A 72,089-nucleotide genomic window follows, 5' to 3' on the forward strand; every position below is an offset into this window, starting at 1 on the left:
CACAAAAATACTAAAACTGAATGTGTCCAAAGTGCTCTTAATATTTATTTATTATTAAAAATTCGAAAAGCACTTTCATCTAATAAGTTTTGTCATAATATGAGATTTAGTAACATACTGGCAAATGTTTCAGGGAATGCATTTATTCTATTAAGTATGTGTTACAAAGTGATTTAATAAAGTTCAAGCATGAAATTCATTGACATGTGGAACATTATGCACCTGCACACTCACTCCTGTCAGATGCCATTTAATTTTCCTTTTCAGCGGTTACATCTCCTATGTCTGAAATGTAGAGCAAAACAAGACTCTCTTCCTTCAGTTTGCTTATTGACATTGGCATCTGCTTTTCAGTTCACTGTTCATATCAGCAGCTCAGACACCCCTCACTAACTTCATTTCCAAATCATACCAGTTTTATTTCCTTGTTGCCCTTGTGTTTGAACGTCATGGCCTCTACCCAAACACACAGCAGGTGTAATAGCCACATAATCCAGAGATATCCTGCAAATTATACAGAATGAACTGTCATTTGCTCCATTGCTTGAGACTTGCATGTAGATGTTGTTGATATCCAGCTAATACTGCATATAAATATGCAAATAGTATTTGATTACTGACAGTCCCGACTGTCGGTTGAGAGACAGGAGTGACATTGTGTAGCTTCATCATTCTTCCTGGTCCTTGAATAAAGCTGTGTTATTGCCTGTAAAGGCGAGCCCACTCTCTCTGGATGTTTTTTACTGCATTATTGGACGTTTAGTAAAGTACTCTTTGAATGAACCAAAATATGAGACAAACTTTTTATCCTTGTCACTCAGGTTTCACTCTCAGCATGTTACATCCTCCATGCATGTGGAAATAAAACTGTTTTAGCAACATACATCTCAACGCCACATGCAGGTACATACAATGCATAAAATATATATATATATATATATATACACATGCAGAACAGCACACACATAAGCAAACACACACAACAACCATTAGCTTTGGCTGACACGATAGCCATTAGCACAGTGTTTCTAGTTCTGTCTATTCCATTCCAAAAGAAGGATCATTTACATAATGTGTGTTTTCCCCAAACGGTGTGAACAACTGGCACTCTGTGTAGGTTTCCTGCTGGCAAATGTTTCAAACTGACCTTGGGAAACGGTCCATCCGCAAACACTACACCCATAATGGGCCTTTTACTTGTTTTTGTATATGTGTGTGCCTGTAAGCATGCAGATGTGCATATGAGTTAGTGTGCCTGAATGTGCACACTTATTCATGCCTCTGTGTGTATGTGTCTACAGCTGATGACTCGGTGCCAGCCGGACGGCTTTTATATGTATTAATATTAATATGTGCCTGAGCTGCAGCCCATCACATCCCTGCCCTGTGGTGCAGAGTGTCCAAGGGCGGCCATTATCATCCCTTTCTGACTGTGAGGGAACCTGGAGGAAAGTAAGACAGGTACGTTGACTATCGTTCTGGGGTCAAACAGTCAGGCTAATACAGCTCAAACCATCAGTAGTGTGGAGGATTCTGTAAAATGCACTATGATGACGTGCTTCTCTTTGTACTGCAATTCCATATGTATAGTACTTTGTGGACCATCCTCTTATGGATAGAATATGTGCTCAGTGCCTACACACCCCCTTGTACACATACACACAGGGTCTGCACTCACGCACACACAGTAACATGTAACACAATACCATTTGCGTACTGTAATAAAAAACCCCTTCTTACAGATGTTTATCAGGTACCTTACCATGTATGACAAGTACAATTCTTTTGAAGTAAGTCCGCGTGTTGGTCCTGAGGGCAGTATTGATGACAGTGTTAACCATGTCCCATAAAATCAATCAGTCAATGGAATATTAAATGTATATGTCTGAGAGCTTGTCAGTGGAGCGCTCAGGGGTGAATCTCCAATAGCCTGTCAAGGTTTATTGCCTTTTATAGGGGATCCACCAACGCGCTGTTTCAATGAAAATACACCTATACAGTATATCAGGCTGTGATGTCAGAGCTAAAGACATAGAGTGAAGGCAACCAAACACTCTTTTCTCCCCATCTCTCTTTCTTTTGTGCACAGAGAAAGAAACACACCCCACCACCAAAATAGATGAATTTTGCTTCAACAAAAGCAGTATGGTAATTAAATGTAAGATAAGGCTATTCAGAATGCCCAAGACTGTGCCAGGCAAATATCCTGATCAGCTTAAAATCAACCAAGTGGGACAGAATAACAAAAATCCAAATTGGTTGGTCTAGATCAGTTTGATAGGGCTTTCAATATAATGCACAACAATGGCCAAAATGAATAGGAATCAAATTACAAGAGCTGTGATATGGCATGAAACTGCATGGGGGAATTCAAGCACAATCACTTTTCAATGTGGCTTTCAATATTGCAGCCAATCCTCGCACGATTCATATCCGATCACAAATAATGTTTATCACCCTCATATCTCTCTCCCTAATGGAAAAGGCCTAGTGTTGGGGTTTAAAGAGTGCATTCATTTTTAATGAGGTCTGGGCATTGGCCAGAATGAAATGAACAGGCAGAGAGTTTTGGGCCATAGTAGCAACGACTGGCAGTAAAAGGTTGTTTCATTCTTTCTAATTTGACCAGGTTATGTGCAACTATAAGCTGCTAAGTTGTTTATTACAACCAAGCTGCATTTTCACTGCATTGTTTAGAAGAGGTGTAAAGCTCACTTGGTATAGCATAAGTATTTTTTCATCTGTGCTAACTTTTGAATGGTCAAAACATGTTAAAACAAACAAAAAAAAAGACATACAAGAAAAGATCCAATAGCATAAACATTTGCAGTCTGAAATCACCATTAAATAGGCGAAAGTAGTTATGTTTTTTACATAAAACTCTCAAACTTACAACAGAATCCAAACAGCCCGCAGCCCTTTGCGCTTAAATATTCTATATTTTCACTTGATTTTTCACCAACAAAGTGATGTACTTGTAGTGCTAGAAAGAAAAGCTATATCACTTGAACCAAGTAATTCGCTATAGTGTTTATGAGTTCAGAAAGACCATCAAATTTCATGTAAAATAAGCTCTCGTAGAGATAGAGACACTCATATTTTCTGTCTAATTCTGGAGAAGATGTATTTCCTGCCTCCTCAGAAAGCATGATTGGTGAGTGACTGTGCGTCGTGACGAGATCACTTGGCAGGGCTGAGGATAAAATGTCGCTTAGGATAATGTGATTGCCCTTAAGGTACAAGGAGGTGAATTATATTCCCTGATTTATAATCTGAAAATTAAAGACTCACTCATTTTCTAATTTAATTCCACCTTCAATGGAACAATGTTCACTCTGAGCCAAATTGGCGAATAATGTTACTAATTCAGATGCAGATGTAATTTCTATTCGGGGGGCTGCAGCGCGTGGTGATGAACGAGTCCCGGATGGATCGTTGCCACTCCTATCTCCCCGTCTCGACAATTCCCCAGCAGTTGTGATAATAACCTGAGCAATAAAGGAGAGAGAGGCAGTGCTACCCTGTTCCACTCCTCATACCCCAAGTCATCTGATACTTCATCTAATAGTATTTCTGTCCTTTCCTGTGTCACTCTGTCTTAAGGCAGCTGACACTGCGCTCTTCTATACAGGAAAACAGAGAGTGCTGAATATTATGAGTGTGAAACTGCATTAACGCCTAAACTCTTAATAACCTGCATAATTACTGCTGCCTTCTGCAATACAAAAAAGTCATTGCAATAAATCTGCTGTTAAAAACTTGATTGAATACAGGGTAAATGTCAAGGTAATTATGAAGCGGTGAGGGTTAAAAGCAACGTTAAATCCTCCCACAGAGCGCTGACATTCAAGTGAAGGAAGAAGAGATAGAGAGGAAGGAAGGAGGAGATTGAGAAAGATTGGCTGAGTTTGTAAATGTATCAGGCAATACAATTCTAACAGTTCCTCGCTTGTCACCGGCCTCTTATTTATGACTGTGAACAATTTGAGATATGACCTCTCTATGACTGGTTTCTTCCTGCACGCTAATGGGCCCATTAAAGACAGAATTCATCATGTAAAATATCATAATGACACAAACACCTTCATTCTGCACATGAATTTTGAATTACAGACCCTGCTGTGATTGGCTTCACGGCTTAGCTTGGCTAGCTTCACTTGACCTAGCTTCTGAACAGCTCCCCTCACAACAAATTTCAAACAGTGACACATGTAATCCAGGTCACAAAGTGGAATTGAAGAGGAACAAAAGAAATGTGTAATACCCCCCCACACACACACCCTTATCAGATGCTATCCTGAGGATTAGGAAAAAAAAAAGTCTGCCTACTGCACACTTATTCCATCTCAGGGGGTATTTAGCAGATGAGGGCCTGGCAGAGGTCAGGTCATTTACTCAACAATCTGTGTTCGGTGAGAACTGTTAGGTTCATGTTTGGGGGGGGTGACATGGGGGTGACAGGACAGCTGAGAGGTTGTGGGCGCTGTCGTGTGCCTCCTCTTTAGAGCCTAATGATCTGCCCAGCATAATGACCAGGAGATGACAGGGCCTCTACAAGCATCGCCTCGGCCTTCTTTAGCCCCTGCTCACACTCACTTCACTTCAGAAATAATGTGAAGAAAAGGTTTTTTTTTTTTTTTTCTTGCTGTTTTGTTCTCCCCCCGATCTCTCCCCCCTGCTATCCACCTCCAGCCACTGTACGAGCCAAGGCTCCATGACAAAAAGCCAATAGAGTTAGCTGCCAAGGCTTGGAGCTCTGAGAGGGATAACTGGCGCAGAAGGTTAAAGCAACAATGTGCTCAGCCCCATTGAGCTGCTCCTTCTGTGTTGACGGTGAATGTGTATGTGTGTGTGCGTATCTCAAAGTACATGTGTATATAAGGTGTCAAGGGTTGTTAAAATGTATATGCTCTGATATGACTAAAAGAACACCTGTTCATTTGTGTCGTGAGCAGCTACCCAAATAATGAGGGCTTCATTTGATTTCAATTAAACCTTAGTTATGAGTTTAAGAGAAACTCAATGTGAATATTGTGTTTAAGAAACAAACTTGAGGAAGAAAGAACATACAGGATTTGGTAAAATGTTAATTATTTGCCTCTTTCATTTCAAATATGGAGCAGTCATTTGTGAAACTAAACTGAAAAGCAAACGTCTGGATTTTTAGATTTGCAGTGTTTTTTTTTTTTTTTTTAATGCAGGTAACCATTTCAAGGCTACTGCTTTTTCACAGAGCCGACAAAGCCGCAATGAAAGGTGTGACATCCCTTCTCTACAAACCATAATGGTGCCTTGTTTGAAAATGACAGGTGTACGAATGAGGCCCTCTCTTTTCCTAAGTACGGCAAACCGTGGTCATTCACTCTGCTTTGTTTTTAGCGTAATAGCCCCATTTACAAAATGTCGGTGAAATTAATGTGGGACAAATGCGGTGGTAACCGAGCCAACTAATTTTTGCTCATTCAACTTGAATTATTAATAGGTGAGAAATATACCATATGCTTTCAGTGGAACGACATACATTCATTTTATACAGAATTGCTGCTGTTTTGTGAAAAGTATAAGTAGCTTAACTGCTCTTTTCAAAAGGAGTGACTTATATGGAGGCCTTAATGATGTATAAATCAGCCCATGTAATTACGCTTCCAGCTGCTGCCTTGGGCTGGGCTGAAACTATAGGCCCACAGCACTGAGCGGAGCCTTCATCACCTGAATCCCTTTTAATCAATGAGCCCCAGTTTTCCCTCAGATTATATTATTATGAGCTACTGAGAGAAAATGTGAGACCTGTAAGCTGTCTATGTGCCCATGGTAATTATATATAAAAATGTATAGATCAATTCACAAATTTCTCACAGTGTGTTAGTTTCCGTAAATATTCTCATGTAGTGGTAGTAAAAATGATATCCCTACAATATTACATGATTTTTAGGGATGTTTAATGTAACTTCACCTTAAAGTAGAAACACTTTTAGTTGGATTTGTTTACTTTTGAAAATATGAAAGCAAAAACTGAAAAAAAATCATGGTCCATCAGCATTGTTGACTAGATGTTCTGTCAGTCATAATGCCGCACCACTCTGCTCACATGCAGAGCACTGTCATCGCAGACTTTCCCTCAGAAACACACCAGACCACGGCTGCTTGTTGGTGAAGAGACGGGGCACCCCCTAGTGCACAGTCACTGCCACAGCTGTGAGAGCTTTCATTCAAGCTTCAGTTCAAGTTTTACACAGATGAAATAACCACAACTGCTGCAGTTTGTACTTTTTTTTTTACCTTTATTTAAGTGCGATGGAATTCACTTTTGCAGCCTCTTTGCCTCTCTCTTGACATATAGCACAGAATGCTCCGTTGTACAGTAAGTGTGCTTTACAGTAGATTATGCAGTTTGTGTTCGACATCTACAGTAAGTGTAAACCCTCCAAAATGTGCAGCCCTTGCTTCTGCTGTGGTGAAAAAGCTTTACTAAAGAACAGCGTTTGTAGCTAAAGCACTGCAAAGCCTTCATCTGCCCGTCACCTCTGTTCAAGAATCAGATTAGAGAACATCACATAGGGAGAGCTGATGTTTAGGAAACTGAAACATGTCCCTGTTATGTTTGTGTGATCTTTGAGAAGCCACATACTTTGCATACATATGCTCCATTTGTTTGACAGAGCTACGAAAGATGCAAAGCACTATGGTTACACTGATCTGGAATAGCCATTGGACAACAACAAAGGTCTACAAAGGACTTACTGTAAAAGTAACAATATGTTTTGAAACACATCCCTTCCAAAGAAAAGCTGTGGTTAGGAAAATGGTATTGATATTTAGATATGAAGACTGGACCGCTGTGAGTTTCCATGGTTAGGACAGACCCTAAAGCAGTTATTATTTACATGTGCTCCTCATTCAATGTCACAAAGACCTTTTAATGCAAATGATTTCTGGATAACTCTAACACATCCATGATCCACTGTCATTGACCGAGTAATTGAAAACAATGTTTATGAATATAAGAGCAAATATCAGGAGATTATGAATGCGCTCTTCTTTTGAACCAACATTTATGACAAATGCCAAACATCCATCCAAACAAAAACTGTGGTGTCAAACACATTCAGATTTTTTACTAAAACAAAAGTAGTAAAAGCATAAATAAAAGTACATATTAAGCCCTGCATTCAATGTTCTTCTTAGGTAGGATAGTATATTATCATAAAAATGTCATTTTCAGAATAACATCACATTAACATGTAAGCAGCATTATATTATGTTTTGAAGCAAAAGTTATCATTACTATTTGTATGTCAATTTACATTTTTTAAACATGCTCTTTAGTTTGACCAAATGTCAGTCTATCTGATGAATAAACAGTTATTTCCACCTTAAATACAGACAAAACATATACAGCATATGAAGTTTCTGATATTGGAAATTACAATAATTACATTTACTTAAAAAATATTCTGACACAGCACACATCACTGTCAGTTTGTCTATGTCTTTCCTATTTTTGATGACAAATGTAGCTATGTTGCCACCAAGTTGGAGGCAGAGTGAAACCATATTGGGAATAATGACCAAGCGCCTCCTTGTTAATTGTCACATCAAACAAAAAGGTCTTAATTGGCAAAGGTTCCAGCTTGATGCTAAGTGGACATAGAGTGGGCGCTGCCTCTAGATTGGTCTCTTTGTCTGCTTTCATTAATGGGTCAAGCCCCCTACATTAAGAAGCCCACACTGGAATCGTGTTTTCTTTGGTGGGTAATGAAACACACACACCTGCTACTCTCAGACACAGAATGGAAACTTGAATCTAATATCAGCGTCATGTGCCTTCTATTAGCGTCCACAATGCCTGTGTTTTATGTTGATTTTGCCCGTGTTGCTGTGTGCATGCTTGTGCCTCTATTTGCTTTGAGAGAAAGGCAAAGGCGAAGATGTACTTTGAAAAAGAGGAAGAAAAGAGGGAAGCAAACCAACGTTAAAGCAGGTTGATCATGAGTTAAACTTTTCTTAAAGTCTGAAAAGCACATTCAACAATTACCCAGACTTGAAACAAAAAGTTAAACTCCAGTTGATTTATCCTATTTGCAACCGCTTAATAAAATATGTGTATTGTCTTTGGTATAAACAGTAACTCTAAGAACCCATGCTTTAGAAAATTGGAAAAAAGAAGTGATTGTAATTATCGCCGTCTCATATTATGAAACTGAGTAAACTGGTAATGAAAAATAAAATGAGATTGCTTAAATTTTCCTCGTCTCACACACATACGCACACACAAACAAACACACAACTCCATCTTGAAATGCTAATTTATGATTAGCATCATTATGCAGTAGTGTAATTTCACAAAAGCCTTCCCACAGTGGCGCACAAAAGACTCATTCACCGCCAGAGCTGCTCTATGTGAGGAAGAATTATGGCATGCAGATGAATTCATTCATGTGGGGAAGGATTTATTCGATAATTATAGACCTTCACAGTTTTAATGCCACTTAATGAGGAGCGTGCATAGTGTGATTCCTACTTGGGCTGACGAATGAATGTTGGTTTTTATTCTGGTGTTTTTTGTTTTGCTCTATACAACATCTGTTAGCCTTCTTATGTGGAGAACTAGCTGAGGGGGCTGTTTTTATTCTAAGTATTATACAATAAGTCACAATAAGCAGGCAGTTAATTAATAGACTGGTGGTTAGGTATGAATAAATATTATAATAACAGTGCTAATATTAATAGAAAATACCAGTACTCTCACTCCACTAATTTAAAATGTAATATTGATAGTAATAAACAAACCAGTGCAGGTGAGTATTTTACCTAATTAAAAAAATAAAAGCATTTTGTCATTACTGTGTTAGATTTTACCTGACTGCATATGCTTTATTTACCTCCACTAACAGCTGGCAATAAACATAGACTCATACATCATCCAGTTCAAGACCGTCACTCTCTGACAACAATGTTTACCATAATGTCAGTCTTAATGCCTGATAGAGCCGTGTTGTTTTGGAGAGGTAATTAAGTTGCCAAAGTTTAATTGCTCGATCATCAGCAGTTAACAAAGAGGCGTCAGTGCCCCCCCCCACCCCCCCACCCCTCCTCCTCCCATACTTTCAACATACTATATTTATAATGGCTAACAATTACAGCAAGAGCCCTTTAGTTGGGATAGCACTAGTAAAAGCTGCCGGCACTAATGAAAAGCTATAATCACTCCGCCCACAGCAGTTATTAGTAGCAAATTATGGGTCAGCTGAAGGGCTAGCAGTTATATGCATTAAGACAAATAACCCATGCTTGTGGTAAGTACACAGAAAATTAATGAGCAGCATATGTAGCTCTTATTCTAGCCACATTTTATATAATGGCATTTGTTATTAGATTTTGTCATCATGTATCTTTTTGTTCTTTAACCAAATGCACAGGTTTAATGACACATATTGAGGTGATTTCAACACAGTTTGGATTGAAATGAAATTAGTCACACAACATTTAATTCGTTGCATGAGTAAATTAAACATGTTTTTTTTTTTTTTTAATTTTTATGAGGCACACAATAGTGTTTAATTTCCGTAAGGTAAAGACTGCTTACATCACAGTCATTTTTGATGTGTTGCGCTGCTGTATATTGAGGAATACTGACATTTTTCTGCCCCATTCCCAGGTCTCCACTTTTATCAGAAGGTAGACAGAGCATTAAACTGCAACTGAGTGTATATTCAAGCTTATCTATATGTAGTCTGTGCTCACATTTACCATGTTTTCACCTACCCAATCCAATTTTACCTGACATACTTTTCAAACAAATTTGGACGTGTACATTTCATGCTTCGTTGTCAGGTCTCCAGATCTGTTCATTTTCTTTTTCCACAAGAGTATGCTTTGTAAACTCTCTAATTGCAGCATTACTATTCAGAGTGGAGTAGTATGTGAGCTCTTCCCATCCCCTTCGCTTCTTTCTTTCTTTCTCTCTGTCTTTCTTTCTGCTCCTCCTTTCCCTCATCCTTTTGGTTGCTCGGCCAGGCCTGTAGGAATGCTGCGTCTCTTTGATCAAGTCTTCATTATCTGTGACTCTGTGATGCTCGGCTGTCTGATACTAAAAGGGGGTGAGCTGAGGGAGAAGTGTGGCCTCCGTGTGGAAGAGGCCTCTCTACACAAGACTGAACAATCGCCAGGCATCCCGTCTCCATTAATGAGAAGCATCCCCATGCACTGCAGTCCCCCAGCAGCCTCCACCGGGAGGAATGCTTGGCCCCTGTCACTCATAGCATTGCTGAGGGCTATTAGCAATTCATTAAGTGACTGACTGACCGCCTAGCTGTATCAATTAGGGGATAGTTGATATGTCTGTTATTGTCAGCCTTGCTGTGTTTGAGATTTCACTGCTTTTCATTCAGTGCTTGCTGCTTTTTTATGCTGAGGTTGACCCATTGTAGTGGAGGCTTATATGTGTGTGTTAATGATGTGATGATAAAACACTGCATCGGTATAGTAAACCAGTAAAAAGGCACTGATTAGAGAGATTCAATTTTCTGATGCTGGGTAAAATGTTAATTTACTTAATTAAACATAGAACACTGCATTTCAGCTATTTGTTTTTGATCTCAGAAAACCTCCTCTCAAAAAAAAAAAAAAAAAGGAAAATTGTTGCCATCTGGAGGTAAAATGAAGTATTGTCACAACCTGTGTAGATAGGAGATGAAAGTGTGCGGTAAACTCTGGGCTTGATGCAGATAAGTTGTGGTAGCAGTTGTTTTGTACTCAGACTGCCTTTGTTCTGACAAATTCAGCCACTTTCCTGTAACAGACCTTCTCAACTGTCTCTTGAGGTAAACAGTTGAACTGGCTTCCTGTGGTACCAACTGACAGCCTTCTACCAGTAAATCAGTTACAACTAATATTCATGAATTAGCAGGAACATAAAAAATAAACATCAAATATGCTAAAATCTAAAGTGACTACTGTTAATCCCCAGCAAAGTGTAATACAGTATATATAAAATTTGCTTAACAGCCACCAACCGTGTGGCCTTGCCTGACTAATATATAAAATACAACCAGAATCGACCGTTGTTTAGAGCCTGCTAGGCAAATCTCAGGCAAATTCCCCTTGTTGTTCACAAATATGATTCCTCATTTCACTCTATGCATTTAGATAAGAGGATACTTCTTTGCATGCATATCTGATCATCCCCTATATAGATTCAAACTACGATGCCTTTCATCAGTGTTGTTACACAAGTACACAGGCACTCGAAAACTGATACAAAAAACTCTGGCCATATCTATTTACTCACCTAGGCCTTATTTGCATTTAACTCTGCATAAAGATAGAGTCTCATTGAGGTTCAGAGGCCTGAGTTGACATCCACATGCTTTTATTCTCCTAACTGTCACTGTCAACTACTGTCAGCTGCTTTTAATGTCACACCCAACCTTCTGGTGACTTTGCATGTGTAGAGGTAGTCAAGAGGACTATGAAGAGGCATTCAGGTCCCAGATGAGCTAAACAAAATCTGACAGAGCTGTTTTTAACTCGAAATACAGTTTTTTGCACTAAATCTGGATGCATTGCAAGTGCTAACAAGTGACTAATGTCTAGATTAGCCACAATTGAGCCTATTTTTTTAAGAAAGCTCCGCTGTATGTTGATAATTCATTCTGTTACTAACCAGTATCTGTTTAATAATCTGTACCTAGTGAGTGTACATCCACAAATCAAGCCTTTTGGGGTCCCCAGTGGCTGACCTATTACACAAAATCCCACATGATACTACAGTGACCTGGGATCTGTCTTCAATAGAGGCAAAAATACCCCAAAACAACTCAGTTTATGTTTTAGAAATATGACAAAAATAATAAACAAATTGCTAAGAAAACACAGACAAAGCACATCACCACTCTGGCTCTGTGTGTGTAGAGTGAAAACACTTGGGTTGGTGACAGAGGAACACTATTAAAATAGCTTTATGTTAGCTGCAGTCTGATACACAAAAATGCAACAAAAAGAAATGCCGATGATAATAATGCTAATTATCACATTTTGTTCAAGGGTCAGAGGCAACAGCATTAAACCAAGTCAGCACTACCTGATAAATAGCTGAGCAAAACTCTTCTCTCTCCTGTGAAATTGTTTGGCAGCCATTAGCACTGCAGTGTAATGCCAGTGATTGACGTTGCTGTCTACTTAGCAGTGACGAGTGGTGTGTGTGTGTATGGGGAGGGGTCAGCAGGCTGGTGGGGGGGGGCAGCGCAGGGGATTGATCGGGGTCTGCGTTGTTGCCAAACGGGGGGTGAGGGTGTATTGGCGCGTAGACAATGAGCCCCGGCCAGCGCTGAAAGGCCCATTCTGCGGATCCCTGTTAGCTGTCTATTATCCCCGGTCTCCAGGGGGCTGCTAAATAGAGGGCATGTGTTAGGCAGACATTTATCATGTAATTACAGCACTAGGATCCGTTTCTGATGGTGTGTGATGATTACTAATAATTACTGTGCATTTCACGCCTCCAAAGGGCCCAGATGGGGTCCCACGGCGTCAATACAACAGAGAGGGAGAGGGGAAGAAAAGAAAGGGATGAGGGAGAAAAATGTAAAGAAGTGGAAAGACTGATGAAGAGGAAAAGAGGAGGGATAGTGTCTCCCTTTAACCATTTAGAGGTGCTCATTAGCTAAATGAATTGAACCATATGTGTCCAACTCCTAATTAACTGCACGAAAGGAAAGGAAAGGAAAGGAAAGGAAAGGAGGGCTCAGACCAGACATGAACTGTCACCTCTACGCAGTGGCGGCTGCTCATCTTTCAGAGAGGGGAAGCTCATTGTTGGCTTACATAAAAAAAAGGCAAGTTATTTAAACATAAATTCGGCCCTCCGTTCCTTTTTAAGAAAATGGTCAGTGACCTTATCGTACCAACTAAACAAGAAAACGCTGAAATTATGTTAAATTGAAACAAGGAAGTACAATGAGTGTGTTTTATTTACAGTGCAAGAAATGAACAAGTAATTTCGTATTGGTTTCTCTCCGATTTCACAGCAGAATGCGCGACAGTATTAAACTGAACTCTGTCAAGTGAAGGAGTATATCTCAAAATAGCTGTCAATCAAATGGGATTCAACCTGTCGACTGATCCTCCAATCAGCACGTGGAAGACCAGCGTCCAGCCCAGGCGAGCTCCGCCCACAGCTCCATTCACTCCCAGAGACACCGAGCGTCCGGGGGTGGGACAACATCGTGGCATTTATCCAATTACCATCCAGTTTTGAGGCAATGAAAAAACTGTTCCACTCGGTCCCACTGAAGTGCATGGACGCGGGGCTTCTACAGGCAAATGCATTGACCATAGATCGTATGAGAAAACAGCGTAATGGGAATGCATGAGAAATGAACAACATCGAGTCCATTGATTTGTGATAAAGCTGATTCTGAACGAACTCGTCTGTGAGATGAACGTGTTCTAACACATTTGTAGTCAATGAATTGTCAACACAACTGGACATATTTGACCATTTAATTTTCGTAATTCTGGGGAAGCCGAGCTTCCCTTGCAGTCTATGAGAAATTGCCTCTGCTTCTATGTCACCAGTGTCACCAGTACGTGATACATGTACCTACTAAGCCACCAACAAGACCAATAGATTAAAGTTATGCATAATCAGCAGGAAACTTGACCACAGAACATGTTAATGTGATATGTTGTATGTACACAGCAAGATAGTGCTGTAGCAATGTTACATTTTTTGTTAAAGAAAAGCCAATACCTGTAGACTAAGCTAAATAAGTCAAGTGAGTAAGTACCTGGCCAATAGAAAACTGCCTACCTTTGCAAATCTTCATTCTCATCAAACAAAAGCCAAACACAAAATCACTCATATCTTAGGAATTAGTACATGGTACACACTTAAAATCCAAAAATGACTGCACAGTAATACCTAGATTGCAGCAGGGTTTTTCATTGTTGATATTGTTTCTTTAGGCATATCCTTCCATAGCATGCCTTTAAACAATATAAACAATGATATTAAAAGCTAACCCTGATATATAGTTCCCTAATAGTATCCAGTCATATCCATAGTACTTTATTTCATAAGCTCCATATACCGTACATTTGCACTTCACTAAAGTAATAGCATGGTTTCCTTTGCCTTGATTTGTGCGGTCAAGACTGATATATGTTCACACTCAAAAGGCTTCATAGAGGGGATTATATGAATGTGCTCAGACTGGGGTTTAAATAAAGAAGAGAAACACCCTCTTATGAAAGCAGCCATCCTGCCACTGTCAAGGTGGGAGAATGAGCTTGAGTGGTATTGGATACAAAGTGGGTGAAATACAGTGGTCCACAGTTGTATTTCTGCCCTCTACAGGAATTCAGATAAATCAGAGAGGTCAAACTGCCACTGATATGATGTATAGGGAACATAGGGAGGGTTTTTACTGTAGAGTTGTGTGTATGTGCATGCATGTGCACAGTTTGGAATTGGGTTGAATTGCTGTGTGTCACTGGGGGTGTAAGGGAAATCAACAGCTGTACTACCTTCCCCTGAAAGCTGCGGTAAAATTATTGTTCTCTCCAAACCTTTAGTTTAGTATCAAACTTTTCGTTTTACTAAGAGCCCCGTGCACCCCTCATAAATTCTCACATTAACCTGAAAAACAAGTTGAGCCTTTTTGCTCTTTTCAAGGGGCCCCTGGTAAGGACTTCAAGGTCTCCACCTGGTCAAGGTGAGCTCAAATGAAACCCACTGACTGGCAGCATTTTACCTGCAGCACAAAAGCCACATCTGAATCAATATTGGAGGGGAGGGAGGGGGTCAGTTTGGGGAAGATGAGGACAGTCCTGTTTAATAGAAACAAATTGCTCTCCACTTCCCGGTGACACAGATAGCAGACCATTTGTGCCTGCTGGCCTTTGTTGGGAACAACAGAAAGGAAATGTACTCATCCTGGCCAAGGATAAAGTTCGGGGCTTTTTGTTACACACCAGTTACCTTAGCCTCTGTGCCCACCCCCTTGAACAAGCACAGCGGTTAAGTAGTTCAGGTGCCTGCTACATTCTGTTAGATTAAAGGTCCCTGCTTCTGGCCCGAGTTGAATTGCCTCAGCTGGAGTTGAAGGGAGAGGAGGGAGGGAGGCGAGGAGGGAGTGGTGAAGTTGTAGGGCCACGCAGGATGAATGGACATCTTGTGCGTGCTCACAGAGGCGAAACGCTTTGAGACAGCCGGCCAGCTTCTCTCTACACCAAGAATCTGAAAGAAAGTCTGTAGGGTGGGATGGTGAGCGGGGGGTGCGTGTCGAGGGGTAGCCCAACCCCTCCTCACCCTCACTGCTTCACTCCCTCTATATCCTCACCCGCATTTTCCTCAGGTTAGTAGAAAGCAGTAGCGTTCTTTGCAACGAGGACTAGGGTGGGTGGGTAGCAGGGGATTTCAAAGGCCTTTTTGAAAGCTGGAAACACACATACTGTTGCCCCTATGGAACATGGACCTAAAGAAATGCAACACAATGCACACAGGACATGAGTGTGTGTTGGGGTGGGGTGTGTGTGTGTGTGGGGGGGGGTCTGTGTAACTGTGCGCCAACATGCACCTGTGCTGCCCACTCATTTATACACCGTGGCAATGGATGCAGAATGAGGAATGGGTTGAAACCCCAAAGGACATAGAACAAAAGGTGGTCTGGTAGAGGTTGTACTTACATGCCAATCATTAATCTGCAGTTGTGAGCAGAGTTTAAGCTATCTGAATGAGTCATGCTGTGTATCGAAGGTGTGTTCTCTGCCAGTTATTTAAATAATTCTTCTGTCTGTCTCTTCTGTTTACTCGTCTCTTATTCAGACGGCTCTTCTACTCCCCCCAGTCTGATCTACCTGAGTTTGGTCAAGCAGGGATGCATAACAGAGTCTGAGCATGTCTGACTTCCAAAAACTCATTCTAAAGGTACGGGGTCAAGTACAAGAGTCAAAGGTGAAGTCTGTGCCTCAGGATTGGATTCCAGTCTGTTGGAGAAATGGCAGTTTCTGTGATTTCAGCAGTTAGTTATCTGATTATTAGGTATTTGATTCATTCACTGGAGTAAAATAAGATGTATATTTTTATTTATATGCTTGATTTGCTCATTTATTCTTTATGATTTCAGTCTGACATCATTACAAGCCTGTGTTTAGTAACAGTGTCCAAGGCAAAAGCATATTAAGATAACAAATTAGTCGTAAAATTTTACATCACGTGACCAAACCGAAAGAAGTCCACGGTGCTGTATCGCTTTATGGTACAAACCGCATGTCTCCCTCTGTGTGACATGAGGTAAATGTTCAGTAATCCACATCTTAATCTTGTGCGGCGCTCAGTGCAGCTTAAAGAAACCGATACTCCTGTGACTACTTTAGCGGCTGATTGTGTTACCTTTACAATTTGGCTTCCCCTCCTTCCTGTTTTGTACCCTTGGAATGCCCGATAAAAGTATCCCCACTGTGGCCTTCCACCTGCACAAGAGAGGATATGGCAGTGGTCTGGGGTCAGCATTACAACTCCATGGGGAATCCACTTTGGGTGAATTTTTCAGAGAAACAAGTGCTCACATAAGTCATTTCAATTCAGTTTTATTTATGTAGCACTGATCTTCATACATCATTATCGCAAGGTGTTTCACAGATTCAGGTCAAGGCCTTAAAAACACTCTACAGAAGAAGAAGAAAGCCCAGTAAGCCCTTGGTGACCTATGATAGCTGTAGGTAAATACAGTTATTATACTGTCTGTAATTGTGCTGGAAATGAAAGCTGCTGTTTTGAAGTGTTCATACAGTGAAGCTACAGAAATACAACCAAAGTGATGATGTGCATGAGCAGCAAACGAGTTTTGTGATGATTCTAAAACGTGGTCTTTAGGGAATTACAAGCTAACTGTTAATGCAATGCTAACTTAATATCAAACTCTAATAAGATGTTGAAAGGTAAACAAACAAAGCTCACATCTGTCATTTTTTCTCAATAACAAATAGCATAGCCCATATGAGGAATATTATACTTTTTTTTTTTTCCAGATGAACAGGTGCAATGAGTCTTGAAACAAATGTTTTATTTTATTATTACCTCCGCCAAGTAGGTTATGTTTTTGTCGGCATCGGTTTGTCTGTTTGTCTGTGTGCAAGATAACTCAAAAAGTTATGGACGGATTTGGATGAAAATTTCAGGAAATGTTGATACTGGCACAAGGAAAAAATGATTCAGTTTTGGTGGTGATCGGGGGTGGGGGGACCACTGATCTGCCTTGGCGGAGGTCTGCGCTCTACAAGTGCTTTTCTAGAAAAGACAGCGCAGACCTCCGCCAAGGCCCACCCCCGATCATCACCAAAATTTAATCATTTTTTCCTTGTGCCAGTATCAACATTTCCTGAAATTTTCATCCAAGTCCGGGGCACTGATCTGCCTTGGCAGAGGTCTGCGCTCTCCGAGTGCTTCTAGTTATTACATGTATTTCTACTGTGAACTGTAGAAACTAAACTGGAGAAGAAGAAGCTTTATTTGTCAGTGTATATTTTAAATGTAAGCATACAACCTCCTCTTTTTAACATGCAGGAACACACACACTGCAGACTAGGTGCAGTGTCATGTTATGCACACACAGGGGGTTAAATGTCTTGCTCAAGGGCACATCAGCTGATAATAACTCTTATCAACTATAACTAGAGTAAACAGCATAGAGAGGTATTTGTTTTATGAACTGTGAATTGAATCCTTATTCGTTAAAATAAATGATCAATATCAACACCAAGTCTTATAATATCTTTAAACATGCATTTTGAACTCAATGTATTTTACTTTCTATACAATGACACATATTCATTTGCAAAGACTGGTTGTTATTGTCAGCACAGTGTAACATATTTCTTTTCTGCTCCTAAATTCTGTTTCATTCTGTGCAGGAGGAGGCAATTTATCTGTCATGGCTCCCAAAAGAGGCAGCTCACTTTGCCCCCTCCCTCCTCCCCATGATACTGACAGCAGCCTTATTAGCCACAGGGGGAAACTGGCCACCGCATGAATTTGGCCACTGTTCACCTCTGGGGCCTGGGCCGGACTCTTTTTACAATGACGCTAAGATTTTCTTTTCAGTTATTAATTTGATAAATATATTAATTATGACTTGGGGATGACAGTCCAATCAGATTGTCAGGCGCCCAGTAGTGGGCCCCCACCCCCCACTTTGGTGATAAGTTTTCTCAGGTTTCCAGAGCTGTCATCCAGGGGGCTTGGACTTGTTATCAGCGCAGGGCCCATTCTAGGGATAATTTCCTGTGTGTCGTAATTAAATGGTGGCTTTCTGATGCTGCGCGACTCCCCTTTAAAGCTGGAAACTTTGACTTTTGTTTCCATGGGGAAGCATTAGGGTGGGACACTGAATTGATAGGTTTGAAAAAGGACATGTGAGACTTAATGTGTGAAATTTAAAGGTGAAATACTTTTTAATCAAAATATCTTGACTGGCATAATTCAGTATACACATTTTAGTTTTTATTTGTGTGGTATGAGATTAAGACAGTCTGTCAAGAATTTAAACAACTTGAATTAATTTTTTATTTGTCATACTGATGATGAATTTGGTTTGAAATTACTTGAGTTTCCATTCCAACAGCTTCATTTCTAAACTTAAACTTAGATTTTTATTTTTAGAATTGTTTAATCACCATTAGAATTTTGCTTTAACACTGAAAACCCTGAACAGCCACCAGCGGGGGAAAAAAAATAAAATCTACAGATCTAAAATGTTATATAACCTTTGAACAATTAATTTTATCAATATATTTAAATAATTCAGTAAAAATGCAGTTTATCAGCTTTTCAACAGCGTCAGATATTTCTTTTTTGGACATTTATAGGCTCCGTTGTTAATATGAAAACACCATCATGTTCTCCAACAGTGATTTATCAGTAAAACCCATGTAGTTTTACAAATAGCAGTGGGTGTAGATGTTCCTTTTATCTTCAGTTAATGATATATTTAGCAGAAAAAGTCACTGTTTAAGTAGTTTTATGATTTGATATAATAACCTTATAATCTATTCTAAGATCTTATGAACATGTATATGATCAGTAAATTAAATTTGGGAAAATATCTGATGCAAACTATAGAATACAAAGGATAATTTTATAATAAATGGTAATAAATCACTTAGGAAAGGTTAAATGTGGAGAAAAATTCATTTGGAAGTTGTCACAAAAATAGTTCTGGGTTTTTAAGGCTCAAAATGTTAACGAAGGTGCATTTTGAGTTCCAAAATAATAGTGAACAGGAACCAAGAAAGGTTTGACCAATATGCAAACTCTAATCTTAATCCATAAAGACCTGGTGTTACTTATGTGGCACTTATAAAATATTTTTTTTTCTCTATTTAACTTTTTTTAAGTGATTTATCACAATTTATTATGACATTATCCTCTGTTTTTTGGGCTTTTTCAGTGAACATCAGGTATTTTCCTATATTTAATTCACTGATCATGTAAATAAAAGCTCAGATTAAAGTTGAAGGTTATTATATCAAAAACAGAGAACTTTTTCAGAAAAATATATCATTAACTGATCAAAACAAGTGTCTCCATCCACTATCATTAATCCAACTCCATGGGTTTTACTGGTGAATCAATGTTGTAGAAGATGACGGTGTTTCCACGTTCACTACGGATCCTCTGAACGTCCAAATGGGTCATATCTGATGACCATGAAAAGACAACAAACAGCATTTTACCTGAATTAAATTAACATACTGATTGGTTTAGTGGTTCAGAATTTATTAAACATTTTATATCAGTAGATGCTTTTGGTCGCCAGTGGCTGTTAAATTGGGTTAAATTGCAATTTTTATTTGTGGGTTAAATTGCAATTTTTATTTGATGTTTCTACATAAATTCACATTCAGATCCTTTACGTTGTTAAAAGTGAGAAAAATCTGCCCGAGTTGAAACATCAGTGAGTTAACATTCTTGATACACATGTAGTAAGTGCTGTAATGTGCAGGGGCATCAGTGTGGCACATGAGCAGGACAGGCCCACTCAGATGTAAGACATCTTTTCATATAAAGTCGCTGGCTGCTGGTGGAAACCTCGGCTCTGCCCCCCGTGCCACTGGTCCTTGTCTGACAGCCGTCTGGACTTTAAAAAGGGGTGATAACTTAATTTCTACTCATGTCAACACTACTGCAGGGGCCAAGAGGAAACTGTGGGTCTATTGTGCATCTGTCATATCATCCTGCATTTTGTGGGCCCAAGAATGACAAATATTTAAGTGGCTTTGATGTCCCGGATCTTGTCGAACTGCTCTGATGGTCTAAAAGCATTTGAGTCCAACTTTCTTTCATGCTCCTCTCCCCTTGTCTCTTCATTCTTTTACTAAAATTATCAGCCTTTGTTTGTGAGTGCGCACACTCCTCTTGCATGTTGTACGCACATGTTTAGCTGTTGCAGGCCTCCTTGCACTTTGAGCCTCGTACCCTCACTGAAGCAAACACAAGTGCAGGGCTTATGTTGGAGCAACTCTGAGCTTGAGGGCGTTGACAGCAGCTTCTATCTGCCAATCTCCCTGTGGATATTGTTGCAGTACTGGCAGACAGACTGCCAGGGCTTGTAGGCTGACAGATCCCCTCTGTCAGCAGGTTATCATTTCCAATTAAACCCTTTCATCTAAACGTACAGTCAACTCCTTGGCAAGCCAAAAAATGACCCGTATAAGACATTATTAGTCTATTTCAACAGGTCTCCATTTTTTCAACCTCCGCCCTGTAACTAGAGGGGTCGGGCAATCTTTTAAAGCATTACGGTTCTAGATTCTTCAGCTATCTTGATCCAAATAGCTCGGTACTTCAGCCCTCTACGGTGGTCACATACTGTTTAGAGATAAACTTTCAAAATTGCATTGGATTGACACACTGGCATGTCCTCCCTAACATGTGTACCAGCACAAGGGCCTTTTTGTCTAGTTTTGTTCTGTCAGGACCCACTGTGGGTAGCACTCACTCCTATCCGTTCTACAGAAGACATGAAGGAATGCATGCAGAGCTCTGTAACTGTCTGTTGAAAAAGGCCTCATAACAGCTCATTTCCTTTAATAAGATGGCCTCTAAGGCATCCAGATGGACCTTCTAAATACAGATTAACCCTTACCATCGTCAGCTGCCATTCAATCACCATGACTAACTCACAAGCACAAATGAATGTTGTGTACTAGCACAAACACACACCTTAATTGCTCTTTTAGAGATAACGGTATCTTCAGCAAAGACAAACTTCAACATTTTTAACTTGAAAAGCCAAATTGATATGCATTAATATGCACTAGTATATATTTCACATCCTTTTTCTGCCATTTTAACAAACTCTAAGGACAAGTCCACATCTCCTCTGATTGATAGCTTGGATATCTTTAAATATCACCTGTAATATGTGCATTTTTGTTGATGCTATTTGTCTTTCATGTAATGATTAAAGTGGGTAAAAGTGCACATATTCATGCCAGAACAGGTAGTAGTGCAGCATAAGCTAAAACCTATACAGCAAACTGCAAACCCTGTCCAACTGTTCTGGCTTTGTGCTTCGTCTAGTTTTACAAAGAGGGGTTTTAAGTGCAATTCAATTCACAATTTCCTCCTTTAGCTCTACAGTAAGATACTCTCCGAAATGTAGCCCCTCTAACCCACACCAACTTCCTGCTCAAAGACACAAAAGTGTACACTATAAACGCAGTCAAGAATTCAGATAAGTGCCGCATTAAACCCAATTTCAGTTTGACTCCATTTCCATCTGCTTAATCTGCTTTAATCGGACAATAATACTTTATTTATTCAGAGTTTGGGGGGGTGGAATCGTGCATTGGTGAGATGGCGAGGTTGTACTTTTAAGAATTTAGATCATGCAGAAAGTAATCCCTAGAGAGAAAGAGGAAGAGAGGAAGACAGAGAGGAAGGAGAGAGAGGGAGTGTGTTATCAGGGCACCTGTGGCTGAGGTAAAGTAACACCGTCAGAAATACTAGGATAATCCTCTTGGTTTTAATGGTTTTGAAATGCTATGAAAGATTAGGTAAACAGTGCATTTGATTAATGGGAAAAGAAGTCAATTGGCCATGGAGCGTGAAACAGCACACAATGCTCCTTTCACATCCCCTGCTGCTGAGTGCAGTGATGTTCATGCGGATGTCTTGGCACAGACAAGATTTTGTACATACATCCCCAGGAAAGAGTGAGGTCTTACACATTTTCAAGATTACCAATTTGGGAAACTTGAGTGAGCATGAAGAAGCATGAGTGTATGATACACATTCATGAAAAAGCTGAAGAGGTTGATGAAAGAGATGAGTGATTAAAGATGATGCTCTTCAGAAGTTGATGACTGGATTTCATTCTGCAGTAAATGCATCACTTACTCATCCCTAAAATGTCTAGGATTTTGAAACAGAATCTTGCCTGACTGGATCTCACAGCAGCTCTTCCCACCTGATCCCTCTCCATTTCCTCTGTCCAAGTAAAGGTCAGCTTGCCCAGGTGCTTGCCCTCCACTTGACTCCTTTCCAACAGACTGTGGCTAAAGCAGATCCTGCAGTGACCCATTCTAACTCAGTCTCATCTTTGCATGATCAAATCCCTCCCAAAACAGCTTAGCAGGGCCGAGGAAAGGCCTCGGGTCTAGGTCTTTAGTCATATGGAATTTAAATCGGTATAGGAGGGGAGGCTGAGAAGCTGATAGCTCACCTTTAAGTTGTTCAGGAGAAACCAGACACTCACCTTACTGTTAGCCACGTTCATTTTATCACAAAATGTGGCGTTTATTTGGTAAATACCGACAATATGAGGCAGTTTTCTGCCACTGGGCAATTATGAATATGCAAACATTGCGCTAGTTCACCTCATAAACCGTGGAATAAACTATTTGCTAACCTTAAGTAAAACTACTAAAACCCCAGGTAAAAGTTCTGCATTTAAAAGTTAACTGATGTATGATGTATATGTACTAAATATGAACAATAAACAGTCATAGTGCAATGAAATGGTACCTGTCAGTGTTTTAGTATCACCTATGATGATGATGATGATGATGACGATGACGATGACGATGATGATGATGTTTTAATACTAATATTATTGTTGCATTAATGTATATGTTGTATTTGAGCTAATTTAACCAACTTCATACACTTGTGTAGATTAATTCAAAGGCATCATACCCAACACATTTGTAGAGTTTCTGAGAAGCATATATTTAAATCAATCAATCAATCAATCAATCAATCAATCAGCTTTTAATAAGCTTAGAAGAATAATTTTTGATCATGCATTTTGTACCTAATATAAAAGAACAGAAGTCCAATACTTGCCTATACAAAGGTGTTTCCTTTCATTAAAAATGTTTAATAAATTCACAAAGACCATAGTATAAATAATGCAATAATACAGTGTAAGTAAATTAAAACTAACAACTCTATCCTACCATATAATATCTTTATTAATTCCTTTAAACTTTCCCTCAAAGGTCTCCATGCCTGTTTGAGTAAAAGGAAGGTTAATCGCTTAACACAGCAAACAAGATGATCTGTTTAGGGTTTTTTTGGGACTCATGACCTCGACCCATGGCACATTCTTGAGTGACTGACTATATGGTATAAGAGAGACAAGTTAACCCACAGAAATCCACTGTTGAACAAACCACTGATTAACCTTGACAACTGATACTTGGTGTAAGTTTTATGAGGACACAGTTCATTATTAGGATCCTAAAAGGGCATCACAGGTAGAATGCTTTTATGTTATTTTCCTGCATTTACTTCGATACACAGACAATCAAATATCTGTGAGTCAACATGGGTCAGGATGCCAGAGAATCCACAATGGCTGCTAATCCCCTGTCCATAGCCAGAGGCTGCACAGTGCAGCATAAGCCCCAGTCGTCCCTGCTATCACCTGCCTATTTACTGCCATGCCATCCCTACGGCGCTTTCAGCCACTCTCCCTCTCTTTCTCCTTTCCTCTCTTTCCATCCGCTAATCCTCTTTAAGGACATTACCTGCTAATATATCCAGTCAGAAGGTATAAAAGCCCAGCTATCTCTTTACTGCCATCGGCAGTACGCTAAATAGGCCATTAATGGAGGAAGGCAAATGGGGGATATCGTGGTTTTGACCCCAAATACCATCCAGATCCTGGTCTATCTGAGTGGCTGTGTGAGGAGTAACATGTGCTGGGTTACAAGGAGCCGAGGGAGAGAAAGGAAATCGTGGTAAATGAGCTACAGTGTGGTTGGCCCTCAGTACTTCAGACATTTCAAAAGATCAAATGTTTTCTGGGTCATTGCTAAGGGTTTGTAAAAAGTGCACGTAATGCCAAGTAAAGTCAGGAAATCAGGAAGTGGTACAAGAGCAACATTCTTTTAAAAGTCATTTAAGATTTGAGTTTTAAACAGCGTTCTAGATACCAAAGCCACATAGAGCCGGTTCATACACCTGCACCCCCTAAAGGCTGAAAGAGGAACATTTCAACTGCAATATCTGGGATTTAGAATCTGATCAGAGAAAACTACATGTAACACAGTCATATAAAGCAATGAAAGGACACAAACTTTTACTGAACTACAAATTGGAGCATTTCCATTTTAAGTAACTTCATACTTCCTATTCCACTTTATTTATCTGACAGGTTTAGTAACTTTTCAGATTTTTTTAATGCCCCTCCTGTCCCAGGATAATATTTTCACAATAATATGAACAAAATTATCTCTTTTCATAAACTAAAACAAAACAAACAAACAAACAAAACACCTTATTAAAAGCCATCTTGAATCAGGACCAAAATTCACTGACACAAAGAAAAACAGTGTTTTCTGAGCTCATGGCACATTGATCTTACCTTACAGAACAGGTCAAGTGAGTTCTACCCTAAACCACATCAGAGTATATTACAACATATACAATACTACATCAGTAAAATGAATAACACTCAAAAACATCACATGCTATAGAAAAACACTATGAGAGATCATTTTATCAAGTACATTTTACTGATAATGCTTATTATCCGCAACCCAGCCCCAGATAAGCAGAAGACAATGAATGGATGGATGGATACTTCTTAAATATTTCTTTGAATGCATAACTTCAACTCCCTAGCTCCTTGTTCAAGTTATTTTATGGTTAGTATTAGTACTTTTACTTAAATTGAGTAAATTTGCCAGAATATTTACTCAAAAGGACTGTAAAATATGGGATTCTCCACTTTTTCACTTCAACTCACTGTGGACTGTTATATTGTGATCATGAAAAAAGCTTTCAGTCCAATCTCCGATGATGTTTTGACCTTCATAGTATATTTTAATATTCCTTTTTGTAGTCCATGGATATTATTTCACTGCCTGTGAGACAAAAAGTGAGTTAGACATTATGGTGCTAAAAACATTAAAATAAAAAGCCCACAAGAGCTTTAAATGTGAACCGAATAACACTTTATTGGAAGTGTAAAAAATATGTCTTCAAAATGGGGCTATGAATTAGTCTAACTGTGGACTACTTAGTGTAGAGCTGGGTCTTTTAGGAAAATCAAAACAGATAACAGTTGGTTCTCTGTTCCTTCTTATGGCAGGTTAACCTGCAGGGCGCCCTGTCCAACAAAGTTCACTTGTTGACTTGGCCTTCAGGCAGGGCAGCTGTTCATTTTACTGCTAATGGAGCGCCACTGACATCGCTTTAATGAGACAGCACTAATGAGTGCTGACAGCTCAGACAGCACCATCACATCAGCTCACCTCCAGCAGGTTCAGCAGCATGGGGCTTCAGAGGGGAGAGAGTGCCCTCCACTGGCCAAAACCAGGAATGACCACCATAAAGCCTGGAGGTGTTTCAAAAAATAGATTCCTCCTTTAATTTCCTGTCACAGATATATTAATTTTTACACTGCATAATTTGCATGTGAATGAAAACTAAGCTGATTAATAATTATGACAACGATTCAATCTGAACTGGACTTAATTATTACGTTGCCTCCAAAATCACATGTAAATAGTAGAATTAAACATAATTAAGAAAAAAGAATAGAACATTCACCAATTCATAATTTAGAAATGACCCAGTTAATGGTTTTGTCTATATTGTAGTAATCTCTTTAAGAACCATCTCTTCAGCAAATTTAATTTCCACTAGAGGGCAGCACTGCCTCAAAAGTGCACTTCATATTATAGTACAAGGGTTAAAAACAGGTGGTTAGTGCAATGGAAACAAGGAAATAAAATGATCTAAAAACACAAATAAAGTGGTATTTGTATTTTTTACGTCTGTCAGGAATACACACTTTCTTGGTTCTTCATTTGAAAGATGAAAAAAAGTCAAAATGACACAAATCTTTTCCCGTCTGCTTTCAGTGTGTGCTCAAGCAGCTGCATGTGAGTGTAATGAATTGTAACAGCAGTCGTCGCCAACTGTCAGCAGAGGAGAGGGAGACAGACAGATCTGCTCATCCATCCGCCCACGCCCCCAGACCGGGTGGGTGTGATGATTGGTGTCACGGCTGCATCAACAGCAGCGACTTCTTATCACAGGGGGCAGACAAAGCAAACGAACAGACCCCACCACCATGCTTATTTCCAGTAAATGGGGTGCACCAACCTTTCTCCCAAACACATAGTGAGGATGCCCTTACACCTTGGTGACACAGCTAAATTGACTGAAAACTCTTAAATAAAATAGAACTTTCTCTCTGAGTCATTATTCTTGATGCAGTGTCATAGTAAAACCACCATCTCCATAGGTTTAAGCTTGAATTAATAAATAAAACCAACCAAAAATAGAAGATTTACCCCTCCAGATTTCTTCAGCTACAGATAAGATTTTCATTTTAGGGCTGAAGGAGTTGTTTTTTGACAAACGAAAGCGGTCCTGACAGGTAGTTGATATAAGTTGACATTTCACTTTATAGCCCAATGATTTTTCTGATGAAGTGAGTGCAGCACATCACATCAACTCTGAGCGGGAATGGCACCCAGTGATCACAGTTCTTAGCTCCTGTGGGGATGCAAAGGGGGACAACTTCATCTTATAGTAGAGACTGTTTATTAATTTATGGTGTGAGATATTGAAATCCACAGTGCTGCTATTTACATCGGTCCAGAGAATGGCTGTCATGTCAAGGTTTAGCTCAGTATTTTCATGTAAATCAGAACCAGGACTCTGATTTTCGTTATTGTATGAATGACATAGATATATGCATACTATCATTACACATGATATAGTATACGTAAGCTCTCTAACTGGCAATTACATTCAACTAGTTGACCTTCATATACTGGGAATTTACTCCCTGCAGACATTCTGCGCCATCATAAGTGCATGAGCATGACCTTGATGTAGCACTTCTAACATATTAAAGTATGAATCATACCCGAGACAAGCATGTCGGCGACGTACTGTATATGCATGTAAGATCTACCCTGAAGATGTAAGATGGCTGTCCGAGCCAACTAGCAAAGAATAATATGAAAAGACAGCTTCTGAAATCGTGCATGAGCAAGTTGGGTTTGCAGCCAGGCGTGTGTTTATTCAGCCACGGGCACTAGTCCTGCATATAGTATGTGCTTTACTATACTGTTAAGGACAGTTCTTTTACCGGGTTAATGACTCTGAAATGTAGACTTATTTGTTTATGTCAACAGTTTAATGAGGTGATTGATAAATGTGTGACCGTGTCTGTCTGATAAAATGCGACAAAATCAGCTTAAAAATAAGATGTAAGTGTGCAGATATACCTAATATGGTGAGTTTTTCACCTTTAATCCAAGTCAGATTAGCTCTTTTCAGATGATTGTGTCATTTAACAGGTAAAACAGCTGAATTAATCTTTGCCACTTTCAGACGTTAAAGCCAGTGTTAAATAATTATTCAAGCTTTATTTCATTGACTTTTATCAAGTTAGAAAGCAAGTCAGAAAACAACGGAAGACGATATCAGATAACTGCTTCAAGAAAATAAATTGCAGACATCTGAAAGCCAACCGCATATGCAGAGTGATTGAAGGTACTGATGTGCGCCATCCTGATCTCAGCTCCATTTTACTGAGTTCTGCAAGCAGCTTACTGTCACGCTTATATACAGCGATGTCACGCTCATTACCAGAGAAAGGACATCAAAGCAGATTAGCATGATTAACTGAGGCTGGAAAGGCTGGAAGAATGTAAATACAGCCAAGATACATCTAGCTATTTGAGATGCAGCCAATAGAAAACCACAGCCTTGGATTTACAGTAAATCAAAATGAAGGCAGATCTAACAAGGAGAACAAGTGCATCTCATTTTACATGTGTAGCATATGTAGATGAGGGACAATGTTAAAAAAAAAAGAAAAGAAGGAAAAAACTGCTGCTTGTATGCCTGGCTATGTCATAACGTTTGTTCTTTATTAACCATTTCTCAGCCCTTGGTCACCATGAGAGACAAAAAGAAATGATCTGTAACTACTGCGTGCAAATCAGTGGCACAGTCGGTTTTAATTATCTGATTCAGAGCTGCACAAAAGACACAATACTGGCTGATGATACTGCTTTCTTTGCAGAAGAACAAATGACTACATGTTCTTCACAGATGCAGATTGTGCTTCAGGAACACAGTATTAATGCTGTCTAAGATATCACTTTTCCAGGAACTAGGAGAATCTTTGTATTCGTGCATTTACGGTATAAAAGCAGTGGATTTCACTAGAGTACTGGATTCTGACTTTATTCTTATTATGTTATAAGACTACAAGATTTCTGCTTTAGAAAGGACAGGTGTGAACTGCATTTAATGTCATTAGAAGTTCCATTTTGCCAAACATGTAGCCAAATGAAGAACTTAAGACAGGCTTTTTCTGCATTTGTGGATCCCCTTTTTCTGCAGGTTTTTCAAGACAATAAACAAATTGGTCCAGGTGAGGACTTTCAGATCATGATTTGCAGTAAAATAGCATCCTGGACCACACTCCAATGACATTTTAAGCATAAATCAGCGGTGGTTACTTGGGAAATAACAACCTGAGAGGACTGAGAGGACATGACACTTCTGATTCTACTCTTTACCTGTGTTTAAGTTGTAGAAAATTAACCCTGTGTTGCCCTGATTTCACTTATTTTACAGGTGTTTTGCAGCTGTAACACAACAGTTTCTCATGGGACTGATAGAGTATTCTGATTCTGATAGGTGGGGTTAAATATATGATTGACAGCAGTAATTACCAATTGCTGATCAGTGTTTATCAGATGAAAGACCCGGATTCTGACAGACTCAAGTACAGTTTTTACCCATAATGCAATACTCCCCCTACCTCAGTGCAATGTTCACAACCACACCTTGTCTTTTAATCTTACCTTGTGCATATCCTTATATACTGTATATATTTCTTTTACTTGTTGTATAGAGTTAGCTTTTTCCATCCATCCATTCATTTTCTTCTCGCTTATCCGGGGCCGGGTCACAGGGGCAACAGTCTAAGCAGGGATGCCCAGACTTCCCTCTCCCCAGACACCTCTTCTAGCTCCTCCAGGGGGATCCCGAGGCGTTCCCAGGCCAGCCGAAAGACATAGTCTCTCCAATGTGACCTAGGTCTTCCCTGAGGTCTCCTCCCAGTGGGACATGCCTGGAACACCTCCCCAGGGAGGCGTCGAGGAGGCATCCAAAACAGATGCCCGAGCCACCTCAACTGGCCCCTCCCGATGTGGAGGAGCAGCAGCTCTACTCCGAGCTCCTCCCTGGTGACTGAGCTCCTCATCCTATCCCTAAGGGTGCACCCAGCCACCCTACGGAGGAAGCTCATTTCGACCGCTTGTATCTGGGATCTTGTCCTTTTGGTAAAAACCCAAAGCTCATGACCATAGGTGAGAGTAGGAATGTAGAGTGACCGGTAAATTGAAAGCTTCGCCTCTCTGCTCAGCTCCTTCTTCACCACGACAGACCGATACGGCGACTGCATCACTGCAGACGCCGCACCGATCCTTCTGTCAATCTCACGCTCTATCCTTCCCTCACTCGCGAATAGCTTTTTGTATATTTTAGTATTTCTTTGTAATGTTTGTATTTTGTCAGCACTTTTCAGTATATATTTCCAGAATAATTTTGTGTGATATTTTTTTTTTTTTGCACTTTAAATGTTTTTGCTGCTAAATAAGAAACAGTAACTATTCTATTCTATTCTATTCTATTCTATTCTATTCTATTCTATTCTATTCTATTCTATTCTATTGTGTCTTGGCATATAAATCTTTGACTTTACATTTCCATAACAGCATGAAACAGCGTCAGCTTATCTATATCTATATTTATATTTAATCTTTTGATTTGGTCAGAGATCAGAGAGTTGCTGAAAGACAGTGATTTCCTTCTGATTTCAGCTCCAGCATCTTTAACCACAATACAAGTGTATATCATTATATATACTGACTGCGATATCTTAAATTATGTGATGTTAAAAGAAAAAAAATATTTGGACATCAATAGCAGACTGAAATGATAATTAAATGATTCAACTGTGTCTTTAACTGTTTGTATAAGCAAATAAGATGTATGTTATTCTGACAGGGTGTGCACCGCAGAGACCTGATGCTGTGTAAAAATATACTTTCACTAGTTGCTCACTGATATGAAAAAGAGCAGAGGTGAAAAAACTCCTCTTACCGTGAAATTAATTAAAAAACTTCTACATCCACTATTGGCAATTTGTCATTAAGGATAATTTATAGGATGGCTAGACTGAACGTGTGGCCACTGGACTAGACCACACTGGACTAGTCTTATCCTTTTATCTGGACAGTAGAGAAATCTCTTTCAATTAAACACTATAGATCACATCCATGCTCTTAATTTTATCCCTGGAACTAATGTGAAGTAAATGATTTTTTTTGAAAATGAGTAATTTCAGTTTTCATCCTCGTGGGCATCTCACTGAGCCTGTTAATTGAAATTTGAGAATCCACAGACGTATGGTGGTCAGTGACAGTGTTAAATTAGGCTATTCTGTGTTCAGAAATAGGAAGGAGTAGACACTTCTGACTGATATACTGGTCACATATACAGTGACAAGAACAACTAAGTGAACCCTTTGAAATGGCCCATTTTTGGACATAAATTGGTCATAAAATGTGATCTCATCTGTATAGGCAAACGTAATGTTCTTAAACTATACACAAACAATTGTAATATTTCATGATTTTACCAAACACAGCTATTAAACACTTGCAGTGCTGCTGCAAAAAGTAAATAAACCCTTTGCTTAAACAAAAGCATCTATTTTGAGTCAGGACCCAATCAATGAAATGAGATTTGAGCCATGTGTGGAGCTATTTTGACTTGTAACAAAAAAAAAAAAACAAAAAAAAAAAAAAACGCTTAAAGTTCTTGAGTTCACTCTTTACAAGAAACACCTGCTGATGTGAACACAAAAAAGAGATCCCAGAAGAACTTCAATCAAGCAGTGTTGATTTGCGTAAGACTGGGAGGAGATACAATATAATCTCAAAGACTTTAAGGATTCACCAGTCCAGTTGGACAAACTGTCTACAAACGTTTATGGTTTAATTCTGTAGTCCAGCCAAGTTGGTTCCAAGGCCACAAATAACCTATAGGTTATTAGAACAGTGCAATATCACCAGAAAGCATACTGGTTTCCTGCCATATTGCTGTACAATTACATGCTGTGCAACATACTGTTACTGTTATAGCCTGACTATAGATATATCAATCTTTTTTGTATATATTGATTTCCCCTGCACATATACTGTTAGATTCTTTACTTTTACATTTTATCCTTTATGTCGTATTTAACAACCCCCCACCCCTATTGGTTGAATTTATACCAAATTGGGTTTATAGATTGCCAGTGACTCAGAATAGATCTGGTTACATTTTGGGAAAAGTAGGTCAAAGTTCAAATTTTGTATGAATTTTTAAAATCTTTTTTTTTTTTTCCATTTACTTGTAATGGACAAAATTTCAAATGTCTGTAGCAGCAAAACTACTGGTTGAATTCATACCAAATTGGGTTTATAGATTTCCAGTGACCCAGAATAGATGTATTACATTTAGGAACAATAGGTCAAAGTTCACATTTTTTATTTTTATTTTTTAAATCTTTTTTTCCCCTCCCATTTACTTATAATGGGCAAAATTTCAAATGTCCATAAAAACATGAATTTTGTTTCAATTTACTTCAAACATATATAGAGGCACTTGATGTGCTGACATCAGCACACACATAGACATGATGACATCAGCTGGATGCCAAAATAAGCTACAATATGTGCGAGGGGCGGGGTTTATCGTACCTAGCATCACTTGTTATTGTGTAAGTCTGATGGTGAATTAATGCGCCATCATTCTAAGTGTACTAACTAACTAGTTGGCGTATTTTTTTGATTGACAGTAAAGTGACTATTCTATTCTATTCTATTCTATTCTATTCTATTCTATTCTATTCTATTCTATTCTATTCTACAAGGGTTCATTTACTTTTTCCAGTGTGTCACTAAAGGCATGACATATTATAACTGTTTGTGTTATATTCGGTTAGGAACATTGTGTTTGTCTGTAGAAAACTAAAAAATTTCTGAGGGTTAGCGTACTTTTCCCTGCCACTGCACTTCACTGTTATAAAATGAAAAGGGTCCTTCTGTTAATTTGTACCGATCATGGACAGACAAATGTCCACTCTTGATCATAAAAACACGGAGTACAGAAGGACACACGCATTTGAATCTATATTAAGTCCAATGCTGTCTCAAACAGCTACTTAAAATAAGGTTATTCTGATTTACAGGAGCACTAGATTGGTAAAGTACTATCAACTGCAATACAGTAAAATATAATCCATACAAAAAATGTTTCTGTTGAATTATGGTAGAAATTGCGTCTTTGTGCTTGTAAATGCTCTCATCTCTGTATTAAATTAAAATATAGTGTTCTGGTAAGTGCTTAAAAATATAAGTGGATTAACTGAATATCAGTATTATTATCTGAACCAACTACTACAGAGGGAGACTGTTTTCTTCTGAACATTTCTCTAGGTCGTCTAATCAGAAAATGTTCCTCTGAGCAATCCTAAAACATGAGTGCTCCTTTATGGGCTGTGAGTATATAATACACACATCATGTAATACACTTGAGACAAGGTTGTTTAGTTAAAACCAGGGTTATAGTGGACGATTAATTTGCACAAAACCACAATCACAGCAAAATATCCATGGAAACCAGAATTTAGCAGCCCATGACCCCCACTAACCTTTCACCCCTGTGCAGTCCTGTAGAAATAACAACACCACTGGTCATTATGGCCATGGCCACTTGCATGCACGTGCTGAAGGGCCGTGCACCAGCATCAGCATGTTTTAGGTCATGGGCCACTGCAAACACAGTTAGGAAAGCTGGGGGCTGTACACATACTCAGACTACTGTGGATGGAGACTATCAAGGAATTAAAGCCCTTTAGGTCTTAAATACACTTTAATCTGTGTTAGTGTAAGGCTGTTTATAATAAAGACTGAAAAAATAATAATAATCAGAACATTAATACAGTAATGCTCTGTATTGTTCTGTTTTGTTCTATAATGTTGAGTATTGTTGGCCTCTACTGTGACAATGTTTTAGTCCAGGCTGAAAACGGCTCTGTTCATCTGTGCATAGAACAACTGAAAGGGTTCTATCTGCACTCCTCTCTTTTACTTTGTTTTAGTTGATCATTATTTATGTTTTATTGATTATGTTTTAATTGTAATTGTGTGTTTGTAATCGTCTCTTTTCCAGTTTTGTAAAGCACTGTGAATTGCCCTGTGTATGAATTGTGCTATACAAATAAATCTGCCTTGCCTTGTTTTGTGTTGGTGTAGTGAAATGTTGTGATAGGTTGTGTGGTGTGATGGGGTTGGAATTTTAAAAGCAATGCTTCTTCCATCCCCTTTTCAAACCATGTGTTGTCCAGTTGTCGTCTGTTAAGTGTTTAACCCTTTCATGCATGACTTATGAGAACCTTAGTCATTTTTTTTTCTTGAGTGTTTTTATCCCTCTTTAGGCATGAAAAAAAAAAAAACAATGCAATTGAAATTTTTTTATGAACCTATTTTTCATGGAGTTACAAAAATGTCCACTCAGCTGGACACATGCATTTAATTTTTGAACCAAAGAAACATGTATTTAAAATTCATCATCAGAAAGTGATATACTGTGTGAAAACTATGAAACAAAAACATTTTTAATGCCGCTAATCTGATGTTTTCTCACATTTTATCATACTCAAACACTAGCTATTACTCATTTCATGGAGATAATATCCTCCTGAGACCCAGGAAATTGTCAATTTTAGCTTTTTTACATTAAAAATTTGTCTTGTTTGGAAACTGCATAATGCAACAGTGTTTTCAGATACATTTTTAAAAATATTTTTATTCATTGATTGATTTTTTTTAATGGAATGTCCTTTGTAATAGACAGTACTTTAAGTTAAAGTTTAAGTTAAACTGTCAAACTTTTGTCCCTTACAGAGGACAAAATGCATTACTGGGTCTCAAAAGGATATGCAAAAAAAAAAAAAAATTGTTTCAGAAAACTGTTAATTACAGTCTAATAACAATTAGCAATTAATTTACACTAAAACATGTTACTGCAGATCAGGTTTATCAAGAGCAGCAACATTACAGTAATGGTATGAATTGCAGTGTTTTGGATGGTGCATAAGTGTCCACTGTGTTGGCTGATATGGAACTAAAACAACAAAACCCATGAATATACAAGAGAACAGCTGTGGAATAGCTGTCCACTGTAGTGACCAGTATGCATGAAAGGGTTAAATGTGGTAGCAGGTTTGAAATAAACATGTGAAATGAAATGAAATCATCATTTACAATGAATTTTTTGTTAAATTGACCCAGATGTGATTATATTTATGGATTTTTTTTTTCATATTTTTGTGGAAAAAATACAGCTCTAATAATATGTCAAATGGTTATTTTAAACAACAAGGTTGTCTTTCCGAGTTCAGCATCACAAACCTGTTCTACTCATCATACTATGTGTTATTTGTACTGAATATGTCATGACCAAAGTGTGTTCAACGTGATGCTCATGACATCAGTCTTACCATCGGCCACGCAATCGTGCGTCTGTTTCTATTTTTACTCTAAAAAGCTATTTTTGAACAAGGGTGCACTGGCGTATTTCTAAGACTAACACAAATGAAACAATATAAGGAAGAGCGGAGACTGAAAGCTTGCAGCAGTTTTGTGCTTGATGTTTCTTTTCAAAAGCTGCTCAATGCGCAATTGCGCAGCCGAGAGACCTGAGGCTGAGACCACCGGCAGGGGAAGGGTGCTGGGAAACTACTGCGGCGTCCACCACTACTCTGGTCTGACACAATTTCCACTATCTGAGCTCCGAAATTCCTTAGAATAATCATAAATTTCCTTCAGCCTGAGTCGTGGACGCATCTGGAGGAGCTTTTCCATCAACTGGAGCCGTTTGGAGAATGCCACTGTACTGGACCTAGTCTGCATATGCTGTAAATGCATGTCACGATGACAGAAGGCATCAGGACTGTGGATGCACTCATTAAAAGTGTGGATATTTGAGTGGAAGCTCCCCACCATGCACGCGGCGGACATAGTCGCTTCCGTGTTGGTTTTGGGGATAACTGTGGTGTCGTTGCTGTCCAATGTTGTGGTGCTGATCTGCTTTCTCTATAACCCCGAGATCCGCAAACAGGTACCGGGTCTTTTCATTCTCAACTTGACGTTTTGCAACCTGTTGCTGAGTGTGTCCAACATGCCTCTAACTCTGATCGGGCTCATCACCACGGGCCACCCCGGAGGAAGCGCCTTCTGTCAGATTGTGGGTTTCCTCGATACTTTTCTCACAACAAACTCAATGTTGAGTATGGCAGCTCTGAGCATCGATAGGTGGGTGGCGGTGGTGTTCCCGCTCAGCTACCACTCTAAAATACGCCACCGGGATGCAGTCATAGCTCTGGGCTACACGTGGATTCACTCACTTTGCTTTTCCACGGTGGCCACCTGCCGCTCCTGGATCGGGTACCACCACCTTTACGCGTCGTGCACACTCTGCAATGTCCGAGCAAAGGGAACCGGGACGCAGTTTGTCATCTTCACAGTGGCTTTGCACTGTCTCACTTACCTCCTCACTCTGATTGTTTTGTGTGTAACGTATCTGAAAGTGCTGAAAGTTGCAAGGTTTCACTGTAAACGTATCGACGTGATCACTATGCAGACACTGGTGCTACTCGTGGATATTCACCCCAGGTAAAAGATATGCCAACTGATAGAAAGTGATATTTTATAACCAATACAATCATTTTAACCCATAAAGACCCAGTGATTCTTTTGTGGCAGTTCCAAAATACATATTTTTTTCTCTATATTTAATTTATTAAGTAATTTATTGCCATTTATTATGACATTATCCTCTGTATTTTGCAATTTTTCACTGAACATCGGGTATTTTCCTGTATTTAATTTACTAATCATATGAATGTTCATAAAAAAATCAGATCAAAGTTGATGGTTTTTGTATCGAAAACAGAGAAAAGTGAAGAAAAAGTGATTTTTTCAGCAAAATACATCATTAACTGAAGTGTCATTTATCAAACTGTATGAGTTTTACTGGTGAATTAATGTTGTAGAAGATGATGTGTTTCCGTCCAAATGGGTCATATCTGATGACCATGAAAAGATGAAAAACTGCATTTTACGCCAATTATTTACTTGTATTGAGAGGATTCCTGATTCAGAATGTATTAAACATTTTAGATCAGTAGATGTTTTGGTCGTCGGTGGCTGTTTGGGTCTTTATGGGTTAAAGCAAACCACTCCTTCACAACATCAGCACACAGACAACACCTGATGTAGCATCTTCTGGATATGATTTTTTTTTTTTTTTAATTTTATCATCACCCACTCCTGCTCAGACAAACTTTCACTTATGTCTCATTTGCATATTTGCTATCTGTGTGTATTGGTATTTCTCTAATGTAGCCCTCAGAGATAACAGTCCACAGTCCACTGCTTTCTTCGCTTCCACACCACATGTTTTCTCTGTGAAACTCTCCATCATTGTGTCTGATTATGCCTCCTGAGTAGATAATGGTAGGTCTACCTGTGTGCTTTGGCAGTGTACGCCAGAAATGCTTGGATGAGCAGAAACGGAGGAGGCAGAGGGCCACCAAGAAGATCAGTACATTCATCGGCACATTTGTGGTGTGTTTCACCCCTTATGTCATTACAAGGTGAGCAGAGATGGATAATACTGAGTCTGCATTATTGTATGTGACCATGGAGATGAAACATGGAGTTCAGAGGCAGATACAATAGGGTTGGTTAGATTTTTCAAGGGATCGGTAATAAGCAAAAAAAAAAAGAAAGGAAAAAGAAAAAACTACAAACAGCATTATCCTTTGAGCAGCAGAAAACAGAAATATGGAAAATTAAAGGAAATCCTGACAGGGACTCAATCATTAGATGAGTATGAAAATGTGTGGCCTTCACAGTCACCAGCTCTCAGCACAATCAGATAATTACACAAAGGGAGATTTTGAGCTGACATCATGCCACAGATCACAACCTCATCACTGAAGCACCACACAAGATAAATATGAGGATATCACAAATATGAAGTGGCTACTGACACAGTACTGTGGCATGAAATATGGGTTTGTCTATTACCACAGAGCCAATCAGTGCCCTCGTTTTATCATGTCTAGACTGGTAACTTGGTACAGCCCGAAAAGTACCAAGACAATCAGATAGAAAATAGGTCAGACTTAGAGACAGTGGAGATTCATCTCAGTTGATAATGTGTCAAACTACAACATGGAAGATTTGGGTTCAATTCCAGGTCAGAGTAGTGTATTTTTTTTCCGCTGATTTTCAAACGGGGGAGGGGGCACAGCGCCAAGAGTGCTGACATTGATATAAATCAGCCACTGGGACAACGTTCAAAGTGCAGAATTCTGACCACAGCACTCAATACACTGAACTGACACAGAACTGACACAGAACTGAGAAGTCACACGGCACACTGCCACATCTAACATGTAGCTCCGCCCACCTTCTCCAGCCTCACTGACTGCACAGAGGAAATAACACCATGAAACAACATATAGAACAATAATTCATATTCTATACTATATACTGCTACATACCGTCATGGGGCGGCCATGGTTCAGATGGTAGAGCGTCCAATAACCGAAGGGTTGGCAGTTCAAATCCTGCTCTGTCCTAGTCATGTGCTATTGTGTCCTTGGGTAAGACACTTCACCCTCCTTGCCTCCAGCGCTGCTACTCACACTGGTGTATGAATGTTGGTGGTGGTCGGAGGGGCCGTAGATGCTGATTGGCCGCCACGCTTCCATCAGTCTGCCCAAGGGTATCTGTGGCTACAAATGTAGTTTACCACCACCAGAGTGAGAATGTGAGAGTGAACGAATAATGGATCCACTGTACACACTTTGAATATTTACATTTACATTTATGCATTTAGCAGACGCTTTTTTCCAAAGCGACTTACAGGGGAAAACCAATCAAATCAATCAATCAATTAAATTTTATTTATATAGCACCAAATCATAACAAAAGTTATCTCATGACACTTTACATATAGAGTTGGTCAAAACCAGACTCTAAGCCAATTTACAGAAACCCAACAGAATCCTCCAGGAGCAATCATGCAATATGCATTCATAGAAAAACACTATATAAATCTAATCCATTATTATTATTATTATCACTAATTTGTTGTTTCTTCCATCAATTGCCACAGTACTGTGGTAGCAAAATGCACAAAAGAATGCACTGAAGTATACACCATATATCACCACAGTACTGTAATGAGTTCATGGAACAGTATCCATAATTGGCTCTAGTATGAATGCTAGCATTTGATTGGCTCTTTTGCAATAGACAAACCCATGTTTGGTGCCACAGTACTGTGGCAGTAGCCATTGCCTATAAAATAAAGAAATATGTTTCTAAAGAATGGGTGTTCATCCTTCCAGTTGAGATCAGGGACAATACAATCGATGCCAAAGAGCGATGAAGCTGCATCTCTAATTCTTTGATTTGATACTGTATTTTCACTTGTCATGTTTTGGCAGATATTACAAAACACCCCATTTGTCATCGGAATACAAATGAGGGTATTTAATTACAATCTTGTCTTGTGATCTGATAACATTTCACATTTTTAACTGCTTTCTCGTTACAGTGACAGAGCTTATTAGTTCTACTCACATTGTCAGTGAGTGTTTACAAGTCAGTTGATGAGAAAGACCGAGACACAAAGCGAGGCAGTGAATGAGTCTGTGATCCTATCAGTGGCTCTCATTAGTTGTATTCCCTGAATTAATAGCTGCAATCTGTCAAAAGCTGAAATGTGGTATGGAAATAGAAATTAGCAGCTGATGAGACATGTTATGGAGAAAGTACATAACAAGATAAACAAATATTGCAATTTATTATGGCTGTTTAAGTGTCAGTTGCAGGATGTTTTATATTGGTAAGAATGAACCCAGAGTTTAGTACAAGCGACACCCACAACTTAACATTCCCCCACACTGTGATGGCATTTCAGTGAAGTGAAAAGCTGACATTTACGCAGTATTGCAGCACCTACTTAAGGGAGGCTCATTTGCTTTAGGTAACTTCCACTCCAGTTACACTGATCTATGAATTGGCTTAAATGCAGTGTTTTCCCTCACTGTTTGTGTGTATGTGTGACTCTATTTTCTCTTTTCCCTTTATTTGAGGTAGAATTGTAGAGCTCTACTGCCCAGGGCCCATAAGCCCTCACTGGGGTGTGCTGTCCAAATGTTTGGCCTACAGCAAAGCAGCAAGCGACCCGTTTGTTTACTCACTGCTGCGTCACCAATACAGAAAGACCTGCAGCCTCCTGGCCAACAAAGTCCTCAAGAGGAGCCCGCTCAATTCATCTTCCTCTCAGAGGGTGGATAATCATGCAGGAACGAGCAACACCACCACTAACAGCATTCAGCCACCCACGAACAAACCAGCTGTCCAGTGAAAGGTCACCAATTTCAGAGACGGTTAAAACAAAAGAAATTGTCTTAAAATAGAGCTGACATCTCACTTCTGAGTAACACTCAATATTAAGGAGGTCGGACAGTGAAGTAACATCTCTGTGATGCTGTAAAAGAGATGGTGATAACTAATTATTTGATTTAAAAAAAGAATAGGATAAACCACTTTTGTAGGTTGGAAATGGCATTTCAACACAAGTACGATACAATCTTTTTCATCAATCGATGACAATTTATAATCTGATAATTTTGTAGCAATTTGGTAGATATGTGTCAAACAGCCTGTGTAACATAAAGTAGATGATTTTGGTGATGTGATATTTTGAAGCGATATTGTTGGAAAGCACATCGAGTCAGTATTTCTAAAATCAATGTCAGACTCGAAACAGACAAAAAAAAACAAGCCTACATTGTTACTGTTGTCTGAGATTGTAAAGGTGATTCATATGTTGATGATGCTGTAATTTGTATTGTCTATAGAAGTCACTGATTTACAGTAAATGTATGAAGTAAAACCCTCTTGATCTGAATGGTAGATTTTTACAATTCTAACCGCAGCGTAACCTCTGACCTCAACATGCTCATGTTCTTGTACTGAATTCATTCAAAGCATCAGATGACAAAAGGATGACTTTGACAGTACGGTGATGTTATATGCACAGATGTGTATATTATTCTTTTTGCGATTATCACAATGTAGCTACATGGCCTGATTTCAACAGTGCCTTTGAGACTGTGAACTATGTGAATTAATCAAAACTCAACAGAGGAAACTTCACATTTTCTCATGTTGTTAATCTGTGCCGTGCTAAGGTGTGACGATAGAGCCTGTTATGCAGTTTGGTCCCAAATGTAAGAAAGTTTTCAAGTTCTGTTTCATTTCTTAAAGGTTATCCACAACTTAATGCTTCATCATGCAGAGCAGGATAAAATGATTTGAATGTGGTACTGTAGCAAATATTTAGTGAATTAACATTCCAATTTGTGCTGTATGAGCGTGGGAGTTTGTGACATCTAGGCAGTGGTGGAAGCAAGATCATCAACACAAACATTGACATCTAAGAGCCTACATGATTTCCAATTATCTACGCAATTATTTTTTATTTAACTTTTTTTACAAAATACCCACAGATGTCTTCAACCGACAGTCCTATAGACAAATCTGTTCATTTTACTTTGATATATGAGAAAACATAAGAAAAAAAATTATGAGGAGAACATCCGAGGAAGATTTAACATGATACTTGAAAAACTGATCTTTTAGATCATCGTCATATTTTAGACTGATTAATTAATAAGTTATTCATTAAAGCTGCCAGTAAATCAGTTAGAGAAATGTGATACAGTAAAAAGTATAACATTTACCTCTTAAATGTAGTGGAATGGATGTCTAGAGTAGCACACAATGGAAATACAGTACAAGTACCTCAAATCTGTACTGAAGTGCAGTACTTAAGTGAATGTACTTAGTTTCCACCACTGCGTCCAGGTCCAGTAAAAAGAGTCATTTTGACAACACTAGCAATCAGGATGTTCTGTACTACTTTATTGTGAGAAAATGAATCCATAAAATGTATTTAGTTTTGTGATATCTGTATTTGATTTTTGCTAAATATGTTTGTGATTATACTGCAATAAATGCTGTGCATTTTGGCATTTTAAAGCCTCATTTTATATTTATATATATATTTAAATATGTAACGAGTATGTTACACTTTTGCTGTTGTTGTACAGTACATTAATAGCTGACATAACATGATGTGACAAAGAGAAAAAGACAAGAAGCTGATTTTTACTAAAATGATGCTTCTCCAAAAGACAGTTTTGACAAACAGACTTATTCCACCACAGTGATTAAACAAGGGAAGAAGAAGAATTAATATGAAAAATCATTTAAAACGCATTCCACCCACCACTTCTGTCACTGTTGTGGCACCAGAACAAAGACTTTCTTTCACAAAAGCATCAGGGCTAAGAGTAAAAGGCTTTCTTAATTGCAGGGCTGCTGAGAGGAGAAGAGGGAAAACTGAAAAGGAGCAAAGATAAGAGACCAGTAGTTACAACCTGCATATAATTGCAACAGAAGATGTGACGGCACTGAAGGATTGCGGGCATCACATTTATCCCCCGTACACTGCCTCATGCTCACCATACCCAAACTACTGTTAAGTATTCCCCAGTGTGAGCGGTATTTTTAAAATCTTTTTACAAAAAGGGCAAAAACTGCAGCTATCAGTTCACAGTTCACACAGTGCATGACAAACAAGGGCAATTAGTGGGAAGTTCTCAGAAGTTTTAGGAGGATCTCCAGCCTGGAGGTGTGTGTATACCTCATCTCCCCAGGAGCCTCAGTGAGTGGGAGAGATACAGACACAAACCTGTCTTACATGAAACGCTGTGTGCAGACCCTGTGATTAAGCCATACTGCGTAGGAAGTACAAGAAAGCAGAGGAGGGTGACAGGGAAGTCGAGTGCACTGCCTGACTTCACACAACTCCAAAGGGCGAGTGTGGTTCTTCCAGTTACATCAGGCAGAAGACTGTGCAGAGTACAATTTCTCGTGGGAAATTTAATACGTTTATGCTTACTTTGTTGTTTCACACATTACATATGAAAAGGACAGTGTTGCTGTATCTTTTGTGTTTAATGCTGATTTCCTGGTGGCTTGCTCGCTTCACTAACTGATCTTTGGAAGAATATGTCACAATTTTCCTTTGAATAATGTCTCATATTACACCAACACAGCAAGAATGTTACATACCCAGACTCTACCCTGACTCTGATGTCTTCAATTTGTACCCTCAGAACTAACAGCCGGAGCTAAAATTACCCTGTGATTGACCATAAATTAACCACTTAAGTGGAAAGCATAAACAAAAGTATTTATAGCACTCTGTTTCAGCAAGAGGGAACACTAGAATATGGTGGAATATTCCCCCCCCAAAAAAGTGAAGTCTACAGTATATAATACGATGGAAAAAAAGTGAACCAGATTTCATTGGTATCTATAGTATCTGTTTCACCCTCTTATCATAATGCAACCTCAGCCTTACCAGTATCATGTGATTTGACTATGGAGACAACACAGCTTAGTTTAAACCTGGTACTATGTACAGCAAATATTCTGCCTTACTTTGTAGACGAGTAGAGAATTGTATTGCAATAATAAAATTTTAAAATAAAGTGAAAAATGAAAATAGATGGCAGATTACTTTAAGAATTTAGGGAGATAATGCAGTGCGACGTCATGGATATGTGTCTAAATGACTAGAAATGAAGAGGCTGTCAAATACTGTGTCCTTTACAAATAGAGTCACCTGTGCATAACGTCTTCCTTAACCTCTTCTGTACAGTTGGAGGATAGACTGAACCATTACAGTGAGTAAGTATTAAATTATGTACCATATACAAATAAAATATAAGTTTGCTTCTTGCTCACATCACTTAAGTACCAAACACCGGGTCATTGCAAGCATATTCTTACAAAATATCTTGTGACAAAAAAAACCCCAAAAAACAAAACAAACAAACAAACAAACAAACAAGAGCTCTAAGTTCAATCATGTACATTCACCAACCATCCATTGTCTGAATCGTATAGTCCTTGTGAGGGTATATGGAATACTGGGGCTTGTTCCTTTCACCTTACATGTGTTTTTCTTGTAATTTTCATATATACTTCTTGGATTTTTTTTTTTTTTTTTTGACACTTATGGGCAAGGAATCAAATACGGTAACTTCACTGACCTTGATTTTCTACGAGACAATAAAAAATTTTGAATAATTTCACAAAAGTAATAAAGTCTTGCTATGTCCTCCAATCCAGTAGCACACTAAGGTTGAAATTTTGAATTTCAGAGTATTTCTATGAGTGCCCTATAAAGGGTTACTACGTGATCTAAACAAATACAAACATTTTGGTGGAACTTCTCCTCTTCTGTAAAACTAACTAAATAAATAATAATAATGAAACTCAGCTTACATTTACAAAATATCTCTGTACACACTAGAACACAAATATGACAACAAACAGGCACAAACATGTAGACAAACTATTATTTCTAGTAGACCGTAAAACAATCACCACGCTCAACACAAAAACACAACTGATGTGTAACATGTTTCATAAGGGATCAGTGCAATAACAGAATGTATGCTTGTGCGTGAATGATGGGTGTCTGCTTTTTTTTTTTTACCTATTTATTTTAGCTGCTTTTATTTATAATAATAAAAATAATGGATGAGATTTATAAAGCACTTTTCTATGAATGCATACTCAAAGCGCATACAGTGGATCCATTTTTCATTCACTCACATATTTACACTCTGGTGGTGGTAAACTACATATGTAGCCACAGCTGCTCTGGGGCAGACTGACAGAAGCATGGCTGCCAATTCGCGCCTACAGCCCCTCCGACCACCACCGAACATTCATACACCAGTGTGAGTAGCAGCACTAGAGGCAAGGAGGGTGAAGTGTCTTGCCCAAGGATACAACAGCACATGACTAGGACAGAGCAGGATTTGAACCGCCAACCCTTCAGTTATTGGATGACCTGCTCTACCTCCTGAGCAACAGCTGGCATATTTGTATATTTAAACTAGATTTTATATACAATGTACAGATCGGATGGCACTTTTAAATTTTGCTGTACATGTTACAGTGACAATAAAGATATTCTATTCTATTCTATTCTATTCTATTCTATTCTATTCTATTCTATTCTATTCTAAACTGTGGGCACCATGGAATTTTTATTCTATTCTATTCTATTCTATTCTATTCTATTCTATTCTATTCTATTCTATTCTATTCTAAACTGTGTGCACCATGGAATTTCTATTCTATTCTATTCTATTCTATTCTATTCTATTCTATTCTATTCTATTCTATTCTATTCTAAACTGTGGGCACCATGGAATTTCTATTCTATTCTATTCTATTCTATTCTATTCTATTCTATTCTATTCTATTCTATTCTATTCTAAACTGTGGGCACCATGGAATTTTATTCTATTCTATTCTATTCTATTCTATTCTATTCTATTCTATTCTATTCTATTCTATTCTATTCTATTCTATTCTATTCTATTCTATTCTGTTCTAAACTGTGGGCACCATGGAATTTCTATTCTATTCTATTCTATTCTATTCTATTCTATTCTATTCTATTCTAAACTGTGGGCACCATGGAATTCAGACAGTAGACATGGAGGCTTTATTCTGTCATGAAGATCAGCAGCAACGACATGCCATCTTAATAACTTATTGTAAACTGAGAAGTGTTAGTTTGGGTTTTTGGAGCTACTTTTCACCACATACTGGTGTCTACACTCCTACACGTGTCTGTTCTGACCCTGACTCATACACCTGCATGGCCTATATTTGACGTTTCAGGTCCAAGTTCATTACACAAAGCAACAGTAATCATGCACAAATTGAGGTGTGATGATACCATTAATCTCAGTTTTAGTGACCTAAAATACTGGTCAGGTGTGGAACAGAGGCACAGAAGCAGAGGCAAAAGTTAAGTTAGTGTGTGTAAGACATAAGCCCAAGAGAACATTTTTTTTTTTGTCACATTTGTAGACATTGCCTTTAGGTGTTCCTGTGGTATTGCATTCTAAACATAATGTGGACAGACAAATGGGTAAACCTCTTTATAGAGATACATGGATGCATCGATGAAAAGAAGTAGATTAGGTATTCCAAGCACTAGTTGATTTTTTAACCTCCTTAACGTCTAACTTTCTCTGTACTGGAGAAACATTTTCAGACATCTCTTCCACCCTGAAATCGTCTGAGTCTCAGAAAAAAAAAAAAAAAAAAAGAGATTACATGCTGTTCCCTGACTTTGCTGTTGGAATCACTGACACACACTGTGAATCATGGGAATATTGGACCCAAATGCCATTGTATTCCCCTATGCCCTCAAGCAAACAGCCCACACTGCTCACAGACTGGTTAAAAAAAGACCGTACGCGTCTGTATTTCTGTCCGGGAATGCTGTATTTGTTTGCTCTGTGGGCTGTAAAACAAATGGTTTTATTTTTTAAAGTATTTTGGGAAGATATAGCTGTCAGGTCAAAGCCTTACTTCTTCAAAAATGTACAGTATTGAACACATCTATTCATATTATCCATCATCCTGCAATGTGAATAAGCAACAAAAAAATTATTAAGGTGACAATCCACAGGAAACTTAATCTAGAGTCACTGTAGAAAATGGATCCGTGGGTTAAGAAAACAATCCAGCCTTTAAATCTGTTTTGAAACTTTTATGGACCTTCTTTCTGGAGCTGTGTTTTGATATGATTTGCTGACATGATATCAAGTTATTTTTGACCACTTTCAAGGTTTCTTTTTCTTACTGAAGTAAAAGCAGATGACAAAATCTGATTCTTGACCTTGGGGGAGAGTAGTTGAGATGACCAAGGTCCCATTAAACATTTCTTATGATAATTATTTATTCTAATGATATTTTCTTAAGATTGCTTACTTGCTCCTAATGAATGCATAGACTTGATCTGAAGGATGGTTAATAACAGAGGGTGTTAAACAGATTATAATGTCCACTGAGGTGAATCTGTGATTTGAACAATACAGATACTCTTACATTGGCCACCCAAACATCCACCATCTACCAAAACCGTCTATTGATTAAACTGTTTAATATCTGTTAATCCGTTAATCCTATCAATACATGTAAATAATTGATGTAAAATACAGTTTGTCATCTTTTCATGGTCATCAGATATGACCCATTTGAACGTTCAGAGTCTCCTAAGTGAACACAGCATTGATTCACCAGTCATGGAGTTTAATAAATGACAGTGGATGGAAACACTGGGTTTATGTTCAGTTAATGATAGATTTTACTGAAAAAGTCACTTTTTCTTCAGTTTTCTCTGTTTTTGATATAAAACCCTCAACTTTAATCTGAGCTTTTATGAACATCTACATGATCAGTGAATTAGATTCAGAAAAAAAAACCTGATTTATACTGATACAATACAAAATAAAGAGGATAATGTTATCAATAAATGGTGATAAATCACTTAAAAAAGGTTAGATATAGAAAAAATGTTATTTAGGAACTGACGTAAAAGTAACACTGGGTCTTTATGGGTTATAATGGAAACTTGCAATTACTAATAAAAGACTTGAGGTCGAGAGGAAGAGGAGCATAGATTAAAACCAAATAAGCAACAGACCGTCAATTATCTGCTGATGTCAGAATGTCATTTTCCTGTGGTCTCTCCAGGGGCTGCATTGTTTGTGATGTAGATGATGACCCTAAAACAAGGCAGGATCTGTAAACTATCCACTCCATCCCTTACAACCCAATGTTTGTTTAACTTTGTTGTATAAAGTTTGTTTGTTTTTTTTTCTACACTTTTACACTTTCTAAAACCTTACATATTGTGTTCATTAATTTGGGAGTAGTTGAACTGGAGATATAAAAATATTTTGTATAGAATAAAATGAGCGTGCTGCTTTCAGAGAGTCATTTAAATGATGCACGTGTTAACATTTTGTTGTAAAACCAGATTGGAGCAGTAGTGGTGGTGCAGTGGTTAGCACTGTCACCTCACAGCAAGAAGGTCAGGTTTTCCTCATGTCTGGGTGGGTTCTCTCCTGGTTCCTCCCATCATTCAAAGACAGGCACCATAATAAGTTAATGGGTCTAACTAAATCTCCTGCACAGTCGCAGAAAAAATTATTAGACCACTTTTGTTTTCTTCAGTTTCTTGCTCATTTCAATGCCTGGTACAACTAAAGGTACTTTTGTTTGGACAAATATACTGATAACAACAAAAATAGCTCATAAGAGTTTAATTTCAGAGCTGATATCTATCCATTTTCCATGGTTTTCTTGATAATAATCAAAATCACTTCAGTTCTTACATCAATAGCTGTGGCATTGTACTGACAAAAACAGTGCTTTTAGGCATTCCATGTTTTCTTTTCTGTCTGTTTTAATCACATGATACACACAGGAGTTAGTACTTGATTGCATAATCATTGTTTTTGATGACTTTTGACGGTCTAATAATTTTTTCCGCAACTGTAAGTGTGAGAGTGAATGGTTGTATTTTTGCAGTCTTGTGATCAACTTGTGACACATCCATCCTTTACCTGTTGGTAGCTTTGATAGGCTCCACCCTCTCAAGCATTAATTGAAAATAAATAAATTATTAATGAAATGCTACAGACTAAAGAAAAAAGATTGCAAGCATTGGGTTCATTTTGACATAGAAGTGAGATGCTTTGTGCCTGCTTTACTAGGTTCCTATGTACAGGTTTAACACACAGCAAACAAAATCTGTAATATAATGCACTTTATAAGCAATATATGAATAAAAGCAGATTTACAATATGTTCCTGTCATGAGCTTTGGTCATTTATACACTTGTTACCTGGTAAAGAATAAGCCACTAATGGCAGATACATACACATGAAAATATAGGCAACTATATGAAGGATATATTTCTCTTCTCCAGTTGTAAATAACCACCTAGCAGGACCATGTAACCTACACCACTTGGTTTTACAAATACATATGAATGAATGTAAATCGACTGTTTTATTTATTTATTTATTTATTTACTTATCTATTTTTTTTTTATTTCAATCTAAATGACTGGAAAGGAGCAGGATGAAGAAAACTTATAATACCTGCCCCTTTCTTAAAACATCTGCTTACATTAGATAAGTTGCCATTACAGCTTTACAGTAAAAAACAGCTTACACGACAGTCAATGAAAATAAACAAATCCAAAATTCATTAGTAAAACTATTTCATTGCCTGTTTTTATAAAGCTTCTCTATTCTCTCCTTATACAACCTCTTAAACTGAAAAATATTTGCACAGCTCTTCTCTTCCATTGCCAAAGAATTCCACATTCTGACACCCACAACAGAAATACACATTTGCTTCACATTAGTCCTTACCCTTTGCTGTTTAAAATTAAACCTCCTTCTATGTTTTTCCATCTTGCGATACAAAAAAAAAAAATCTCTACAAATTTGCAGGAAAAGTCAGTTTCTTGCTCTAAACACAACCAACAATGTCCTAAACAATCGTGATTTAATAAACAACTCATTTTTATGTTCCCTGAAATTAGCACTGTACATTATTTTATTGCTCTTTTCTGTAATAAAAACAACGGCTTGGTCTTACTCAGATATGTGTTGCCCCATACTTCAATACAATAACTCAAATATGGCAGAATAAGTGAACAATATACTGTACGGGCCTTTAAAGGAGGAAACCTCAGAAGTTAAATTATCCTATTAATTTATGTGTATATGTGCAAGTTGTGTATACATGCATATATGTGTGCTTGCAATACATGAAAGATAAAGATAAAAGATCATGCTACATAGACATTTTAATTGGAAAAAAACAAACAAACTTGTTTGTCTTGGAGTTGGTCTCTACCCCACAGTTGCTGTAGATTTTAGTTGCTTTGAGAACTGCAGCTTCATGTCTGAGCCACACAGCTGAGTAACGCTACCCCAAATCAAATAACAGCAAACTCCAGACGGTGGAATACTGATACACATTATGCTTAAAAATAGATCAGTGGTGAAAATAATCTCTCTGAATTGAATCTCCAAAGTCAAAATTCACTAAAAGATGGCACATATATGAATGCCAACTGTATTGATTTGCATCCAAATGCCTGTCACAGGTATCATAAGCACCATTCATAAACACTCTTGGCATCCTTCAAAGATACTTTTCATACTTTGTGTGAAAGTCGCAATGTTTTGGTGACTTCAACTGAGCCAGATGCTCTGAGAGCTGCTGCACTGACCGCTAATGAGAATGTGATGTTTGTGGCTTCAATGTTCAGAGTGAGTCATTTGTAACCATCTGTTTGATGGTCAGAACATATGACTGAAAAAGATAACAACTAAAAAAAAACCTAATCCTGTGACAGAAATACAAATAAATTCAAACTTTTATTCTTAATCTTTGTATGCTTATTGTACTCATGTTGCAGTTTCCTTGTTTCATTTCTCAGTACAGCTTGTGATGGTGAAAGAAAAATAAGTATTCATCTGTCAAATGCAGTATTCAGAAGGGTGAACAAATGCAATGCTTTGTAAAATGACTCTACACTTAAGGCAGAAATTGTAAGAATATACAATTTGTCACAGATATTTCCAGATTTTAGCAGAATGTGTGTCTGGTTGTAGCTGTAGTATCATCTTTGCGAGTCTTCTCAGACTTTCATGTTTGCAGTTAGCATGCTGCCCATGTTTACCAGTCCTGCCCGGTATACAAGGCACATATTCAGACAGCTGCCTCCTACTTCATTGATGGAGCGCTGCACGCAGACTCCCGACTCGCTAAAATCCATTAACTTGACTTGACAGGATTTCGATTCAAATGAAAGCCACTTCTTTCGTCTTGCATTTATTTGATGTTTTATTTGTCATGGGCAATAAGTAGAAACATCAGCACTAACTGGAAAAACATAATGAAATTATAATGGGTGAAAACTGATCCTTTTTAAGTCATATTAAAGCAGCAGTTATTTCCCAAACTTCAAGTAAAAATACAAGTACACTGTGTCTTTGTCTCTTGTGCCTTTTGGCATAAAAGGCTACAATAACACTCAGGGCCATGAGCTGGTGCAATGAAATGTATCTGACAGGTATTTCCACTTTTTTCATTACCTGCCTGTCAGCTCTAGTGAAGGTTGTGTGTGATAAAAATGTGCCCAAAAACACCCTCTCTGACGTGAACTACCATTAGAAATCCCATCAGACAATAACTGAGACCAGAAAAGGGCACATCTAAACTGCCAAAAGGAGGACATTTCCTTTTTTTAAAGGTGAGTTAGAGCTCAGAGATGGTTAAAGGTAAAGCAGGACTGAAGACACCACTCACAGTGCTGAAATATTTTAGCTCACAGTCTTCAATTTTGTGCCCTCAGAGAAGCGTATCTACTAATGCTGAGTGGCAGAATGCTATAAGGAGAGAGTGACGTTGAAATGCAACAGGACGTGACTGTATCAAAATGACCATATATGTCACCTTGTTCCCGTCAATTCCCTCGACCACAGAGGAAATCTAACAAAAATTTAGGGAGGCTGCCATTATAACAGACAAAGAAAACCTAGCGGGAGGGATTGAGGATCTATCAAAAGGGCTGGGATCAAACTAATCCATGCAATCACTGTTTCTACCAGCTAAAAGCTCATGGCTTAGGAAAAATCCATCAAGTCATCTCATTAGTAGAGCCGCCAGCAGTGAAAGGAACTGGTGACAATGGAGCCACTTCATAGACAAAAGGGTACATATGTGAATAACCTCCTCACATAGAGGCTAGATGGGCAAGAGGCCTTTTGGTCTGTTCAAACGAGAAGTAATATAATCAAAACTTGAGAATAAATTGATATGCCATAACCAACACTACCTGATTTATTTATATATGTCCTTTATGTTTGTATATATTGTTTCTATTTTTCAAGAGTGACCTGACGTAAAACAGTATTCAAGCATTAAACACAACACACCCAATACAAACAGACAAATACAACTGTCGCACATTACGAATGATTGATCACAATATCCAAGGTATATACAATAATAAATCCAAAACAAGTGCACTTTCTAAATTGATTTCAGTGTAGAGCGATAGCATTGACAAAGACTTTAATTCTTCAGACTATTTTTGTTCCTTTGATAGATTATTTTAGGGAGAAACGCAAGTGGGTTTAAAAGCTTTTTTACCCCTAATTCTGGTCAAATTCTGGGGACTGACAATTGTAGAGTGCAAGCCATATTGATTTTAGTCTTTGCACAACACAGCCTGTAATTAAAGGTAAAGAACAATGGTTTTCAGTTTCCAGGTTTAGACACAGGTTATATGCACTCATAAAGACCAGATGAAGGAATCCACAAAGAGGCAATGGGTCTTTGCCTGGAGGGATATACAGGATTTATTCCTAAGAATATAAAATTGCTTGGGTTTTTTTCCAGTTGTTTGGAAACATAGTTGTTAAAGTGTGAATTGAATGTCAGGTTCTTATCAGTAATAATATGCAAATCCTTGCATGTTTGAGGAAAATGTTAATGTTTGTCATTTAAAAAAGCCTGAATCACATTTGATTTGATACCATCTTGAATTGAAACTTCTTTACCCATTTGCCTGGAAGAATCTTGTGAGGTTTTGTATTACTCCAAAATTAAAAAAGCAAACAGCTGCAGATGCACCAAAGGTGTTGGTGTGAATGTCGTAAAGTCCATGTAGACCATTCACATATATTTTGGTAATGTCCATATATTACTGGGTTTTGGAAGATGATTGGGGATGTACTGTACCATGTATTGGGTTATTCAGTTCCACTAATTCCTGACATTCTACATCACAGGTGTCAAACATACGGTCCGGGGGCCAAAACCGGCCCGCCAAAGGGTCCAATCCGGCCCATAGGATGAATTTGTGAAATGCAAAAATGACACTCAAGATATTAACAGTCAATCTTTATATATAAAGTCCTACATTAGTCTCAAGTGGGTCAGAGCAGTAAAATACTACCATAAAAACCTACAAATAATGACAATTCCAAAATTTCCCTCTGTACCGTAAAAAAGTGAAATTACATAAAGATGTGTAAATTTACAAACTAGCCTTTCACAAAAAATTTGAAAAACTAGAAATGTCCTGAGAGAAGTAAGTGCAATATTACCAATATTCTGCCAGTTACTAAAATATTTTGCGTATTTTGCAGATCCATTGTGATCTGTAAGTTGTAATGCACATTTACAAATGATAAGCAGAGGCAAAAATATAGTTAAAATTGCACTTATTTTGTCATGTCGGCTCCCAGACAGTGTCTGGATTTTGTCTGTCTTGTCTGTCTTTTATGTTGTCTGTCATGTCCTGTTTTATTTTGTTGAGTTTCCTTCATGTGTCTTGTCTGGTGTCTTTACTTCCCCTCCTTGATTGTTTCACCTGCTCCTGATTGCCTGACTCCACCCTGATGTGTTCCACCTGTGTCTAATTGTCTTCCCGCCCTCTTGTGTATTTAAACCCTGTGTCTTCCCCTGTTTGTTTGCTACACTCGTTGTGCTTACTCACCAGCGTTTTTAAGATCCTGTCAGTCTGTCTGCCCTTTGTGACCTGGTTTTTGTCTCCGACCACTGATTCTGCCTGTTCCTCATCTGCCTGCTCGTCTGGTTCTGACCTGGTTCGTTCATCCGACTTCCGATTCTGCCTTTCCCTGATTACCTCAGCCTCCAACGTTTTACCTGTGTGTTTTGACCCTCGCCTGAACTTTGACTGTGAGTAAGCCTTCTCCTCATGTTCCGTTGCCACCTGATTTGCTCTCCTGTGTATGACCTGGCCTGTTTTTTTTGACTATCCTCTGTTTTGCCCTAGTCGGGTTGCTGTCGGGATTTCTCCGGCTCGGCCGTGCTGACCGTCCACTGTCCCCGCTCCCAGCCCGGACGTCGAGTCCTGAATCGCACGCCTTCACAGACGGGTAAATAATTCTGAGCTGTGTTTTTCCTCCTGTGATTGTGTTTAATAAACACTCTCAATTCTTATTCTGCGTACTGGTCTTGCATTTGGGTTCAGGCTTTGTACTCAGTCCGTTACATATTTTTCTTAATAAATTTCAGTTTTTTTCATGGTTGTTTGTGTTATTCAGAATTTTTAAAAGGACAGTTTATAGATGTAAATATTTCCATAATGTAATTTTACTTTTTTCACTATAAAACACATTGAAATGTTTGGAGCTGGCATTATTTATATATTATATTAATTTACTGGTCTGGCCCATTTCAGATCATATTGGGAAGATATGGCCCCTGAACTAAAATGAGTTTGACACCCCTGTTCTATGTCTTTGTAACTTTCATGACACTACCATTCTTAAAAAGGATGAATATTTGTTTAAAATACTCTTAATAGCTGCAAAAAAAACTAGAACAAGGAACTGGGAGAAGGCAACCATTCCATCAAAGGAGCAGTGGAGATCCACAAATGAAGAAATATTTCTAATGGAAAATTAACATAGACTGAGACTGCAAGAAGCACATCCGGATAAAAAGTGGAGTAAATTGACTATATTTACACAAAATCATTAGACTGACTGTTGCTACCCAGGCACATTGACACATTTCTTTGTAGTCACTTGTTCTCTTGTTTGTTCTTTTTTTTTTTGGTTGCCATAATTGTTGTCTATAAAACTCAATACAGATTTAAGTCTGTATTCTAAATCTGTATTGGATTACATAATCTGCTTTTCATGAATGCACCTGACCAAGTTAAACTGGTGTTAAATAGGACAGAGCAACATCAAACACAGACCAGAGGAATTCATTTCATATCTATTTTCTCCATTAGTTCAGTTAGGCCTGGCGCTTTGTTTTGATTATGTGAAATTTCGGAATTAATAGTACAGAGAATGTTGAGAGAATTTTCAAGCTTTGATTTTTCTCAGAGGGTCAAAAGTTAAGACCGGTTGATTCATCATTTAAAGTACATGAGTCTTTTCTTATGAAGACAAACATTCATGGTTATATTCCCATTAGAAGATTTTATTACTTTCCACAAATCCTCAGAACTGTGTTTCCCAAGCTTAGGGTCAGCTGTTTGTAGTAGCACACCACCTGATAGAGGGAAAGATTAGGAATATGATGCGTCAGTTCAGTGCAGAGGAAAAGTGAACTCTGGAAGAATTTATATGATGGGTTTTCTTACTAAAGAGGAAGAATAAAATCTCTGGGTAAAACATAAATGAGACCAGAGGCTGATCTGTCTGAGTATAGTCACGACCTGCTCAAAAGGTCACATCAAATCAAAAGGAGAGATGCAAAATGGATAGCTAATTTATTTAGAAAAGGAAATGTCAAATTTTAACTGAACTTACACAAAAAGATGAGGTGTGGATGTCTGCAAAGTCATTAGTGGATGTGAATGGATGAGTGGTAGATATGGTGTATGCATGTTGGCCAGAGAATCTAGTGCCCAGTCCACACTAATATGGATATTCCTCTCAAGCGATAAGTTTATTTCTTTCTAAAAAAAAAAAAAAGTTGCGTCCATACAACCTGCCTTTCATAGAATATCTCTGGCCACACAATAACACAAAAACATCTACAAACTGATGCAACAACAACTTAAGTTATAACCTTAAGCTACCTCAAGTGTGGGTTCAGGTTGATGAGTATTTTTTTTTTTTTTACGTGATTTAAATCTCCTGAAGGTATCCTAGGTGACCATGATCTACTACAGTTGGTACACTCATTTATACACCTGGATTTGATGTTTCAGGTGGAGGTTCCTTATACAAAGTGTAGGCTCAGAAGTAAAGGTAATTTATGTTTAAAAATGACATTACGGGGGAATAAGTTAATTCATGTATTTGTAAAAAAAAAAAAAAAAAAAAAAAAAAAAAAAAATGTATTGGCAGTGTTTACCCAATTAACTATTTACATTTATGTTTGCAGAATTATTATTTACACATTTAAGTATTCTCATTTGTAGTGTATAAGCAGCTAAGATAATCTGTTGAATCTGCCTTTCTAAATCACTTACATTTACTGATCCAAGTACTGCTAGCTCCTGATTGGTTAGTTCAGTCATGTGAAGATATGTGTCAGGAAGTGTTGTGGCGGTAGTTGCCGTATGTGAAAAGTAAAGCACCATTCAAGAGGAAATCTGTCTCTGTCCTGCTGTCTCATTTTATAAAGCGTGAACCATTAACCACCAACAAATCCTCCTGTTACACAAACAATGACAGACATGCACAAAATGGAGTGTGATGACATCGTTTTCCAACTTCCCTGTCCAAATGAAGAGAAATAAACTGGAGTTTATACAAATCTCAGGTTTTAAACATAACATGCTGTGCACTTTTAATACCCCTCGGCCAAATATAGTGTAAAATTATGTTGAAAGTTAGTACCCTATAATTTAGATTAAATTGTCTTGTGTGTAAAACTTATTACATACATATTTACATTTGAAAGTACCCAGATATTATAACTGCACAATGCACAAGGCCATTTGACCTTGAAAAAGTAGACCAAGGTCACCTATTTTCAATAGGCTTCTGCTCCATGCCAAGATGCATCCACAGTATAAATTTGGTGCAAATATTTCAATGCAATCTTCAGATAATGCGATTATGTCTTTGAATGGACAGACAGACAACTAAACAGTTACAAAAAAAAAAACAAAAAAAAAAACTAGATCCTTCCTATAATATCAATATCCCTTAAGAAATCTATAATATGTCTATATGTACTTCCAACTTGACCCTCAAGAAGCCCGTGCAAAGAAAAATCAGCATGTTTCAGTTTCTTCAGTGTTGTAAATAATTTCCCATGTTGCTCTGTATATGCCTTGCACTCGAATAATATATGTTTAACAGTTTCTAACTCATTGCATTTGTTGCTTAATCCTGTTGGATGCTTTCCTATTATGGGCCGGATCTATCAAAGGTTTGCGTATTAAAACGTGTGCAAACTCATTGCACAGGCAAAAAAATGTACAAACTGATTTACTAACAGTGCACAATACAGGTTGCGTCTTTCAAAGGTGCAAAATAGCACATCAGCACCCAGTTAGTACATTTGCCACAATGAATACGTAATACGGGGCGTTTACACACAGTTGTGCGTGTGGTGGGAGGAGAAAATGTAAATATAGTCATTTAGCACACGCAGAGTGATTTATCAAACCCCAAAGCAATTTTGCTGATTGAAACTAAATCTATATTTATCACGTTTCAAAGGGAGGTGCAAACGGTTTGGATGCATAATTGCGCACACATGGCTGCGGTCGTTGTTTCCAGAAGGAGACGTCGATATGATGAAAGAAGATGCAGAGAACACATTTTTCATCCTCGTGTGAACATTTTTGGAATGAATGAGGAAACAGTTAGTCATTCATTTTCTGAACCCGCCTCATCCTCACTAAGGTCACGGGGGTCGCTTTGAGCCTATCCCAGCTGCACAGGGGCGAAGGCGGGGTACATCCTGGACATTTCGCCAGTTCATCGCAGGGCTGACATATAGAGATAATCACTCTCACATTCACACCTATGGGCAATTTAGATGAACCAATTAACCTATCAGTGCATGTCTTTGGATGGTGGGAGGAAGCCGGAGTACCCGGAGAGAACCCACGCAGACACGAGGAGAACATGTAAACTCCACACAGAAAGGTCCCACCCCCCCATTGACTGGTGTTGGAATCAAACCCAGGACCTTCTTGCTGTGAGGCACGAGTGCTAACCACTGCACCACCGTGTCGCCCTGAGGAAACACTCATTAAAAGATATCGCCTATCCAGCTTTGCCATTTTGGAGCTGTTGGATGAAATCAGAGCAGATTTGGAACCAGCCACAAGAAGGAGTCAGGCAATACCTGCAATGACAAACCTCCTGACAAGTTTACATTTTTTTGCATCTGGATCTTTCCAGCGTACGGTGGCTATCACAGCTGGAATCTCCCAGTCTCGTTTTTCAGATGTGCTGTCTGAGGTCGTAAATGCCATGTTGCACCGGATGGCCAGGTTTATTAGGTTTCCTCACACTCGGAACTCCTAGAATGAGACCAAACAAGGCTTCTTTGCGGTAGCTGGATTCCCCAGAGTTTAAGGAGCGATTGACTGCACCAATGTGCAGCTTGTGCCCCCTGTAGACACTGAGCATGTCTACAGAAATCGCAAACACACACATTCATTGAATGTGCAGTGCGTTTGTGATGCCAAAGGCATCATAACCAACGCTGTGGCAAAATATCCTGGGTCAGTACACGATTCTTATATTCTGAGAAACAGTGCTCTGTTTTCCAAGTTGCAAGATGGCGAGTTTGAAGATGGCTGGCTTGTAAGTGAGTCAAATTGTAAATTCCTTTGTAAAATAATTAATTACATTAAAAACAAGAACATATCTCGTATTGATTCATGTGTTTTTTAAGGTGACAGTACCTACCCCCTACACCCCTTCCCCCTGACACCTGTTCTCAACCCGACCACTGCCGCAGAGAACAGGTACGAGGCCCATATACACACACGGAATGTTGTGGAGCGCACCTTCGGAATCCTGTAGAGCAGGTTCCATTGTTTGGACCGCACTGGAGGAGCACTGTTGTACAGGCCAGAGAAAGTGGCCCAGATCGTAGTGACCTGCTGCATGCTACATAACATCGCCAAGCTACACGGGCTGGAGCATGATGGCATGCTGGAAGAGAATGCCGATCTGTCCCTCCGTATGGAGCAGCAACCCAATGCTGCGGGGACGCAGACATGCACCAGTCTCATTCAGAGTCACTTCTTGGGTGTGTGGGGTATGCATTTATTTTTCTATTGTCATTTAATGATATGTAATGCAGAAAAACACCTTGATTAAGCATATGCTGTAGATTAGAATATGAGTGCAAGACCGTTCCCTTTGGCTAGTGTGTGGCTAGTGTGACCTAATGAAGAGCATTGCAAAGTTAAGCAAATCAACATTTATTGAAAAAAGATGATTTAAATCACTTTCTAAATTAATATACATATATCAAACAAAATATTCAGTCTCATAAACGTCAAATTATGTTAAGCCCCGCAAAATCAAACGCATTGCTTCAGTCACAAAATATATTAAACTAATATGGCAAAAAAACCCAGCTCTTTACGGTAAAGCTTATTTTACACACAAAATAAATATTTACAGCCAATGTAAGAAAACTTAAACATGGTAAGGGTGAATTTTATTTTCCTCTGTTCTTTAAAACATCACCCGGTCGTTTTCTTTTGCACAGGTGGAATTTGCCCGTCATGTGCACCTCTCGATCCTCTCTAGTCCCAGGCTGCCTTGCTGTTTCTGTAGGACTTCTACATCTACACTTGGACGGAGAGCAGTCATTGCCCGTAGTCCTCTTGCTACAGAATTGACGGCCATCATCAGGGCAGATACTGCACTGACCATTGGCCTGAGTGTCGCACCTGACCGCCTGTGCCAACGATGATGCCGCTCGCATCTCCTGTGCAATTGTCTGAAGGGCTGCAGACTGTTTCTTTTGTTCTCTCAGCAACTCCAAATCAATGTCCTCTGGGCCCTTTGGAGGCTCTGAAGGGGTGGCGGCTGCTTTGGTGGGATTTGGGGGGGGGTGGCTGAACTTCTGATGAAGACTTTACATATAAAAAAAAAAGGAAATGTTTTTTGTTGGGGATTAAGCAAAATGTTACCACGGGAGGTACATTCATTTGTTATTTAGTAAATAAATATCTTTTCAAATGAAAAAGTGTGTTACTATGCGCCTGCCTTGTTCTGTTATTCGGTCCAGTGTGTCATACCCGGCAATTCCAGCGACTTGCTCTTTGCAGAACGTCAACTGCACCTGCTCCTCAATGCTGGTCAGAGGGATTTCATCCGCTGGGCCCCCACCTGTTGTATTTGCTGATGTTCTATTATATGCCGATTTTTCTTTTGTTCTCCTTCTAATATCTTGATAACGTCTTTTTACCTCATCCATTGTTCGCATCGTCTTACCAAGAGCATTTACTTTTTGGCAGATTTTCTCCCATACAGCGTTCATTTGTGCGATCATCAGACTTCTCTGCTGTAGCTCATCTAAGTGTTTGTTTCATCAACCAACACCTCAAATTCTAAAGGGTTGAATTTAGCTTTGCACTTTCGTGTCTCCAAACTCGCCATGCTGCAAACCAACAAAAAATACGCAAAATTCTCATTTAAATAGGGCAGTCTCCAACACTTTGCACCTGTTGACATTTGTGCAAGCAATCTTGATAAATCACCCGCAAACCGAGGTTCAGCCCCACACTCAAAATTCTAATTTGCACAAGCAAATTACTATACGCAAATTGGGATCTTAGTAGATCCGGCCCTATATGTAGTGACTGATTTAATCCAGTGTGTCCTATCTGAAGTTGAGTTATGATTTGTCCACTTTCTGGCAGAGAACTAAGAGCAGTCAGCCTGATGAGCTGCAGCTGTGTTTACAGGTGATCAGAGTTGGCTTGATGAGGTGGGTGTGGCTGAGTGAAGGAGGGAGCAGACAGGTGGAAAGGGACTGGCTGAAAAGGTGTGACACGGTGAGGGAGAGGACAGCAGCAGAGAGTCCCAGGTGAAAACAGGGATTGTAATGAGGTGACAGGGTCAGGAAGGAAATGGCAGAGAAATAATCTGACAAAACTAAAGACAAATGCATTTCACAGGTAAGAAATCCACTCTGCTGCACCACAAGACAAACTGTTGTAAACTTTAAGAAATCATTTGACAAAACTGGTACATTTTCATCAACTGTTAAACTGGTCAGATTCACAGGCGGTGTGCTATCACTGCAGGATAGTCAGTAAGGATGAAAATCAAAGGGAACTTATGCATAATTTTTGTAAGTTCTGGTTCTGAGGAGACATGAGTTCCTCTTTTTGGTATCAAGCTGAAAAAGTTTGGCAAACACAGCCTCAGAATACTTGTATTTTAAAAGAACTAGAATCAGATTTACTGTCTTTGGTGACAAGTAAAAAGATTCCGGAGCTGTCCAGAAATCAGCCAGTGAGCTTGATATATGAGTTTTCTGGCTTTATTCCAAGCAACATCCTTTCCTTTTGCGTAGCAGAGGGAAAAAACAGGCACTGTGTTAGTTTTTCACTCATTAATTCGGGGAAGAGAGCAGATGTTTATTTATAATTTTAGTAAAAGCATCATGAAAGTATCTCAAGGCATTTTGTAAAAACACCCTCTGACTCATATATGTACGCACAATGTCTGAACAGAACAAAATAACAAACAATGCTATTAACAGCTTCAGTATTCATCTGTATATCTTTTTCTTTTTACAGAGGGTATTATTGACGTGCGTTTGTTTTCTCTTCCTCTGTGATGATCTGATGACATACACAGCTGCAGGTACGCAATACTCACACTCAGTCTTTGCTCAATTAATACAAGTAACATCCTCACTGACAGCAGTAAACGCCTATAGGCAAAGAAGTGTGACTGTGTAGGGTGAGAGTGATAAAGACAGAGTGGTTTAAAAATAAAAGGGAATAACTGGACAGGCATTAAACCAAGAAAGGAAACATAATCACCTGCTGTGAATTACATATCCATGTGCACTGCTCACATGTTTTACCAATAAGAAGGAAAAGAAATGGAAAAGTTACATTATCTGTTTTTTAACTAGTGCTGCATATATGTGTTATCAGCTGACAATATTAGAAAAAAGACAATAAACAGGATGGAGAGATGATGCATAATAAGTATTTTGGGGGCGGCTCAGATGGTAGAGCGGGTTGGCCCATAACCGAAGGGTTGGCAATTCGAATCCTGCTCTGTCTGTTGTGTCCATGGGCAAGACACTTCACCTTCCTTGCCTCCATTGCCACTCACATTGGTGTATGAATGTTCGGTGGTGGTCGGAGGGGCCGTAGGCACGAATTGGCAGCCACGCTTCTGTCAGCCTGCCCCAGAGCAGCTGTGGCTACAAATGTAGTTCACCACCACCAGAGGGGGAATGTGAGAGCGAATGAATAATGGGTCAATAATGTAAAGCGCTTAGCTTTTACCTCCCTGATTGCTAAACGCCACCTCCCCCTTGATAGGAAATCTACAATAGCCCCTTCAGTACACAATGGATTAATGAGGTAATGTCTTTTTTAAAAGTAGAGAAAATTAGATATTCAAAACGAGGAAACTTGAACAAATTTTACAATAAATGGCAACCGTTTACGGGTTTTTTTGAGACAATGTAATTCCCTTCCCCCTTCCTTTTTTTTTTTTTTTTTAATTATTTATTTTCTTATGTTTATGTCACCAGTTTAATTATTTTATTCAAACTATGTCTTAGTATTCTTTTCATTGTATTGTTTGTCTGGTTTCATTGTTATTTGTTCCTAAAAAAAAAAAAAAAAAAAAAATGTAAATCTGAAAGTAATGGTGTTTACAAACCTGGTTAATGTTGACATCAATGTGCCATGGTGTTGGCATGTACCTTTCATTGTCTTGCATACACATCAATAAAAAATATGAAACAAAAAAATAATAATGTACAGCGCTTTGAGTGACCAAAAAAAAGCACAATAGAATCCATTGTTGTTCAGTATTATATCAGTATATGTGACTCAAATTGTCATGGATCTTTGTGTGATGGAGTGGTTCAGGGTACAGGCTATGATCTGTAACATCCTCAGTTTGGTTCCAGGTCTGGGTGACCTCAGCTGCATCATTATATCCAGTAGAGAAACCCTTTAGAATTTTCAAAATGTATTAAAACATTATCAGAGATTTATGCATGACCTGAAAACTAGATAAAGGAAATGGAAATAAAGAAGTATATGTCAGAACATTTCGATTGTGTCTGAAGAAAATGACTGAAATGGATTATTTGCATGTAGGCTATGCCAAGTCGTGATGGATGTCTTTACAGAATCAACTACGATTGCATTATTAGTGTAATTATATTAGGACAAGTGAGAGGAATGAGTCACAAGTGAAACTGAGTCATCACAGTGGACCAGGTGACAGCTGCAGATTGATGTTAACAGCATTTCAAGCAGTGATTAGAAGGAATGTGTAGAGATTTTCTTTGGCTGGGGGGCCAACTTCACGTAGGTGTAGAATGAAGGTAGTTTGTCTTAGAGCTTTTTACAGGTTTTTTTTTTTTTTTTTTTTTTTTTTTTACAGTTTTCACACTTGCTTCAATAAGATGTTCACTTTTTCAAAACACTTAACATATTCACCATGTCGGAAGACAATTTGAACTAAAGGTTTATAATGCAAAACAGATGAACATGAATATATGACTCAACAATTACAGAATGTTGAACCGTGAGAAACTGATAAGAAAAGGGAGGGTGAAGGGATAAAAAAAAAACAAACTAAATTCTAGATCTACAACCCAATCTGGACCATCTTTGAGGAGGGTCAGCACAAGGAAGAGAACTAAGTGAAAATGTAAAATGTGTTGTAGTTTTTGAGTTACAGGTGCAGACAAACAGATAGTCATCAAGTTAGTAATTGAGTGAATGAGAGAGTGAGCAACAAAGGCAAGAAAGATAAAAATAATACTACCCCCTAAGACACAAATATGGCAACATCATTGTGTACCTCTATGGGAAGGTTGTAATAACAATTCAAGAAAAGCTTCTTCCACATCTATATCTGAGTGACAGGTCTGTATTCAGAGAAAGAAAACAGAGGGTTGTCTCAGGCAGATCTACACCACACTAAGAGTAGTGCACTGAAAAAGAGAAGAAGAGAAAGAACTGGAGACATTTTATTTTAAGGTTGTTCTGCTTGTGTACATTTTGTGATGATGTTGAGATACAAACTCACAGGTTGACAGTCAAAATTGTACAGAACACAGCAAAACAAGAGGAAAATAGAAAATGCCTACAATGGGCAAGGCCTCTGCGACTAAATACAGTGTCAGAAGAGATGATTAAAAGGGTTTATTATCGGAAGAAGCTATATAGAATTTTTTTTTTGGCTTATGAAAATATGTAGCATTTAAGAATAAAACATCTCTTAAATTGGCAGTTAAGCTAATTTTCATAAAACATGTGTTGATGTTTTTGTTAGTGTGTTCTTTCTGCAGTCTTTGAGGGTTTTTTGATTTGTGAAATGGTGTGTGCATGCGTGTGTGTTTGTGTGTGTGTGCATGTGTCTTTAATGCCCAGACAGATTTTACATCAGTTTAGCCTTCATAACTAGAAAAGCCAAGATGGACCTGAATACAGGCAATAGCTTCATTTTATAACTGATAATGTATCATATGAGTTCATGGGAGTCAAACTGAAACTGAAAATTCACAATTTGACAGTTTACAGCAGTAAAAAAAAAAAAAAAAAAAGTTATATTGCATTCTTCTTCGTGTACATTTTGATTGCTTTTTCTACAGTGAAGCACAAGACAAGAATTAAAATATATTCTGGGACATAATTTTTTTTTTTTTTTATTGTGATTCTTCTTCTTCTTCTTCACTTATTTGTTTATTCATTTGAACTGTATGCATTAGCTTAAACAGAAAATATGTATTAGCAGTTAAACATGATTCTGGGTCTGTCTGTGCTATCTGCATTACATTTTGGTGTCCCCGTAACGCGGTAACATGTATTTTGTCACATGTTACCGTGTAACGGGGACACCAAAATGTAATGCAGATAGCACGGACAGACTCTTCTATCTTTTTGCCTTTCTGGTGTTCTTTTGGTTCACTCAACGCTAAATTAATATTTAATGTTATATTTAATTGTATCTGTGTCTTTAGTTGTACTAATGCAGATTCTATGATGCATTGCTGTTAATGAAACCTCTCATAGTCTGTAAATGTGATTTAAATGCATTGTATCCAAAAGGGGAAAAGTAATAATAATTAAAAAAAAAAAAAAAAACATTTAAGTGAGATAGCTAACATACAGGTAAAGCATATATCAAAATATACCACTGACACTGTAGCTTATGTAGGCGTAAAAAACTTGTTTGATTTAAAAGCAGAATTTGTTGCTAAAACTGTTAGATTTAGATGGTAATATCTGTTCAGGATCCTCCTTTGGTCTACTTACAGTAGTTAGGTGACGCATGCCCTCAAAGATAACGTGTCCTTTGTTTTGTGCTGGAGATGAACATTGTCCAGAGGTGTTCTGATAAGAGACACCACCTTCGAAGATGTGAGAATACTGAAGGAGAATGTCCTGACGGGAGAGGGAGCTGGCTTTAAGATTACCATGAGTGCCTTTGACAAGACAAGACTACCAGTACGTCCTGGTGGATCTTCTACAGCCTGAAATAAGAACCCATAGAAGTCTGTAGAATCCTTGCCTTTGCACACAACTTGAATGACAAAATGCTGAAAAGTAACTGTGGACCATGGCAGAGTTCAGCCCTGTCTGATCACCTCTGCTCAAACTCAGCAGAGCACAGAGCTTTATCGCTGTCACTGTTTTTCCTTGTTTGTCTCGGACACATCCGGTTTTTCCGTGGGCTCGACTGTTGTTTCTGCTGCTGATGAGTGGTCAAAAGGAAACAGATCCAATTCACCCAGTTGCATGACTCATGTATCTGCAACACATGGGTCAATGGACAGTTAAATCTGTCTGTATGCAGTCCAGTGCACACTACAGGCAAGGATTTCTGTGAAAATAACTCATCCTATTTATATAATTGAGAATACATCTTTGTTTCCTAAAAATGAAGAGCAGGTGATATTTACATTACAAATCAACATTTACCCTGCCCCCCCAAAGGGGTATTGTTTTTGGTTCGGTTTGGTTGTTTCTTTGTTTGGTTGTTTCACTTTAGCAGCAAAACTATTAATTGAATTCACACCAAATTGGGTTTATATATTGCCAATGACCCACAATAGATCTGATTACATTTTGGGAAAAGTAGGTCGAAGTTAATTTTTTTTATGCATTTTTAAAATCTTTCTTTTTACCAAAAATCTTTCTTTTTTTACTTATGGGCATATGTTTTTTTTCCACATTTTGGGTAATTTTATTTTTATTATTTTTTAATTTCTACCATTTACCTAACACTGTGGTACTCATCAGTCAAAAATAAATAAATTAAAAAAAACAAAGCATCCTTAAAAAAAAATCACAATTTCTAATCAACTCATTCTGCAAAAAAAAAAAGAAAAGAAAATTGACTTGTTTTAATAAATGAAAATGAATGCCATTGAGTAACTGATTAAACTTGCTGTGGGTTAAAATTTTGAGCTCTGGGGGTGAAGGTTAGAGTCTGTGACCTTGAAATTATATCAAGTAAATAATATCAAAACAGAAAAAGTCATGAAAAAATACTGTGCATTTTTGTTTTCAACTTCATGGACATTATCACAACACAATGGTGTATAATAAACTACAATACATGCAAGGGGCAGGGTTTGTTGTGCCTGGCATCGGCGTCTGCAGGTGTATGTTCATACAGCTTGTTAAGGCTATTTGTATGTATTTTTACTTTTTCAGGCATGACATTACTGCGGTGGACAGGTATTCAGTCTTTAATTAAAGCTACAATATTTGTACCATTCTATTTCCCAACATTTTTTACGCTCATTTTATTATAAATGTTGTATAGTTTCATCCTGATGTATTGTTTAATGAGTCCAAAACATGTGGTTACAAAGAAAATCTCTAATAATCTACAGTGTAGGGAATAGTTTGTTCACATTTTAATTGTTATTGTTTTGTCATTTTGTTTCAGTGACTGATGTTTCCTTGAAAATAATTACTGATTCATGACAATCACCACAGTGGAGAGTAGCATTTTATTTTATGGATATGTTTATACTTAAAGAATGAGTACCATTACATGTAAAATTGTTGATACATGGAATCCATTACAACACAGGTGTCAAACATGTGTCCCGGGGTCCAAAACCGGCCCGCCAAAGGGTCCAATCCCTAGGATGAATCTGTGAAATGCAAAAATTACACTCAAGATATTAACAGTCAATCGTTTTACTTTATAGGGGCCATAAAAAGCCCTAATTTAGTCTCAAGTGGGTCAGATCAGTAAAGTACACTCATAAAAACCCACAAATACTGACAGTTCCAAATTTTTCCTGTTTTAGTGTAAAAAAGTGAAATTACATGAAAATGGGTAAATTTATAAACTAGCCTTTCACAAAAAATATGAAAAACTAGTAATGTGTTAAGAGAAGTAAGTGCAGTTTTACTAATATTCTGCCAGTTACTAAAATATTCTGTAATTTTGCAGATCCATCATGATCTGTAAATTGTAATGCACTTTTACAAATGATAAGCAGAGGCACAATATAGTTAAAATTGCACATATTTTTCATAATAAATTTCAGTTTTTTCATGGTTGTTGATGTTGTTCACATTTTTAAAAGGACAGTTTATAGATGTAAACATTTCCATGATGTAATTTTACTTTTTCACTATAAAACACATTTAAATGTTTGGAGTTGGCATTATTTATATATTATGTTATTTATTCACTGGTCCGGCCCACTTCAGATCATATTGGGAGGATGTGGCCCCTGAGCTAAAATGAGTTTGACACCCCTGCATTACAATATCTGAGTATCATGCTAAAGAAATAAGATATTGAAGAAATACAGTTGGATATGTTTTGTCAAAAATACCACTAGTTTATTAACAATCCATGCATGACAGGATTAAAGTACAATACGCGACAAAATGAAATACTTTACAGATTCTGTCCATATTTATGAGTATTGTACTTTCCAGTGTAAATGTGGCATGAAGGCTCTAAAAAGACCCAGAAATATAAGTCTGTTAAAGAAATGCAAAACATTTTATTTATTCCATCCCCATTAATGACCACATCTCCAAATTACACAACTGCAGACAACTATTTATGGTCCTTATGACATCCTGATGAGGTTTTTGTCCTCACTTTATCAGTAGGAGTAATATTTTAGTCAGCACAATTGCCACTGTTAGAACCCTGTTGACACGAACCACACATCAGAGGTTCAGTGAGTGCAAACAAGAGGGATGAGTCAAATCCTGTACTTTTTCTTTGACATTCAGTTACTTTTTTTACCTTTCAAGTGAATTTTGAGAGAGCGGATGTTAGACGGTGACTGAGTTCTTATAATAAGAAAAAATTATGGTCCCACTCAACGAATAATTATCATGCGAATCTCACAATGCATGTGCTGTTACGATAATGAAAATGAGTCAGAATTAGGTCTGCTTCGAATCTGGGCACAGATGAACCTCCATGTAATTGGATTAATTTGCAGTTCTTAACACATTTGAATGATGGGCATTAACTTGTCTGTCTTAAATGACCGTTTTTGGTAGACTTTGGAAATTTTATGCATTTGCTGTCGTCATGAACGTAACAGTCCTCCTTATTCAACCTTGACAATTTCAATGTAAAAACTGTATCTTCTGATCAACAAATACCAACGTTTTGTCAAAGCTTTCATCATAACATGGATAGTTGAACATCAGAACAATGATACAGTGCAGAAAACCGAAATCAAATTGTTTTATAAATCACATTTTCCAGTTTTTACCCCGCCTTCCAAGGGGAGGCAAGGCTTGTTTAACAGTCTAGCAGCAAAACTATTGGTTGAATTCATACTAAATTGGGGTTATAGATTGCCAGTGACCCAGAATATATGTGGTTACATTTTGGGAAAAGTAGGTCAAAGTTCAAGTTTTTAATGAATTTTTAAAATCTTTTTTCTTCTCCCATTTACTTATAATGGGTGAAATTTCAAATGTCTATAAAATCATCAGTTTTGTTTGAATTTACTTCAAACTTGACACATATATAGAGGGAACTGATATGCTGACATCGTCACACACATTGACATGATAACATCAGCTGGATCGATGCCAAAATAAGTTACAATATGTGCAAGGAGCGGGGTTTGTTGTGCCTGGAAACACTTGTTAAAGTCTGATTGTGTTTTTAGTGGAAGTAAACGTGACAAAAATGTTAAATGATAAGATCTTTAAAATTCAGCTCTATGGTGGCTGATCATTAAATAAATTCATGATTCATAAAGTTAGACTTATGATTAAAGTTTTTGGACTTGTGTGGGCAAATTTAACAAATTCCTCAAGACTTTAAAGGCTTGAGGAAATCGAATGCATTTCTCTCAAAACGTCACACTCATGTTTGAATCCTCAATAGTGTTAGACCTGCGTAATTATCAGTTTGCTTTTTTAATTTATACATTTATTTTTACAATTAAAATTTTTTTGGGACCTCCACATTTGAGCTGAATGTAATCAGATTAAATGAAGAAATCTGAAAAATGACACTTTAATCACACAGATAAATGTTTCTGTTTAAGATCTGTGCTGTGGATCAAACATATTCTATTTAGTGCCATGCATTGATCTATATTTAGATTTTACAGATTTGCCCGGCCAGAGTACTGATTAATTCAGCAAATTAGTTTTAGATTTGCCTTGAACTTTTGACTGTGAAATACCAGACTTACATTTGGGGAAATTTGAAAACATGGACATAAATGGTGTAGTTATTCAACATAAAATCCAAGCATAAAATTGCATTAAACACTTTTCCTGCATTGTATCTGGAGTGTGTAGCTTCAAAGAAATATTGAAATCAATTTTTTACCCCCCCCCCCCCCCGAGGATGACTTTATTTTTAATTACAGCGGTTTGTTTTTTATTGTCTGATTTTATTTTTTTATTTTTTTAAGTTTTTTTTTTTTGTTTATTTGTTATTTTTGTTTGTTTTTTTAGTTTTCTTTTTATATATATATATATATATATATTCTTTTTTTCTTTTTTCTTTTTTTCTTTTACCTGCCACCACCTCACCACACCAATGATGTTTATTTCAGATTACAGAGAATTCATACAGCAAAGATGTCTTTACCTCCTTGATTCTATTATGAAAGTATGATCAGAAAATTAAACAAAAACCTAAACATTTTAGGGATTAACTATTAAGTGAATGTTGCTTATCTGTTATTACACTGAAAGAGTAGTAAAAGCTGATTTGATGCAATTTTATTTCTTCTTGGCCTTCATTACCATCAAACAAAAAAATAATGTTTTATTCTTCCCGTTGGATATAAGGATTTCTTAGTGTTGCACTTAATATTTCCACAATGCTGTGAGTAAGAAGGCTGAAGGACTGTGTGATCCTGCAAACCTAAAGATTCATAGGAGCGTGAAGTTGGTTCCGTTCTCGAAACCAGCTTCCAGGATTAATTGGTGCCAATATGAAGCAAAATAGAGGAGTTTTACTTATGATTAGTTTTCATTTTGCACAAAAGTTTAAAACTGGATGTATAGGTGTAACTTTATAACTACACTGGAGTTTCCAAATGTCAAAATTTACAGTTAGTGTAAAATGTAGCATTTTAATATACCCTTATGCATTTTGACATACTCTTATGTTATACTACTTACTTATTTACCATATACTATGCTATTCTAACAGAACAGTACAAGTAATATACAGAAATAATAAGCATATCAGTTTGCAGAACAAGTAGTGTAAATAGCAGATTCTTCTTTATATTTAGTGTTTCATTCTTGACTGTTTTTGTCTGTTTTTCTGCACTTTTTGTATTTTTGCTGTAGTAAACACTGCAATTTCCCCACGGTGGGATCAATAAAGTCTTATATCTCACAGTAGGTCACAGTCAATATTTCCACAATAACATTGGCTAGCACCCTTTAGTCTGAACTGTGTGACCTGTCAATGTAAGGATTTAACACATCAAAATGAAGACAATCAGAGAATGTTTAATTGTTGCTAGTTGTGGTATAAAGTGACATCTGGGTAATGATTTGTATGGATGACATAGATTCAGTGTCATCAATGTCAAAGTCATGGACTAAAAGGCTTAAATTTTAACTCTGTGATCTTGTCATTCTAAATATTAAATGGTTTCTTTGTAAAGGCAGTTAGACACATGTTTATTTATGGATAGTTGTCAGAGTGCACGAGATGTAAATTATTGGATGAAGGAGTTCCTTCATATCCTATATCCACAATGCCATGAGCTACAGGGTGATTTAAACTGACCCGCTCAGCAAAAGAATTAAAATGTTTTAACATGAACATATTCAGATGAGCTTTTTCTTGTAGTTGTTTGTCAATTAGCATGAAGTAAAAAAAAAAAGACATTTGCCTGTTATTTTGCATTGCTTGTCACGATACACAAATGTCCAGTTCAGTATTAATGCAAAAGGATAAAAGTCTTAACTTTAATTGTGTTTCCTTGTCAACTTAAAGACTGAATAGAGTCAGAATCAATATACTTGGAGAATGTTAAATTGTGGGCTGTACAAAATCTAAAATGTGACATTTATAGGTAGCTTTGTGTTGGATGTAGGGATGCAGTGCCGCATTATGTAGTAACATTTGTTAGAAAATTCTTGAACACATTTGTAATAAACTTTGCCACATTTTGTAATAACTTCCAAAATTTCTGTGCACCAGTAAGTTTCTTGTCATTAATATTTAATTTGTGCAGCTTTTGTCTGTAGTTTGCAAACACATTCTCCATTATAATGAATGCAGTTACATTTGATTTAGGTTTGACCAATGAAACATCCTACAAGTTTATTAAATTGAATTCTAATTAAACTGGAATGCTTAATGTTGTTCTGCTGGTATGATGGTTTTTCCAATTAAGGCTTCAATTTAGATGTTTTTTCAATGTTTTATTACATAATGCCCCAAATTATTCCAATGCAAATGCAGAAAATCTTATGACAAAATGTGGTGTTATTACATAATTAGGTGAAAAATTATTACATGATTACAAATGTATTATTATTATTGCATAATGCAGCACTACAAGGTGTTCCCAAATATCATATTCCATCTGCACAATGCCCTGAGCAAGAGGACTACAATTAAAACTATGTGACCATCTCAAAATAACAATCACATGGTTTCCATGTGAAGGCGATGGCCAGTTATCACTACGTATGAAATTTGTAATGTAAAATGTGACATTTTGATATAAATTTGTATTGGCTGTCAATGTTCCCAAATGTCACAGCCAGTATTTCCACAAAGCCAATGGCTAGACTGGTAAAATTTTCATTTTTGGTCCCACTCAACTTGATTATTAAACACTGTCAATATCAAGGCAACCAGAGAAGATTTAATTAAGGGCTGTTGTCACGGTGACGAAAGTGTAATATTAGAAATTTAGGTATGACTTTCATAATAATGGGATATTTCTAATACTTAAGGAGTAAATATGTGCTTTTACTTTAGAAACGTCAATCTTGCTGTCTCTGTTGTCATAGCAAATGCTTTATATGCTTTGTGTCTCCTCTTGAGATCAATGGACAAAGTTTATCCACTCTCTTTGGTCAGCATCCTGTCATCTCAGGAAACAGAAAATAATATAGTAAGACAATGCACAAAGAATTAACCACAACATCAGCCAATTAGGACAGATAGCTCATATAAATTGTTCTGACAGCAAACCAGTGTTGTATATTTTTTCATGTTTTGAGGCCAGTGAAATCAAAACAAAGTATTTTTGGTCTTTTTTTTTTTTTTTTTTTTACATAA

General features: G+C 37.9%; 1 protein-coding gene across 1 annotated transcript; it reads left to right on the forward strand.

Annotated features, from left to right (window-relative positions):
* The first annotated feature begins 35,190 nt into the window (after positions 1-35,190).
* Positions 35,191-41,571, forward strand: LOC115433760 (G-protein coupled receptor 26-like). Its single transcript, XM_030155245.1, has 3 exons — positions 35,191-36,279; positions 37,149-37,262; positions 39,784-41,571. Exons 1-3 carry the CDS (start codon positions 35,564-35,566, stop codon positions 40,052-40,054), a joined length of 1,101 nt encoding a protein of 366 aa, XP_030011105.1. The 5' UTR covers positions 35,191-35,563; the 3' UTR covers positions 40,055-41,571.
* Positions 41,572-72,089: the final 30,518 nt, after the last annotated feature.

Source organism: Sphaeramia orbicularis, chromosome 15 (assembly GCF_902148855.1).
Source record: "Sphaeramia orbicularis chromosome 15, fSphaOr1.1, whole genome shotgun sequence".
NCBI lineage: Eukaryota > Metazoa > Chordata > Actinopteri > Kurtiformes > Apogonidae > Sphaeramia > Sphaeramia orbicularis.

Coding starts and splice junctions, on each gene's coding strand:
- LOC115433760 (XM_030155245.1), top strand. CDS start 35,564: ATGCACTCATTAAAAGTGTGGATATTTGAGTGGAAGCTCCCCACCATG. Junction 36,280..37,148: donor CTCGTGGATATTCACCCCAG/GTAAAAGATATG, acceptor GTGCTTTGGCAG/TGTACGCCAGAAATGCTTGG. Junction 37,263..39,783: donor ACCCCTTATGTCATTACAAG/GTGAGCAGAGAT, acceptor TATTTGAGGTAG/AATTGTAGAGCTCTACTGCC.